General features: G+C 40.8%; 1 protein-coding gene across 1 annotated transcript; it reads right to left on the bottom strand.

Moving 5' to 3' along the window:
• Positions 1–15,131: 15,131 nt before the first annotated feature.
• CDC5L (cell division cycle 5 like) lies at positions 15,132–66,770 on the bottom strand. Its single transcript, XM_081795745.1, has 17 exons — positions 66,494–66,770; positions 64,063–64,166; positions 62,420–62,581; positions 61,689–61,816; positions 59,979–60,078; positions 52,053–52,271; positions 50,526–50,670; positions 48,720–48,908; positions 44,047–44,195; positions 41,851–42,013; positions 39,445–39,609; positions 36,612–36,692; positions 36,080–36,322; positions 32,864–33,061; positions 20,341–20,553; positions 18,131–19,580; positions 15,132–17,895 (listed from the first exon to the last, which is right to left on the bottom strand). The coding sequence occupies exons 1-16, from the start codon at positions 66,536–66,538 to the stop codon at positions 19,476–19,478; spliced, it is 2,409 nt and encodes an 802-aa protein (XP_081651871.1). The 5' UTR covers positions 66,539–66,770; the 3' UTR covers positions 15,132–17,895; positions 18,131–19,475.
• Between the last annotated feature and the right edge of the window lie 5,319 nt (positions 66,771–72,089).

Here is a 72,089-nt window from a genome sequence, read left to right as displayed (position 1 = left end):
ACGCCCAGCGTGAAGCCCAACACAGGGCTTGAACCCACGACCCCAAGATCAAGACCTGAACTGAGATCAAGAGTTGGGCGTTCAACCGACTGAGCCACCCAGGTGCCCCAAATATTTATTTCTTAAAAGATAAAGGAGGCGCCTGGGTGGCTCAGTTGGTTAAGCGTCCGACTTCGGCTCAGGTCATGATCTCACAGTCCGTGGGTTCGAGCCCCGCGTCGGGCTCTGTGCTGACAGCTCAGAGCCTGGAGCCTGCTTCCGATTCTGTGTCTCCCTCTCTCTCTGCCCCTCCCCTGCTCGTGCTCTGTCTCTGTCTCAAAACTAAATAACAAAACCATTAAAAAAAATTATTGTAAAGATAGATTAAAACAAGCTAATTTAAAGCTTACGTATATGTTACAACAATTGTTTATGACTTAAGCCAACGAAACATTTTTTCAAGGAGTCATGTTATCACTGCCATGGTTCAGAACTGCTGGCTTTATTGCTGATGCACGGTGATCGTGAGAAGCTGGTTTTTCTTTGTTTTTGTTGTTGCTGTTGTTACTTTCATTCTTTAGTCAATGTGCCCCCTTGCCAACTGCTCCCCCCATTCACACCACTGCCATGCTCAGAAGTGTTCCAGTTTAGATGATACGTTATTTGGTTAATAATTTATTGGCATCTTTGTTTTTGCTTACATAGGGACCGGAGGGGGAATGGGGAGAAAATGGCCATTGGATACAAGTGGGAGAGGAGAGAAACAGCCAGAAGCACAGAAGCTTTGAGACACAGCCCTGCACCTTCTTACCAGGCTGTCCTCCGTCTCTGTGGAACTGCCCCCCGCCCCCAGCCCTGCCTCTCTCCCTTGAGGTCCTGTAGAAGAAAATTAAGCCTCTTTCCCAGGGCAACCCTCCAAGTATTAGAAGAGGGCTTGTTATGGCTTGAATGGTATTCCCTCCAAAAAGGTGCTGAAGCCCTAAGCCCCCAGTACCTGTCAATATCTTATTTGGGAACAGGGTCTTAGCAGATGAGCAAGTAAAATGAGGTCATTATAGAATAAGCCTAACTTAATATGACTGTGTTTGGACACAGAGACATGCACACAGTGAGACGACCCCGTGAAGATAAAGAGATAGGGCTGATGGGTCTACAAGCCAGGGAATGCCGAAGATTGACGGGAAATCATCAGAAGCTAGGAGAAAGGCACAGAAGAAGGAACCAACCCTACCAACGCCTTGATCTTGGCTTTCTAGCCTCCAGAACCATAAGACCACACATTTCTATCATGTTGGGACTTGGTTTTGGCAGCCCAAGGAAACTAAAGGGGCTCTTGCCTCATTTCACCCCATCCCACCAGCTCTTTCCTCAACCGGATCTCCCATAACACATGTCTGAGTCTCTTCACACTGATGGCCAGTTGCCCCCAAATTCAGAGCTCAACGCAATTCCCGCAGCGGGAATTATACTGAGGCTGCTGGTGTGTGGTTCCCACATCAGGCAGATTCTTCCATTCAGCCTCATCTCGTGGACCATATTGTTACATTCAGCTCATAAGGCTGTTGGATCGAAGTATGCTTTGCATCTTTCTAATATTTTTCAAAATATCAGCTCTCCCAACTCGTTTCAAATCATCGCCATATGTTGTAAGTATGCTCTTTAGGGCTTCAGCCAAGTTACTGCGTTATCTCTAGGGTCAAGGTCAGAGCCTGGGGCACACCACCAGGTACCACCCTTGGGAGCAGCACTATTCCCGGCACTGGCTGGAGTATTTCCTCTTCCCGTTTCTCTCGCTTACCCACAGCTGAGCTAAGCTCACCAGGCACCACCGCAAGCCGGCTTACTCCTGCTGAAATTTTAAGTAGTGCATTGGGAGAGATAATCAGCTTCTTTAGGGATATCTTTGCATGTTCAGAAGTCCAGAGATGGTCCAACTGGGGCTAGTGTGTCCCTCCCTGGTGTCGGGGACCTAAGCACCTTTTATGTTCTTCTCTCCTAAGCCCAGTTTCCCTTCTCAGCATGTCCCTGTGGGACGGTGGCTACTGTGTCCTATCCCCAGTTCCTGGCACAGGGCTCCTAATCTGTTTGGAATGCCCTTGAGTGGTAGGAGTGGCGGGAATGTCTTTTGTTATTCATAACAAGCCCTTTAAGACCATAAGGTGACTCTAATCTAATAAGGTGACTCTTGGTGGTCCCCTAGATGGTGATAAGGAGGGAGGCTGGTCGCCAGAGGAACCGACCATGTGATTGATTAGAGGGTTGGAACTTTCAGCCCATCCCCCACGCCCCAGGGAGGGGAAGGGACTAGAGGTTGAGTGCAGTCACTAGTTGATTATGACTTTTTTAATGTTTATTTTTGAGAAGGGGGGGCGAGTAGCAGAGAGAAGGGGGACAGAAGAGCAGGCTCTGCACTGACAGCAGTGAACCTGACACGGGGCTCGAACTCATGAACCATCTGACCATGACGTGAGCCGAAGTTGGACGCTCAACCACCTGAGCCATCCAGGTGCCCCATGATTTAGTCAACCGTGCCAACATAATGGAACCTCCATAAAAACCTGTAAACGACAGGATTCAGAGAGCTTCCAGATGGCAAATGCATCCGTCTGCTGGGAGGGTGGTGCACCCCAACTCCATGGGGCCAGAAGTACCTGTGCTTGGGACCCATCCAGACCTCATCATACATGTCTCTTCTTATGGCTGTTCACTAGTACTCTTTATCATATCCTTTATATCCCCAACCAGTAATAGTTGGGGCACCTGGGTGGCTCAGTCAGTTGAGCATCCAACTTCTGCTCGGCTCGTGGTCTCACGGTTTGTGGGTTCGAGCCCCACGTCGGGTTCTGTGCCGACAGCTGAGAGCCTGGAGCCTGCTTCAAATCCTGTGTCTCCCTCTCTCTCTGCCTCTCCCCCACTTGTGCTCTGTCTCTGTCTCTGCCTCTCTCTCTCAAAAATAAGTAACATGTAAAAAAAAATTTTTTTTTAAATAAACCAGTAATAGTTGAGTGCTTTCTTGTGTTCTGTGAGCCATTCTAGCAAATTGCCAAAACTGAAGGGGTCATGGGAACCCCCAATTTGTAGCCAGTTGGTCAGAAGTGCAGGCGCCGGGGTGCCTGGGTGGCTCGGTCGGTTAAGCGTCTGACTCTTGATCTTGGCTCTGGTCGTGATCTCAGGATTCTTGAGTTTGAGCCCTGCGTGGGGCTCTCTGCACGATTAGCACAGAGCCTGCTTGGCATTCTCTCTCTCACTCTCTCTCTTCCCCCTACCTCAAAATAAACAAACAAACAAACAAACTTAAAAAAAAAAAAAAAAACAGGAAGTGCAGGTGACAGCCCAGGACTTGTGATTGGGCATCTGAAGCGGGGCAGTCTTGTGGGACGGAGCCCTTAACCTGTGGGATCTGACACTAACTCCAGGTCAGTAGTGTTGGAACTGAACTGAATCGTAGGACCCCCGGGTGGTGTGCAGAAAATTGGGAGAACTGGTTGGTGTGGGAAACAAAACCCACACGGTTGGTGTCATAAGTGTTGGGAGTAAAAGTATGGAAAGAGGGACGAAGGGCACCCGGCCTCTTTTTAAGAACACATCTCTCACCTACACTTCTGCTTCCGTCCCACTGGCCAAACCTTAGACACATAGGTCTTTCTTTTTTTTTTTTTTTTACGTTTATTTTTTATGTTTGAGACAGAGAGAGACAGAGCATGAGCAGGGGAGGGGCAGAGAGAGAGGGATTCACAGAATCGGAAGCAGGCTCCAGGCTCTGGGTCATCAGCCCAGAGCCCGACGCGGGGCTCGAACTCACGGACCGCGAGATCGGCCTGAGCTGAAGTCGGACGCTCAACCGACTGAGCCACCCAGGCGCCCAGACACATAGGCCTTTTATATGGCCTTGAAAACTTACCGCCAAACCGTGCCGAGAATGTTAACTGAGAAAGTAGTAGTTATTTTAGAAAAATACGAAACAGGCTTAAAGGCTAGGCCGTGTGTAGGAAGTCTGGGGCTCATAACTTTGGGTTCCTCTCCTAAGAGACGTGTGGAGTTTATTTGTAAAGTGAGTGTATTAGTCAGGATTAAGTTCAGCTGTAACACAAAACCCCAAAGTAACAGTGGTTTGGTTCCGTTTCCCGCTTCTGGGCATTTTAAGTGACCGTAATACCTACCATTGACTGGAGGCCTGCTGCGTGCTGGGCACAGTCTGAGACACTTTACATTTAATCGTCACAAGAGCCTGGAAAGGAGGATCTGCTTTACAGGTGAAGAAACAAGAAACCAAAGCTCAGAGAAGGTAGGTCACTCGCCCAAGGTCACACAGCTCCTTCGTGGTAGAGGCTGCATGAATCCAAAGCTCTTTCCACTCTGCTGTCTGGCCTTCTGGGGACAAATGTCCCCCCCCCCCACCCCGCCCACTTCTCCCCCATCAGCATAAGGGAGGAAGGACATCACCCAGCTCACCGTACAGTTGACAGAAGCATGTTTTTCCAGACCGGCTTTCAGAACATATGTGTTAATGGTTGAAAAGGCAAACCGAAATGTGCTTCCACACTCATCACCCCCACACTGCTCTTCCTGTTAATTTGTTTAAATCCCACAAAGGAACATATTTGGGTTGTGCTTCTGGTTCACCAAGTACAACTAATCAGCACATCCACTCACTCAGATACAAACCAATGCCAAGGACTTCTGAGTCAGGACACTGTGGAATGAGGAGTCTGCAGGCACTCCCAGCCTTCCCGGCCAAGTCCCCTTTTCCTCCGCAGTCCCGTGTTTGGGCTCGGAACCTGATAGGGGGCTCGCGCTAGTATCTTTCCCCATGAACGATGGGTCAGGAAGTCGTGAAGAGCTTGGGTGGTAAGGAAGCTTTGCAGGCGTGAGCGCTCCGCAGCTCACAAACCCACCCTAACCGGACTCTCGGGACAATCCACGAGAGCAGAACAGCCACATCGTGCACAGAGAAGTTCAGAGACATCAAGTAACCTGCCCCAAGTCACACAGCCTGAAAATAAACAGAGGCAAGACTCACACCCAGGACTTGAGACTCTGAGAACAGTGGTTTCTCCTTCCTGGGACATTTCTCCTCGACGTCCCTTTCCCTTCCGTCCAGCCAGCAAAAGTAATTGTTATTTTCCAGATTGAAGGCGCATCTGCTGGCATGGGGGTCAGGGGTGGGGACTGACAACGGGATCTGTTTATGGGCCAGAGGTGCCAGGACACAAGAGGTAGACGGGGAAGAGACACAAAGAGACAGAGACAGAGACAGAGAATGAGCAAGATACTTAGATACCCAAGTATCTTTCTGAGGAGATGCTTGGAAGACATGGTTCGAAGAAGCTCTGGTCTAGCTAAGGAGTCAAGAGGAGACACAGGAAGAAATGAAGCCTAAAATGCATGAGGCCAAGGAGCACCTGTGCGGCGCAGTCGGTTAAGCGTCTGACTCTTGATTTCGGCTCAGGTCATGATCCCACAGTTTGGGAGATTGAGCCCCGAGTCCGGTTTGGCACTGACAGTACAGAGCCTGCTTAGGATTCTCTCTCGCTCCCTCTCTTTCAAAACAAACAAACATTTTTTTAAACAAATAATAATAATAAAATTCATATTTTTTATTCACATTTATTCGTATGGGGGCGCCTGGGGTGGCTCAGTCGGTTGAGCGTCCGGCTTCGGCTCAGGTCATGATCTTGCGGTTTGTGAGTTCGAGCCCCGCGTCGGGCTCTGTGCTGACAGTGCAGAGCCTGTCTCGGATCCTCCGCTTCCCTCTCTCTCTCTGCCCTTCCTCCTCCTCTCTCTCTCTCTCTCTCAAAAATAAATAAAACATAAAAGAATTTAATAAAATAAAACAAAATGCGTAAGACCAGATACGCGTCAGCACCACAGGTGACAGAGGAGGGCTGAGTGCGGGAGGGTGGGCTGGGGCTGGCCTTGCTGGACTTGAACAGGGCCGAGAGGGAAGACAAAGACAAGACCGGCCTGAAGCAGGGGTGAGCAGGGGTGGGGGGGTGCCCCAGCCCCAGGGCACAGGACTGCACAGCGTTCCATGGCGCAGGCGTTGCCATGAAGAATTGGATCCGTTTACGGGCATCTGGGCTGTTCCCAGTACACAGTGCTGCAACGGAGTACCCTTTCGTCGCCGCGGTCTCTGCAGGTGGCTATTCCCAGATGGGCCACTGTGCTAAGACGGCCCCAGAACCGCCCTCCTGCTTCTTTCCAGCTCAGTGACATGGAAATCGGTGCTCCGATCGTGCATTGGAAGAAATGTAGAGAAATGAAGGTTTACAGGCTTATTCTGACCTTTTCAAATGTCCGAGGGGGCTAGGCAGGTCTGTAAACCCCACCCCGACTCCCACATACAGTGACCACCCTCTCTTTTACGTGCTGTGGGAAAATGTGTGGGGAGGACACCATCCTCCGTAACCCCAGGCCCGAGAGGGCCACGCCGGACATGAGACGGAGAACTGGGCTGAACCGCGAATGCCTCCCAACCTTCGCCCTCATCCTAACCTTATCTGAAGCTGGGGATCCTGACTTGGGCATTCCCTCCCTCGCGCCCACTTCCGTGCTGCTGAGTAAGCAAGTTGCCCCCTGTGATCACCCCGTGTCCATGGGATCTCAACGGAGTGTGAAACATTTTGAAATAGGCTTCAAAGACCAAGGCACAGAGAGGAAAGCCTTCGAGACACTGTTTTACTTGTGTATAAGGAGAACCAATCACCAGGGCTGATAACTAAACGCGCCGAAAGAAAAAAACCTTCTTATTCACAGAAGAAACAACTGCTAAGACAAGGTGCTTTGAGCTTGAGGCAGGAAATGTACAGACACATTTCATACGTGCAAACCCTCACGCTTAACCATTAGCCGTAGGAGAACGCGAACCCGCGAACACCTTTGTGTTTGAAAAGTACCATTTTGAGGAGCTGCCCACCGAGGTTTTGTTCTGTAAAACAGCCTGCATCAGGGTTAGTTTCGAACCTGTTAAAATCAAAACTCTCAAGCAACACGAAACTGATACAGCTTCCTTGTCTAATACAGTTTCAAGAGCTCACTTCTGCCATGTTCGCCGTGCCTGGTTTTCTTCCAGAGAGAATAATACACACATTGTTGGAAGTGCAGGGAGCCAGGAGTGTCTTTTTTGTTATTGTTGTCACTTGCTTTTATTGTGGCCGTTTTACTTAACTGAATGAGGATCCGTGAGTTGTTGTTTTGTGTGTGTGTGTGGGGGGGGGGGGGGGGGTTGGTGTTTTTATTTAGAGACAGAGCATGAGCAGGGGAGGGGCAGAGAGAGAGAGGGAGACACAGAATCCAAAACAGGCTCCAGGCTCTGAGCTGTCAGCACATAGCCCAATGCGGGGCTCCAACTCGTGAACCGTGAGATCATGACCTGAGCTGAAGTCGGACGCTCAACCGACTGAGCCACCCAGGCGCCCCATCCATGAGTTTTCTTCTGATAAGCCTTGTGGGCAATTCAGAACGACACCATCTCTCTCCTCTCCCCCCCCCCCCCCCCCCGCGCTGTCTCTCTCTCTCTCTCTCTCTGGCACCCAAGCACACTTCCCAGTTAGTGACACACACTATCCTTAGAGACCACTGCTGTCCCCTACTGTCCAGTGTGACACAAGGCAATGAAACATGGCCCACAGTTCCTTATCACTTGGGCAAAATGAGCACGGATGCCCTGTTTTACTTGGTCTTCAAAGCATTACAGAACTGAAAGGCACACTTATCCCACCATGTCTAGGGAAGACCAGGCAGATCTTCAGGTCCCCTCTTGTAAATTTACTCTTGTGAGTTAATACTGCACGCCAGCAACCGACATGTCAACCCTATACGGCTTTCCCAAATAGCAATGCCCAACAGAACTTTCTTGGTGGAAATGTGGCCGTTGAGCACCTGAAATGTAGCTGAGATCACTGAACATAATTTTATTGAACTTAATTAAAATGTTCATTTTAATAGCTACATGTAGCTAAGGTCCATATTGGATGGCGTAGTTCTAGAACCCACACTTTTTTTTTTAATTTTTTAATGTTTTATTTTTTTATGAATAGAACTTGTCAAATTGGCTTCCATACAACAGCCAGTGCTCATCCCAACAAGTGCCCTCCTCAATGCCCATCACGCATTTTCCCCTCTCCCCCACCCCCCTCCATCCACCCTCAGTTTGTTCTCTGTATTTAAGGGTCTCTTGTGGTTTGCCTCCCTCCCTCTCTGTAACTTTTTTCCCCCCATCCTCTCCCCCATGGTCTTCTGTTAAGTTTCTCAAGATCCACAAACAAGTGAAACATGTACCTGTCCTTCTCGGACTGACTTATTTCACTCAGCATACCTTTCAGTTCCATCCACGTTGCTGCAAATGGCCAGATTATATTCTTTCTCATTGCCAAGTAGTATTCCATTGTATATATAAACCACAGCTTCTTTATCCATTCGTCAGTCGATGGACATTTGGGCTCTTTCCATAATTTGGCTGCTGTTGAGAGCGCTGCTATAAACATTGGGGTACCCGTGCCCCTACGCATCAGCACTCCTGTATCCCTTGAACCAGCACCTTTTTGAACTTTTTTCCTTGGATTTCCCGGCCTCTTTGTCAAAGTACAAAAATGGGAATTTACGGATACAGCACGAGTCCTTGTTCTCCCCATCCTCACCCCCTAACCGCCCCTGCCCTTTCTACCTTCCCCCCTTCCACCCAAGTTCTCTAGAGCTTTCTAGGACCAAATATTATTTCTAATAACAGAACTTTCTCACTCCAGTTATAATCACAAATCCCTCTGGGGAAAAAGTCTTATAGAGAAACAAATGGCCTATCCAAAGGTTTCCGAAAATTGCTTTTTAAAAACTCTTTGGAGTGGACTATGCAGGGAAATGAAGTAAGTATCAGGTTGGTTTGAGTAAGTTATCACATAAGCCCCACAAGCTCCAGGGCATGTTTTGAGAAGGCTTTTTTCATGGCTCCCAAATAACGGACAAATTGTTGATATAATGAGTGATCGAAGGAAGGGCTGGTCGGCAGCCTCCGGAGCAGAAAGGCCTCTGCAGGGAGGAGAATATTAATGCAGGCTTCCCGAGAGCAGGGGCAACCGGGAGAGAAACAAGCTTCTCCTTCACGTACAAGGCTGCTCCTGGGTATGTTTCCAACAGTGTTTCCTGAACTTTAACGTGCATGCACGCCAGTTGGGGAATCGCATTAAAACGCAGATTCCCATCCAGTGGGACCGGTGCTCTGAGGCCGCTGGTGCAGAAACCACACTTTGTGTAGTGAGGCTTAAGGCCTCAATGCTGCTGGCGTCCACGGAGAGAGTCCACTGACGACAGCCGGCAGCTGGTTCCAGCGCCCTGACTCCCGACCCACTCCTGCCTGCCGAGGGCTAGGTTCTCTTGCAAGGATCGCCTCGAAGCCTGTCTCGCAGAAAATCGGCCCCGCTTTGTAAACTCACCTGCCGCAATCAGCAATCAACAGAACTCTGCGAAGTTACCAGAACCCGTACGAACACAGAGGACCGACGCCCCGAGAGCCCAGGGTCTCTGGGAGAGCCAGCAGTCTGTGTGAACACATCTGCGCCACAAACTCACCGGCTCACAAGGGGGCTGTGCTGAGGCTTGGGAGTGGGGGAAAGACTCCGGAAGCCACCGTCGGCACAAATCTCGGCCCCACCTTCCAGCCTTGTTTCATTGGTAATAATGTTGATATTTTCGCTGATTTCTTCTCGGTTCTTCTCTCCCTCACACTTAATTCCGTCTAAACTGGGGGTGAAACACTTGGCCCGTTCAAACCACTTTACCTCCATCTGGAAAAGGAGGGTATGAGAGCACCTACGCTTCTCGGTTTTGTGAGGATTAAGTTAGTGCACAGGGGTCTAGCACTGTCCCTCGTATGACAGGTACTTACGACACGCAAGCCATTACTATAGGCACTTTACAATGTTCGTTCCATGAATAAATACAGATCAGTCTGCAGTAACGACTGCCCTCTGGGCCTCTAGAGCCAATGCCTGCTCGGTATTTCGCTAGAAGCAAACATTTCACCTTTTCTCCAAAATCTGGTCCCCTCAGCATCTTCTGTCAGAAATGACTAACCCGTAGCTTTTTGTTTGTTTGTTTTGCCTCCATATCCAAATGCCAACACTTTTCAATCCTGCCTTTGCCTCTTGAATTCTTCTGCCTTCACTGCCCCCCGCCCTTGTCACCTCGGGGTGACCTCGCCTCGGGCTCCTTCGGCAACTTCTCACCAGCCTTCCTGCCTCCACCTCTCTCCTTCCCAACCCCATTACAGAAACAGCCTCCAGGTCAGTCTTTCCCGAGCACCGCTGAAGAAATTCCAAACAATTCCAATAAGCCTTTTATTTTTAAGCAGTGGCAGCACTGTTGAAGTAAGCGCATGGCTTCCTAGGGGACTGCTTGGGAAAAGGCCACACAAATACACCCTGGCGCTTACGAAATTAGTCCACAATCAGGCATGGTACTTTAGAGCCACATCGCAGGTACTGTGTGACAGAGACGCAGACAGACCTTTGCTGCCTCGTCCACACTCAGGGAGCCCCCGCTAGGGCTAGACGGTGAGGCATTAACAGCTCAGTCTAGTGAGGGACAGACGTAAGTCTCGAGTTGGAGGAACCCGTTTCTCAGACAGCACTGGTTTTGTTTAGGTTTTTTCCCTTAACCTATTGGCTATGATTTTGTCATCAAGAAATCACTGCTTCTATTTCTTCATTACCTGCTAGGGATGTCAGGGCCTAGTATTATTCTGGAATTCATCTCGTTCAAAAATCAGGATTTCCAAAGAAGCAAGTTCCCTTGAAAATAGCAGTGACACTGGAGAATGAACATGTTCTGTTTCTCAGATTTGAAGGTCAAAAAGTCTTAACTCAGTTGTTGGTTCCTTGGTTGAAAAACAATTCCTCCACTTAACCACTAGATGGCACTTGAGCCATGGTTCGCGGAGACAGCTGGGTGGAGTTTAGGGCCAAACCCCGCGGGGGCTGACAAGAGACTTGGAATTCGGAAGGTACACCGCTACTTCCTTAACCCAGACATAACAAGCATGTCTCTCAGAACTGATTCTTATTAAAGGCAAGAACAAAATACTTGACTATCAGCAAAGAAGTAGCAGAAAAGCAAAGAGATGACTTGGAAAATAATTCCACATAGGAGTCTAGGTCATGATTCTTCCTAGCCCCACCCTCTAGTTTCAGCTCCTCACCCCGTGAAAACGACAGCTTTTGCAGGTTAACTACTTCCAAATCCCTCTGGCTTAGCACCAGGTCCCTATCTGCAGGCTCATCGCCGCTAAGATTCCCGCCTTCCCTCTGAGCCCAATTCTCCAAGATGCTATCCTGTAAGTATTCAGAAACCATTCGTTCACATGGGCTCTTAACTCATCAACCAGAAAAGTGGCTCACTGCCAAGCCTCAGTTCCCTTAGCCAAATACCAAATTAAAACATGGCTGTCATCCTCTTTCTTCTTCCTTTACTAGATTTTATGAACCCATTCTGAACTTTGAGGGCAGACACTGGACACTTCCACAGTTGTTAAAAACTTCTACATTTCTCAGGCAAGCAAATCCTGAATCTGGGCAGGTTTTCCGGACATCTCCTTCCTCCAGTAAAGAATTTTAAACACAAAACTAATAGCTGGCAGACCTGATGCTTTTTGTTGGGGAGTAGGGAGTTCTCCTTGGGAGAAATCAAGTAACCATCACCTACATATTTTGAACAGTTCTCTTCTCCGTCAGATACTAAATTCCCCTGCAAGGGCTCTTCTGGAAGCAGAGAGTAAATTACACATTTGATCTTCCAATTAATCCAAAATATACCTCCTCGAGGCAAGCCATATGCATCACTTCTAAAATCTGGTCCAGCTTCTGTCTTTTGGCCACTTCACTATACCAGGACAATCTTCAAGTACATTCTGTCAGAAACTCTTGGCAAGAAGGGGCACAGGGACAGAACATCAAGTGATGCTCAGTGGGAAAGGGTGACAATTGCTCTTCCCTGAATCAGTTTCAAGGGTAATCAGTACAAGATAATACTCCTAAGATATAGAAGGAAAGTCCGTAATTATTCATTATTCATTAAAGAGGGATTATTCAAAAAGGTGGATTTCTTTAAACTGAAAGGTGGGGCGCCTGGGTGGCTCAGTCGGTTAAGCGTCCAACTTTGACTCAGGTCATGATCTCACAGTCGTGGGTTCAAGCCCTGTGTCGGGCTCTGTGCTGACAGCTAAGTGCCTGGAGCCTGCTTTGGATTCTGTGTCTCCCTCTTTCTCTGCCCCTACCCTGCTCATGCTCTGTCTCTGTCTCAAAAACAAATAAAACATTAAAAAAGAATTTTAAAAATAAACTGAAGGGTGATGAGTCAGTCCCAAGTTTATTAGATTATAGGAGCGTACAGTGTTATTTCATTTAAAAACAAGTGTCCTTGGATTCATCTTGAGATTTCAGATCCCATGGTGCCTGCCTACAGTAGAAAAACCAGGCCTACACTCTGGATGTGGCTTGAACATCAATTTCACTATTTAGGCAAATCCCTTCCCCTCATGAGATTTCAGTCACCCCATCTGCAAAGGAAATTATACTGCACTAACCGCTTCAGGTTTCCTCATGACTATATTTTGCACACCTAATATCAAGAAAGAAAAAATAACAATAAAAACAACAAAATCTAACTAGTCACTTCTGCTATTTAAGTTGAAAAGCCCCAGAATCCAAGAATGAGTGTAAGGACAGGACAGTGACACAGTGCACACACAGGACACAGCCACCACCAGCCTCTCTCAGGCACATATATGTGGGGTGAGAGGCCCAGGAGGGCAGGGCACACCACACTTGTTTTGTTTTGTTTCTTAATTTTTTTATTTTTGAAGGAGAGAGAGACAGAGCGTGAGCAGGTGAGGAACAGAGGAAGAGGGAGATACAATCTGAAGCAGACTCCAGGCTCTGAGCTATTAGCACAGAGCCCGACCCGGGGATCGAACCATGGACCATGAGATCATGACCTAAGTTGAAGTCGGATGCTTAATGGACTGAGGCACCCAGGCGCCCCATCTGCATTTTTTTTGTGTAATTTTTTTTGACATTTATTTATTTTTGAGAGACAGAGCAAGACAGATCATGAGTGGGGGAGGGGCAGAGAGAGGCAGAGACACAGAATCTAAAGCAGGCTCCAGGCTCTGAACTGTCAGCACAGAGCCCGATGCAGGGCTCGAACTCAGGGACCATAAGATCATGACATGAGTCGAAGTCAGACACTAAACCGACTAAGCCACCCAGGCGCCCCGCCCCATCTGCACTTCTGATCAAAGAGCAGAGAAAGCTGTGGATTCTCTGAGTAGATGTTCCTTTTTTCCAGCCAGCTTAATCTAAATTAGCAGTTCTCAACTGGGGGGGGAGGGGGGGGCTCAGGATCCCTTTATACTTTTAAAAAAATTGAGGACCCCAAACATCTTGTGAGTCACATCTGTTGATATTTACTGAAAACGTCACACTCCCTGATTTCTAACTATATTACAAAGCTACAGTAAGTAACACAGTATGGTGTTGGCATAAAAACAGACACACAGATCAATGGAACAGATTATAGAGCCCAGAAATAAACCCATGCATATATGGAAAATTAATTTACAACAAAGGAGCCAAAAATATACACTGGGGAAAGAACAGTCTCTTCAATAAATGGTGCTGGGACAATGGGACAGCCACATGCAAAAGAAGGAAAGTGGACCCGTCTTATACCACACACAAAAATTAACTCAAAATGGATTAAAGACTTAAATGTAAGCCCTGAAACCATACACCCTCTACAAGAAACATAGGCAGTAAACTCCCTGCCTTGGCAATGATTTTTTGAACCTGACACCAAAAGCAACAAAAGGAAAAATAAACAAGTGGGGCTACATCAGACTTAAAGCCTTCTGCACAGCAAAGGAAACCATCAACAAAATTAAAAGGCAAGCTATTGGGTGGGAGAAAATATTTGCAAATCATGTATCTGGTGAGAGACTAATATCCAAAATATATAAGGAACTCATACAACTCAATAGCCAAAAAAACAAACAATCGATTAAAACATGGGCAGACATTTTTCCAAAGACATACAGATGGCCGATGAGTACATGAAAAGATGCTCATCATCATTAACCATCAGAGAAATGCAAGTCAAAACTACAATGAGACATTACCTCACACCTGTCAGAATGACTAGTGTCAGAATTACCAGTATCAAAATGACAAGAAATAATAAGAGTTGGCAAGGATGTAGAGAAAAGGGAACCCTCGTGTACTGTACTCAGTAATGCAAACTGGTGCAGCAACTAAACAGTATGGAGCTTCCTCAAAAAAATTGAAAACAGAACTACCCTATGATTCAGCTGTTCCACTTCTGGGTATTTATCCAAAGAAAATGAAAACACTAACTCCAAAAGATATCTGCACCCCCGTGTTCATTGAACCATTTACAATAGCCGAGATGTGGAAACAACACAGGTATCCATCAGTGGGTGAACAGGTAACAAAAACATCACACACACACACACACACTCACACACACACACACACACACACACACACACACACACACACAAAAGAATATTATTCAGCCATAAAAAAGACTGTTCCCTACTTAGGTACTCTCTATCTCTGTCTACAAGTAGTAGTTCCTCTCTACATCTGCTAGTCCTACATTCTTTAAGGTTGCCTTTGTCCCTCTTAGTGATTGATCTCCTGTTACTAGCAAATAATTCTTCATATCAAATTTCCCTGTTCAAATTACTGGTATGGTTTCTTTGTCCTGAATGGATCCTGAACCCTAAATGATACCATCATCATCTGTAAAACTTAAAAGAGAATGCATATTTCCTAAATCACTAAGAAAATTAAAGCCCAGGGCATTATAGCCCATTTAGGAAATGAGAGGAATCAGTGAGAAAGCATAAAACATGATCACAAAGACCAAAGTCAGTAATTAACATAAAAGCAAATGGATTAGTCTCCCCTATTAAATTGCAAAACCTCTCCAAATGGGTTGAAGTATAAAATCCAACAAGACATGCTCTTTAGAGAAAACAAAAAATTATATAAAAGTTAAAAAAAAAAAAAAAGACAACTTATCAAGCAAGTATAAACAAACAAAAAAAAAGAATATTCCAATCTCAAAGAGATAACACATAAAGGACAAAAAGAATAACTTTATAGATTGTCTTCTTATGAATGATCCCCAACAGACACAAGTATTTACATACTAAACAACCGTATCAAAATATATAAAGAAAAAGCTCCAAACAAGATAAAACTGAGAGAAAGAACGATCTAGAAGCCTTTAAGACAACACTACTAGTCTATGGTAGTTTACACCCAAAAATAAGAAAATAAAATTTCAATCATATAATTAAAGTGGTTGAGTACGTGTTCAGCTGTCCCACATACACTGAATAAACCTTCATTTAAAACATCCATAGCATGCTTTTTTAAAATGCTGGGCCCCAAAACCTCAATCAATTCCAAAAAACAGAAACTATATAAGCCATTTTTCCTTGCTACAAGTAACAATTATTTAAAACAAACAAAGAAAAGCCAACCACACAGAAAATTTTAAATATTCTTAATTATTTAACCAAAAGTTTAAACACAATGATAAACTACTTAGAAAAAAAAGACACATCAATGTAGCTGGGATAGGAACATATTTGAAATTAAAGATAACTAAAACCCTTCATTTGTATACATATAAAAACAAAAAATAAACATCAGACTCAAAAAGTTACAGGGAAAAATTCTACAGAAAACAAAAGAAATACACATAAGATGAGAAATTAAAATATTTTAAAACAAATCACACGTGATAAATCCAAACAGCAGGGTTTTTTTTTTTTAAGGGAAAAAAGATTACCTTTAGCAAGTCAAATCAAGGAGAAAAAGGAATGCTCAAACTAAGAAAAGGTCATTTCTTATAACTTAAAAGTAACAAACTTAATATAGAAAATTTCTTACCCTATTCAAATTCTCTGCTAATAAATGTGTTAAATTTCAACAAAATTCGGTTTTCTGGAAAAACATAAATCACTTAAATTTAACAAGTAACAAACAGAAGGAGAAATACATTTGAAACAAAATCTTAAAATCAGATATGAAAATACCTAAGTTTAAAAATAGGTAACAGTCACAGAAGAAACTTGACAGTTATCAAGAAATGACTTCCAAACAGGGCTCTCAATTCAAAAGTTTTATAAGTGCAATCCTTCCATGTTTCGTGGAACAAGTAACCCCAACGATATACGTGCTTGATGCAAATACACATATTTATCCTATTCGCCTCATACAGCTAGCAAAATCTCTACGTCAAAAATTGGACATGAGCCCAAAAGACTAAATTCACTCACGTAAAAATGCCATTTTCCTAAATAACATATTAGCAAATCAAATTTTATAGGACCAATAAGGCGGCCACATTTGAGGAGAAATGCACTGCATGACAATCACAAATTTTACAAAGGATTTTCCCAGAAAAATAAACGTAAAAATCAGGAGAATAAAACGGTTGGACAGCAGAAGTCTACAATTGCTGGTAGCAGAGAGGCGGCATCATTTCTAATATTTCAGAGAGGAGATCCCACTCATGCTGGCGGGTTAGAGGGCTCTTTATCACATTTAATGTCTGTCCCAAAGTTACTGCCACTTGAACGTGATTTTCAACACTAATGTTACCACGACCATTCAATGAATGCCTGTAAGAGAATACGATAAATGTGAATGTGAAAACAGTCACCAAAATCACTCTCAGAGTGGTACTGGTGAAGAACCCTGGGCTTTACAGGATGCTCACAAAGGAGGATGGCAGAACTCTTTACCAGTTAAAGCTTCACTGCTACAAAGCAAAAGCATGAGCCATGCACTATGCAGACTGCCAGTTATGAAATTACACAAACCGTGGTCATTCTTTAGGCTGGAAGTATGTATGTACTACTTCAGATTTTGAAAACAAAGGGAGTCTTTAATATGAGAGCAACTATTTTAAATCCATATAATTCAAGTCTACACAAGATGCAAGCAAAATGTAAATCTTAAAAAATTTTTTTTTTTTTTTTAATTATCTACCTGATTCTAGGAGTTCAAAGATTGGTTTAATGCTGGAAAAATCGACTGATGATGTCATCAACAAATTAAATGGAAAAAAACCCATATGACTATCTTACAAGATACCCAAAAAGTGTATGTGACAAAATTCCAGAGCCAATCCTAATTCAGATTCTTTAAAAACTAAAAATAGACGGGTATTTCCTTTCTAGATAAAGAAGAACTCAAAACAGCCAACCTCGAAAGAAAATATTACGGACATTCCCATGAAAATCAAAAACAAGGTCGTCATTTAAAACTGTTCTAAACATTTGTGCCAACAAAATATGCAACAAAAACGAAACTACTAGAAGAAACATTGCTGCTATTCACAGATGATAAAGTGTTTCCTAGAAAATCCATGTGAAATTATTGAAAAAAGTTCTAGAATTAAAGTGACTAGGTAACTAGAAAAATATATAGTCTGAGGAGACCGCATACTGATTCCTGCTCAAGTCCCTGCACCTGCCCCACCAGGACTGCCTCTATCCTGGTTGGAGTCAGTATTATTGTTCGTCTGCCATCACCTTCATGCTCAACTAAGTGGCTTCCCCACCCCCCCGTCAGCCTGGTGAGACGTTATGCACTATGACCACAGGATGTTTCTAAACCAAATCTGATGCCATTCCTTTGCTCAGAATCTTCTCACAGCTTCCCATAATAGAATAAAAACCAAATTTCTTACCAAGGCCTTCTACATATGCCCCTATACGCCCAGGCCTTACTCAAAAGCCATTCTTGACACCCTAGCCACCTTGTCTTCCTTCCTCTTCCTCAAATACCCCAAAGGCGCTTTGCCAGCATTGCTCTTCCCCACATCCTATCTTAAATGTTAGCCCTTCAAATTTTTTTTTTTTTTTCAACGTTTTTTATTTATTTTTGGGACAGAGAGAGACAGAGCATGAACGGGGGAGGGGCAGAGAGAGAGGGAGACACAGAATCGGAAACAGGCTCCAGGCTCCGAGCCATCAGCCCAGAGCCTGACGCGGGGCTCGAACTCACGGACCGCGAGATCGTGACCTGGCTGAAGTCGGACGCTTAACCGACTGCGCCACCCAGGCGAAATGTTAGCCCTTCAAAGAGCTCTTCTGATCATCCAAACTAAAGTCGCCATCCAGTCACTGTCTCCCATCACCCGATTTTAATTCCCTCCATAGAATCAAAGTTCATGATCTGATACTTTTCCCTGTATGTTGAGTATCTCCTCCCACTAACGTCACCTCCATGAGAGCAAGAAGTTGGTCTTAACTCTTTATCTCCAGCACTTAAATAAGTGTCTGGCACTTAAGAAGAGTCACTCAAAAAACATCTGAATTTGAGTCGCCTATCATCATTCCCAATGGACTGTAAGCTCCACAAACTAGGAGTCATACCTACTTTACTCATTGTTCTATCTCCATGACTCTGACACCGGGCGGTTAATAAATTACCTGATAACTGAATAAATCCCTCCTTCCCTCCTTTTAATCCCTAGGATTAAGATGGGGAAATATTCCTGGTAGGTCCAACATACTGTTGGTCCATACTGAACTTGTAGCCAACTAGTAACTATCCCAAACGATTTCATGTGAATTATAAAGTCTGGTCTTCCCACTTCTACCAATTCCCAAAATTCTACACTTGTGTAATTAACTTAGGATAAACACAAAGCTTTAATAAAGTGTGATAGCCTTACTGAAATTAATCTTCAACACACCTTCATAGAAAAGACATTTAAAAGAACCTAACAGGTCAATAAAAATGAAATCTTTTGAGTCCTAATCCATAAACTGTGTGAGTAGCTGGGCAAAGAAGAGAACTTCTTAAAATTATACTTGAAAAAAAACCAAAAAACAAAAAAACAAACCCTGAGGTATTAAAATGTTAATCCATCTTGTCAGTGTATAGAGAAATGAGTGCCCTGTGCTAAAACTAACGAGGCCACAAAAGGACTGCCTCTGAAGGAATTAAGATACGGGATCACCATTCTGATTACCCAACAGTTACTCATTAAATATGACACAGAGTACATACTTGCTGGTTTGTGGGCACTCTAACTATCTAATTACTTCAAACAAAAGGCTACACTCACAATTTTTTATATTTTCTTTTTATTCAAGAGTTTACTCACAGGCAGCACTTTAAAACCAGGCTTTTAAAATTAAAGGCCAAAACTAAAAAAATTTTTGCAAATATGACACTGCTAAAAGAATGATCATCTTAATAATTTAAACCCTAAAACATTTTGTGGAGTTAAAGTCTTTATACATAGACTGTGTAAGATCGATATCATTTAAAGTAAACAACTGAAAAACCACAGATCGTGGGCAAATTTGTCAATGAAGATAATCATCAGTTTCAGCCTTCCAAAGTATGAAAACCAGCAATTAATTCATCCTGTGACAGAGTATAAACTATGCTTCAGAATTTGGACTTTAAAGTCTCTTTCTCCAGCAGCAGATCAGCATATCTATGCTGAAGTTCTTTTTCTCTTTCCTGTTGTCGCTGAACATCTTCTTTTAGACACTTGAAGAGACAAAAATATTAAATCATTATTTCGTATGTAAGCACGCAATGAAAATTAAAAATATCTTATGGCACTTTATCATCTTACGAACAGAAGGGTTAAGTCATGACTCTTAAGAGAGAAGTATTCCCCAGAGAAACAAGGAAGAACAACTACTTATGCTCTAAAGCCAGTACTGCAACGGTTCTTTGGTCATACGACTACCATCTTGTTGGGAGAATCTCTGCTAGCTCAAATACACAAGCCACTGCTGCCCTATCAGTACCCACAAATGCACCTCGATAAGCCCTCACGGCCCTTTATCTCGGTAGGGACTATCATGCACACTTCGGAAATAAAAGTTAAACCAAATCTGGCCAGAGGAATTTCATGCTGTACAATGACCAGCTATATTCCCAGCATTCTAAATTACAAAACAGGCAACGGTTTAATGTACCTCAGAGAGCTGTAAGAATGGGATGCAATTAAGTTTCAGGGGGACAAATCACAAGGGTTACTTATTCTATTTCACCGTGTATCTATATGCAAACCAGAAAATCAGTAAAGGAAAAGCCATTGTATCCACCACTAGCCTGGTCTATCCACCTATACACAGACAATTCTAGATAAGAAAGTCAAAAGCTTCAGGCTCTCACTGAAAAAAGCCAGACAGTATCAACTTCAGAGATAAATCTGCACAGGAGAAAGAAAAAACAGGAAAGCCCTGGTAATTTTTTTGCAGTTCTCTTTTTAAGCAATGCTGCAAGGCAATGATGTTACCTCTAGCCTCCGGGGAATAGCAGAATCTTCGTGTTTCTTGAGTTCTTCAAAAGTGCGTAACTCCAAGTAAGCCTGCTCGATTTGGTCCCATAAGTCATTCAATTGTTTCATAAGCCCCATAGCACGAGACTGGTAACCCCCAAGCAAAATTTTCATCTTCTTTTCCATCTTTGCAGCTCTCTTGGCTTCCGTTGTCATGTGACCCCTGTTTATCTGGGGGAGCAGGGGAAGATCACATCAGCAGACATGAGAAAAGCAGGCTAAATGGGTCCTGTTGGTTCATCTCCCTCCTCAAAGCCAAGGCGCATTAGAATTCCTCATACTTGAGCTACCATAACACAAAATGTGGCCTAAGAAGGATTTGTCTTGCACTGGAAGGGTTGTACAGTTTAGTCCCAAATAATCGATTTGTAATAATCTCACCCATAATTCAATTTCAAAGCAGGCTTGAATTTCACAGTGTAAGAAAAAGTAACCTGCACTTCTGAAAATAACTTCTGCTATCATTAATCTGCATGGATGTGGGGACTGGCAGAGACCCGTCTTCACCAGCTTCATCCCCAAAACGCATTGCCATACAATATGACGACTACAGCTAAGACTCCTGTATGACGTACCGGGAAGTTGTTACAAGAGTAGATCTGAAGATCACAAGAGAAAATGTTTTTCTTTCTCTGTTTTCTTCTTTTCTTTACATTTTATCTATGTGAGATGACAGATTTTTAACTGAGATGAGACTGTGATCATCATTTCACAATATATGTAAGTCAAACCATCATGCTGAATGTCCTAAGTTTATACAAGGATGGATGTCAATTATTTCAGTAAAAGTGGAGAAAATGCACTTCTATATTATACATCCAGTACATTTTTAATAACTGAATAACAACCAATTAGTGCACCACAGTTGTAATCAAAATGTAACCCCCTCAAACTATAAAACTACTGGTTATTTTTATAATGTTATAATTCTAAATTTGGCATGAAACCCATAAAGGAAAAACAATGCCACGTTTGGCAAAGAAAAAAATATTTAGTTTTTGTACAGTGAAAAGACACCATAAAATTGAGAGATGGCAGTTTTCCTATTAAATATGTATCCTGGGCACAGATGGGCTGCCTCCTCAGCTCACTCTAAAATTAGGGGAAAAGAGTTCAAAATATATAAACTCAAAAAAGAACAGGAGAAGGACAATGAACAGGAGCAAGATATCAACAAAATTCTAGAGCTGAAGCAGGACAGAGAAGGCCCCAGTTGAGAGAGAACGAGAGAGTCCAAGGAGAGATGGATGAGAAGGGGAAAAGGTATGTAATGCAGAATCCCATCCACATGGCACCTACGCCAGGTATCTAGTCTACGTCCCACAGTATATAACCACTTCATATTTTAAAGTGATCTGCAAATGCACATACGACACTTACAACTGTGAGGTCAAAGCCTTAAGAGTAATTATTAAATCTGTTAGCTTCTTATATTCAATCTGTGTTAATTTATTATCTATCTATGTCTGTCCGTTCCTTTCCTCTCTCCCTCCCTCCCCTTACTTCACCTCTCTCCACTCTCTTCCACTCCCCCTCAAACTGATTTCATCAAGTGACTCCAAAACTAAGTAGTTTCAAGATAACATACACCCAAATGATAATCCATAATTCATAACAATGTAACTATAAACAAGGAAGACCATGTGACAATGTAAATACTCTTTTTTTTCTAAGATACCAAATGTAGAATAAATAGGATAGGGATAAGTAAACAGAAATGGTACCACGGATAAATGTCAAATAAATAACTGATAGGAAAAACTATACATAGGATGTTTTATTAAAATATTTAGAAACCATATAATCACCAAAACAAATATATAGCTTTCCAAAATAACAACTTTGAAACATCCACTTCAATGCCTAATATCCGATTTAAAAATAAACACATCAATTACAATGCTTTATGGTTAGAATATATAAGAACACCAAAAAATTAAAATGTTCCTCAAGGGCACCTGGGTGGCTCAGTCAGGTAAGCGTCCAACTCTTGGTTTCGGCTCAGGTCATGATCTCATGGTTCCATGAGTTCAAGCCCCCTCACTGATCTCCGCACTGACAGTGCAAAGCCTGCTTGGGACTCTCTCGCTCTCCCTCTCTCTCTGCCACTCGCTCCCTCCCCCTCTCTCTCTCGCTCTCAAAATAAATAAATAGATAATAAATAAAGTAAAATAAAACATAATAAAATATTCCTCAAAATACAAAGTATAGTTGAGCCTTGAACAACATAGGTTTGAACTGCACGGGTCCTCTCACATGGATTTTTTTTTTTTTTTTTTAAATTTTTTTTTTTTCAACGTTTTTTATTTATTTTTGGGACACAGAGAGACAGAGCATGAACGGGGGAGGGGCAGAGAGAGAGGGAGACACAGAATCGGAAACAGGCTCCAGGCTCCGAGCCATCAGCCCAGAGCCCGACGCGGGGCTCGAACTCACGGACCGCGAGATCATGACCTGGCTGAAGTCGGACGCTCAACCGACTGCGCCACCCAGGCGCCCCCATGGATTTTTTATAGTACTGTAAATGTATTTTCTCTTATAATTTTAATAACATATTCTTTTCTCTAGCTTACTTTACTACAGGAACACAGGGCATAATACATACACAATAGAAAATATGCGTAAATTGACTTTATGTTATCAGTAAGGTGCCCCAGTCAACAGCAGGCTGTAAGTTTTGGGGGAGCCAAGCCATGCATGAATTTTGAACTGGGGGGAGGGGGGCGGTCAGCGGCCATAAACCCTGTGTTGTTCAAGGGTCAAGTGTATACTTTTACCAGAAAAGTAACACTTCATACCTATCCACCTCCAGCTTAGTTTATTAAAAGTCAAAGTCAAATAAGCCTGGGGGGTGGAAAGAACGAACATGTCGCATGTCCACGCCTTGCCTTAAAAATGTGAGATGGATCTAAAATTAAAATACAGCTTTTTAACAACCATTTATATCTTCGGCATTTTATACAAGTTAATAAGCTTTTATTCCTCTGCAATTCATTTGAAGAATAAATCCAAGAATAAACAATGTCCTTTATAAAGGGGCCACTTTCCTCTAATAGCAAATCAAAGTAAGTTCCATGGCAGTTGTATGTCTTCTAAGGAAATACTGTGTGAAGTCAAGGCAGCACAGTATAGTGGGGGAGTGAGTCGTTCTTTCCTCGCAGCACAGCCACCCAACTGTTGTGAATCGATGCAAGTTATTTAACCTGTCTCCATTTCTCCATCAGTAAAATGGCAGTCACTGCTAAGTTATTATGAAGCTTAAGTAAGATAATGTACGTAAAAGCCCTTAGCCACCCAGTGACTGGCACAGAGTAAGCAGTTAACAAATGTCAGCTCTGATTACAATTATTTCATATATACTAAGAGTTTAACCATTTTGATCTCCTCTCTAATGGACCAAGGGACTAATGATGAGGCTTTCAAACCTTCTTTAAAATTCCAACCTTAACTAAAAAATGACCTGGAATCCTTGCTGGAAATAAAACAAGGAAAAATAGCTGTTCCTTCTTTAAGAGAGCAGTTTGCCTCATGAGGACAACCATACCAAGTAACACGTACTCAAACACATCTTCTCAAGCCAGTGGTTTTCAATCCCAGCTAAACTTTAGAATTACCTGTAGAGCTTTTACAATGTACCAGTGTCAGTGCCCTAAACCCAGAGACGCTTATTTAAATGGTCTCAGACTTTGGTATTTTTAAAGCCCCCAAATGATTCTCCTGGACAATCAGGATAGAGAATCTGTTTCAACCACTGTCATTACAGAAGCTGGACATCAATCAGCTGTTTTCTCTGAACTAGACCCACCAAAAAGCCCTCACTCCCAATAATAAGTGAACTAAATCAATGAGTTGCATGCAGTTCCTTAAATATAATTCAGCACGTTCTAAGATACTCTAATCACATGTGGATTCAAATAAACATTCCAAAAACCTTACCAGTACAGAATTTCAAATACACATAGCACATTTTTAAAAAAATAGACATACAAATTTTCATTTTCATTGGTCAAGATAATCCACTTAACTATATGCTGCACTCCATGGATATTCAATTTCCAATTTGGTGCAATAGCTTAATACTTATGTTCCAAAAGTGTTTAATTAGTCATCAAGGCACATTTACTATGACTGGTACCTTGCATCCGGGGAATACCTTGCCTCGTACAATTGAGTCATTTATGCTTCCCAAACTATCAAGGATTTTAAAACTACTAAGCTGCTAGGTTCCATTTCACGCCAACAATTTAATTTAGCTCAAGCTTTATATAAAATCTTCTGACTCAAACACTGTGCTAAGATTTCAAGCAAATATGGAAATAAATGATACCCCAAAAAATTAAGTACAGGAAAAAATTTAGTCGAGTAACTATATAAATTTAATCACTAAAAGTATAAAGAAGAAATTAAATGCAGCTTTTAATATTCAATTTAAGCTCAGTTATCTTAACACCTATCATCATCTGATCATTAAAAGGTGAAGGAAGAGATCTGTACACTTTGTAAAATTTTCTATGACTGCTCAATGTGCTTTAGGAGGGAAAAAACTAACCTATAAGGCTGGCGTTTTTCTAGCAGCAAGAAATCACAAGCATGAAATAAATGCATATGCAAATTAGTCCACCCCCCCCCCCCCCCATACACTACAGAAACATTAAAGTCCAACAGGATATAAGACCTTATTGTTTAAAATACAAAAAATCAGGGATGCCTTCTTGGCTCAGTCAGTTGACCACCCGACTTTTGATTTAGGCTCAGGTCATGATCCAAAAGTTGTGGGATCAAGCCCTGCATCTGGCTCCACTGCTTAATATTCTCTCTCCCCCTCTGCCCCTCTCCCACACTTGCTCACTCTTTCTAAAATAAAGAAAATTTTTAAAGATTTTATAATACAAAAAAAAAAAAAAAAAAAAAAAAACAAACGGGAAAAAAAGACTCTGATTTAATCATATTCGTGTTTCTAAACCTTTTTTTAAAAATTAAGTATTTGCGGGGCACCTGGAGGGCTCAGTTGGTTGAGCATCTGACTGTAGCTCAGACCATGGTCTCACAGTTCGTGGATTCAAGCCCTGCATCGGGCTCTGTGCTGACAGCTCAGAGCCTGGAGCCTGCTTTGGATTCTATGTCTCCCTCTCTCTCGGCTCTTCCCCCACTCGCTGTGTCTCCCTCTCAAAAATAAATAAATGTAAAAAAAATTTTTTTAATAAAAGAAATATATATTAAGTATTAGCAACTGCCCTTCCTGAAGGACAACTTATTTTAAACAAAACGATATTGGCTTAAGGAGCTTGGATGGTACATTAGAGCTGACTTACAAAATGTTCTCAAAAATTTTTTTCAAATCCTTATCTGCACTATAGATATGCACTTCAAATTCCTCTTCAAACATCTAACAGAGGGGTACAGAGGGGTAGCTGGGTGGCTCAGTCACTTGAGCATCCAGCTGGCGCAGGTCCTGATCTCACGGTTGGTGAATTTGTGCCCCACATGGGGCTCGCTCCTGTCAGCACAGAGCCCACTCCAGATCCTCTCTCTGTCCCCCCTGCCATCTGCCCCTCTCCCACTCGTGCGCAAGCTCTCTTTCTCTCTCACAAATACTAACAGAGACGGCAGTGGAGACAGGATTAAATACTTTGTTAACTTGTCACTAGACAAACCTACCAAATATGGTTATAATGGAAGTTTATGCTTTAAATACATATCAGCACAAAATTTCTAATATCTATGAGGAAATTAAAGTAGGCAACACTTGATATAATTGAAGCTGACTACGCCCAAAATGAAAGAGTAAAATTCAATCCAAGAGATGAATGAGAATATATCTACATATAAGTGTGTAGGGACACCAAGACAACAAATTTCATGTACCATAACTGTTTTACAATACAATGTCTGGAATTTGGTTCAAAATAGTGGGGAAGCGGGGCGCCTGGGTGGCGCAGTCGGTTAAGCCTCCGACTTCAGCCAGGTCACGATCTCGCGGTCCGTGAGTTCGAGCCCCGCGTCAGGCTCTGGGCCGATGGCTCGGAGCCTGGAGCCTGTTTCCGATTCTGTGTCTCCCTCTCTCTCTGCCCCTCCCCCGTTCATGCTCTGTCTCTCTCTGTCCCAAAAATAAATAAAAAACGTTGAAAAAAAAAAAAAAATTCAAAATAGTGGGGAAGGGAAAATGCCATATGAAAACAAAAGTGGCGGTGAGTTGATACAGCTGGATGATAACACTGGAGGACTCATTAAACTAATCCACTTCAGGATGTATTTGAAAACTCCCATAATAAAAGGTTTTATAAAATTCAAATTCAAGATCTACTGCAGAGGCTATTTAAGACTGTACACCACAAACCATGAAACACCAATACAATGAAATATAAGAGACATCAAAATCTACATGTCAACGATTTTAGCACACCAGATGTATATATGAAATGTTAAATTAAAATCCACAATTACGTTAAGATCCATTTATACTAACCAAAATCTGAGCCTTCAGTCTTACTCAATCTCTGCGAAAATCAACCCATATCTCCAATTTCGGACAGTCATCAAAACTTCTAGAATAAAAACTCAGCCACCCTGCTGTTCAAGGTAACAAAGTTACTTCATGACACCTAAAAGTATCAAACCAAGTTTAATCCAATTTAGACAACACTAACGGTGGTTAACAGACCTGAAGAGACATGGGACGGAATTCCCATTTGCTAAAACTTGCTATTTGCTAGGCACACAGTATCTCACTTAATCTTACATTATCTCAAACTCTCACTTCCGTGAGATAAGAACTATTACCCACCCTAATTTTACAGGTAAGTATGAGGAAATACGAGGCTCAGAGACGGTAAGTAACTTGCCCGAGGCCACACGGCCACTAAGTGATGAAGCTATGAAGTACGTCCTACTTGAAAGTTCAACACACCACTACTAATAAACCGAATGTCCCCTCTGCCTCAGCCCGTGAAATGCAAACATGCCTGAAGAAATTCAAGCTGTGGGACTGCATGGCTTAATGCCATCAGACAGTTCCCTGAAAAACAAGTTATTCTAGACACATGTAAACAAGATCTTAATTAATGGATCTGCCCATCACTCTTTCCCTGATTGAGACATTAACCTACAAGAGTTTTATTTGACACTTGAGAAAAGCTTTGACTTTCCTCAGCTTATCCTTTTAAATTCCTAACTCTTCTATTCTTAACAAGCTATAAAATTAGAAGAACACAAACATTTCTCAGAAAAAATTTACAGGGAAAAAAAATGTTATTTAACAACTTCTCAAGAAGTTGGGCAGAATATAACCAGCATAATTGGGGATTTCACCAAACCAGATCTTTGCCACAACTCTATAAATGAGAGCAAGTGATCAGGTCTTTTTAAAATGGTATTTGTGATATGTTATTAAATCTACAAAGTAGTATATGAGGATTCCAATTCAGTTTTAAACATCTTCCTCCTTTCATCCACACACAGATGCATACAGTAATTTTTTTCTATATTTAATTATACACACACACACATATATTAATAGATATACACACACATACATATCCCTCAAAATGTGTAAGGCGATTATGTTTGGATGGTAGGCTTCTTTTCAAATTGTTTTTTAATTTCTTTTTAAATTTTCTACAAAGTACAGGTATTATTTTTAGAAAAACGCCCACAAATGTTATTTTTTAAATGCATAGAAGAGAAACTGTCTAAAAAAGGCTGGCCAGAGACCAATGGAAAACTGATGGTCCCCAGGAGATGAATCAGTGGAACCATAAGTGTTTCCTCGGGTCATTACAAAAGGGGGCTGTATGGGACTTATAAAAGTGTAATTGTTACTTTCAAACTCACTAAGTTTGTTAAGGTTACTAAGCTTAAGTAATTCCAAAATAAACACATTATCCTTGGGTCTCCAATACTGTCTTCAGTTAAAGTCTGTTACAGTGAGGTTCAGAAACATTAAGAGCATCCCTCAGTGAAACTCTTGCTTGGAGGCCCAGAATATAACTTTACACCACTGGAAAAACAGGTTTAAGGATACCCAAAATAAATACATAGTTGATGGCAGCTCCACTTCCTAGTCCATCGTTTAGCAATATGATCCTATGGTAGTAACGATGTGGTTCAACCACCGAAATGTTTGCAAACAACAAGAGCCCATCAGTGCCTTTCCTTTCATCTCTATACTACTCACTAGCATTAAATCGTATCAGTGAACCTTCTCCACACTGACGAGATGCAGGTCCAAGCATGTGATTATTGCTTGCATCTACCAGAGTTAGCATCCACCAGACTGCATCCCGGCAAAGCAAGCTAAACAGGAAGGCAAAAAACCTTACCAAAAACCTTTCCAGGAACAGTAATGTACCAACAAAGCAATACCAAGAGCACCTGACATCTGCATGAGCTAGGAAATGAAACACATAAACTGCATGAAAGAAATTCAACTCAACGTTGAGGCATACCAGAAGCAACACGACTGTACCAAGGAGATCTCTGGTCCAGCTCTTCTTGATAGAACAAGCAAGAACTCTGCCAGTGCCCTTAAGGGTCAAAGCACAGAGCAGAATTTGAGAAACGGAGCATTCCAGAGTACCAGAAACTTCTCTCCTGTGCCCCATGTCACCCCTCCCCCACACGCACAAGAGAACATAAACCTGCCGAGTTACTTCAACATACAGTCCTCCATCCAGATTTGCCCAACAACTTGATCCTTACCCTAAAATTTTCACTCCTTAAAGTATTAAGGGAATTTTTTCCTATGTAAAAATATCTGACTTTATAAATAAAATCACTGAGAAAATATGATCCATTGTACAGTCAATTTTGCTGAAATATAACCATTCAGTAAAGTCAGGGGTGCTCCTAAGAGTTCTACAAGTACACTGAGAAAGATGTGTTATCTGTGTTTTTCAAGTTACTTTATTTCCAAGAAGTCGATGTTACATAATATTTCTTGACTAAGTTGACTGTGCCAGTAAAATACAGAGAGAAGTATTACTTCTGGACCTAGTTTCCACCTCTAAGGAAAGCCTTTCCATTTTTATAGCTAACATGACAAAATCTACTTTTCAGCCAAACTTCCTCAACGCAGCAGTTTAGATACTATTTCAAATACTATTAAATTTAATAGCAGGCCTAAATTCAGACTTCTCTTTTCACTTTTGCACCTCCTGGAAATTATTTCACTCAAAATAATTATGTCTTCAGACGATTTCCTATTTCCACTTAAAGTGGAAACAAATTAGAACACTTCAAATTCTATTTGCACTTCCCAAATACAGTAATGACTCATTTATCTGGCATCATCAGAAAATGAGGTTCTCCTCCACATGAAGCATTTTCCAGATAACTGATGTCCACAAGAGCATAGAGCTTGTCCGCTTTGTTCCTGCTACACTCCCAGGTGCTAGAACAACGGCTGGCACATATTAGATGCTCAGTAATAGTCACTGAACATACGATCACATCAAGGACTATAAAGTCCTTTTATTTTTTACCATTTGATACAAAATTTTCCTACCATTTTAGGCATCCTTCTTTAAAAATATATATATAACAGTGAGCAGAAATTAACCATTTTTTTAAATATCTGGGGCATCACTACAGATAGCAATCACTCTGCTCTCCCACCACACACCCATAATGCCCTCAGAGGCTAATAAAATAGTGTATCTAAATGGCCTCGACATGCTATGCTTTCTAACTTTTCCTTTTCAGATATTAGTTATCATTTCTGTTTGCTGCTGCTGCTGCCTTGTTTGACACACAAATGTATGGCACAGTTCTAAAATTAATTCTGCCTCCAAAGCAGAATAAAACACGTGAACTTGGTTACAACTCAGAAGTCTTTCCCACTTACTTCTGACCTGTGACTACTTTCCGATTCCATTTATTTAACAGACTCCTTACACCACCCACCACATTCTACATAAAATCTGAGATGGTTCCATTAGTTTTAAGTGAGTATCCTAAGGATTTTCATTTAAATTCTGCATTTCAAATACTAATCATGAGTAATGGCTCAAAGACCCAGCTCCAATATAAACCTCAGGGCATATTTTTTAATCCATTTAGGAGACACCAACCACGACAAAGCTGGATCTCATCTTGCTTGATACACTGTGATAGGGCCATAATTTAGATTCACTGTTCCAAAGTTCATGACAGCAAAAATCAAACACACTGGCAGCCATGGTGTATTGTGCTTGCACAGAAAGGCATATCTCCCTGAACCTAAGAGTGGAAAGAATAATTTAAGTATAGCATTTAGTTTATATAATACAACTGGAGTTCCTTCCCCACAACAAACTTTGAATAGTGTTTATAATTTAGCAATCAACTGAAATGATGAAAGAATTACCACAATTGAAATAAAATATTTATGTATTTCAAACCAGTAGAATTGTGTCTTCAAAAACTAAAATAAGCTAACACAAGCCTAGTTCTGAATTAGGGATGGATACAAATAAAATGGGGGAGTTGTTTATTTGGGTTTTTGAGTCTCTTTTCTTCTTTTTAAAGATTTAATGAACTTTCATTTGAAATAAGTGTAGTTTACTAAATTAAAGGATTTGATTACATATTCTTTAAAAGTAACTAGCTGAGTAAACAATAAAGTAAGTTATCCAGAAGTCAAGAAAAGAAAAATTACTTCAGACTGTTTTATGAATATTCTTCCAAAATCACCAATCCTTCAACAAAAATAGTTCAACGGAAGATTTCAGTTCCTGGTACTGAACTGAACAAAGAGAGCCACATGTTTTTAATGGTTGCTCATAAACGACCCAAATAAATCTCCAAAAGAACGGCAGTGGTTCTTTCTGTATTTTTCCCTTCAAAACTCACAAGACCAATTCAACATAAAAATAAAAATTACTGTACTTTATGGCACCACTCACTTCGTGACACATTTATTTGCTGTCACGAAAGTTAGTGCCTCAGCAAAGTAAATGAGATTTAGGGAAAAACTTTTTTTATATTTTAAAGAGCACAAAATGTCCTTACCACGTGGGGCAGAAAACGTTTACCCACCTCAAATGAGAAGATTTTCAAACTAAGTGAGAGACCAAAGTATTTATATATAAAGGTTACAAGAAAGCTTTCCAAATAGCTTTCTAATCAATTACAATGCTGACCTTAGATCAGGATTACACTGCTAACTACCACTTATAAATAAACGAAGCCAACACAACAGAAAATGTAACTCAAAATGTGCCCACTGATGTTCTACTTTCCCTGACTTTAAATCCCAAATTAAAACACAGAACAACAGCACACCCTGCTGGAAGTTAGCAGTACAACGGAGTAACAAGCAGCAACTGGACTGCAAAGATTTCACCCACGATGAGAATTATTTCAAAGAGAAACTAATTTCCCACTAAGTGATAAAAGAGGCTCAAAGACATTAACCACCAGATGCCTATACGTGTAGTCTTAAAGGTAAAATTAAGACTTAGAATAATTTCATATTACTAGAACTCTTTTTCCTGTTCATTTCCCTAGCCCCACATGATACCAACCACTCCAAGTGGTACTGCTATTTTTATTTTAACTCTAAATAAAAATATTTTCCAATCTGCTTTCTGTAAAGAGAAATCAGTAGTCACAAAGGAGGAAATTGAGGCCATTTCTGCATGTGACTGCCTGAAGCACCCTTTTCTCCCCACCCTACCCTAGCCTCAGAAACATCCCTGAAGACCACCTTGAAAAATCCACAAGACAGCCCAGTGGTCCATGAACCACAATTTACATGCCATTGGCAAAATGCCTACACAGATTCTGGAATTCAAAACCTGCAGACTATATTAAGAAACCATGTGCCATGAAACTCCCATCTAGTACATTTCAACATTTCCTCAGATGTGAAAAAAATCACAGAAGCCATTATCTAAGATAATCCAGCTCGGTGCTCTCTCTCTAACAAACCCAAAGGAATCAGAGAATGAACAGAAAGGAACCAAAGTTACATGAATGTGCTCTTTTGGCTCCAGAAAAAAAAGCTCCTTGGCACCACTGAGATCCTTCTTTACAGAAAACAAGCTATTCTAGCATTGATGGACATTGTTCTGGGTGACCAGTGTTAACTTCTTGTCTTCCTTGCTCCCACATTTAAAAGGTCCTGTTTGACCTGTGATCAACCTGGAGGGCACCATTCTTTATCATAAAGGCCAGCAATTCTGAAAAATCAATGAAAGCCAAACAAGACCAAACACTTTAGTACAGTTTTCCCTCCAGAGCTGCAAAAGCAAGGGGCACTCGGCTGGCTCAGTCAGAAGAGCATAATACAACTGTTGATCACGGGGTCGTGAGTTTGAGCCCCATACTGAGTGTAGACATCACTAAACAAAAGAAATAGACTTTAAAAAAAAAAAAAAGGCAAGAATTGCAAAACCAGTAAGTGCCTCAGGTCTTTTTTTCTGTAATTGTCTCCAGTGGTTATTACTTGGTCCATTGTCTCAATCAAGGTACATTTAAATTAGAATTTTAAAAGGATACCAACCTCAAGCCTCTTTTCAAGTGACTCGATTCTGTCCTTTTTGCTAGCTAAGTTGGCCCGTGTGTAGCGGCTCTGCCCAGGAAGATACAAAACTTGACTGTAGCATTCTTCCCACACCTGGTTATAAGCTTCACTTGAGAGTTCTCCGTGGCTCATACCTTGTTTTACCACTTCCATCTCCTGTACCAAAACATCCTGGGCCTGTGTACAGTAATAATTTCAGTAAGCTTGGGTACCAGAATTACTTGCTATCAAGAGAGAACTTTAAAAAACTAATTTTCCTCTTTCTTTGGGTAAAGGCAAGGAGTTGTGGTTGACTTGTTTTTTTGTTTTTCGTTTTGGAAGGGGGGAACAATATCTAAACAAAATGAATTAAGAAGCCAGTAAGTTGACGCAGACTGATTTTGAAAATCAAGCTTCCGTATATCACCAATAAACATCTTTGCCTTCACTCTATTATTAACAGTAGCTACCATTTCTTGGACATCTACTCTATGCCAAGAACTCAATTTAAAAATTTTATCTACATTATCTCCAAACACCATTAACACGTTACAAAGTAGCTGGTATTACTCTCTTATTAAAGATGATGAAACTAAGGCTCAGAAAGATTAAGCAATTTTTGAAAAACACATCACACTAGTAAAGGCAAGACAGGATCATGCCCCAAGCCGAATGGTACCTTCGCTTGGGTGTGCTCCTTCCACTCTACCAATTCCTCCATACACTTCAGACTTCACAGGATTATGAAGGGGAACCAGGCATTTATTGCTTCTGATACATGCCTTTTTTCTCATCTGAAGAGATGCCCCTGACATTGCCAAAGAATGAGATGGGGGCACAGATCAAATAATAATGGCTCACACACCAGCTTTTACTTTACTAAGGAGAGTTTAAGATGACAGAATGAGGAGAGATAAAGTTGGACAGGCCTGGGTACATATCATACCTTTACCTTTACCATTTAAGTAGCTGTCTGAACTTGCTTAACATCTCTGAGCCCGTTTCTCATCTGTAAAGTGAGGATAATACCCACCTGACATGTTTGTTATCAGGATTAAATGATAAAACATACACACAGAGTGTGGCCCAACTCGAGACCCAAGGACTCCACAAGCATACCACATCAACTTTTTCCAGCCCTTTGCTTCCTGGCTCAAAACTGACAACTATCATTTTGTGCCTTAAAGAAAGCTTTCGATCGTTCCAGTACATCACAGACCAAAATATATAATAAAATCAAATACAAAAACGTAAAACAACGGAAAATCATGTCTATAGAAGATAAAGAACGGATACTTTTAAACAAGATCTCTGAGAAAATAACAAAAACAAACCAATTTTAACACACTTAATGAAAACCCAACATTTCATAGTAACAGAAATGGTATTTCACTCCAAAACTGTACACAGTAAAAATTTACAAATTCAGCTCTTATGATTATTAGAAGACAGTAGTACTATCTTTAAATTTTTTTATGTTTACTTATTTTTGATAGAGAGACAGAACATGAGCAGAGAGAGGGGCAGAGAGAGAGGGAGACACAGAATCTGAAACAGGCTCCAGGCTCTGAGCCGTCAGCACAGAGCCCGACGCGGGGCTTGAACTCACAGACGCAAAATCATGACCTGAGCCGAAGTCGGACACTCAACCGACTGAGCCACCCAGGCGCCCTACTAATTTATCTTTAAACTGCCCATAAAGAATCTGCTCGCTAAGTAAATGCTGTTTCAAATTCATTTTGGAACAGAGAACAATATAAATACATACAATAAAATATGAAAGAATATTTAAACTAAAAAAAAAAAAACCAGGGCTCCATGGGTGGCTCAGTCAGTTAAGCACCCAACTCTTGATTTCAGCTCAGGTCACGATCTCACTCATGGTTCATGGGTTTGAGCCCTGCATAGGGCTGCACACTGACAGCAGAGGCTGCTTGGTATTCTCTCTCTCTTTCTCTCCTCTCTGCCCCTCCCCTACTCACCCTCTCTCTCAAAATAAACTTAAAAAAAAAAAAAATTCAAACTACTTTGTAATGGTTTCCAATAATTCTAAAGCACTACCTACAACTATTATTTTTAAAAGTTTTATTAGAATCGATTCCCCACAGAACCTTCTGTTACATAACAATGTGATCCTTATTTCAGGTTTCCATACACACAGTAAATTTCTCAAATCCCATCTTCCCCTATTTTCACTTTAAAAAGAGGAGACTGTTCAAGTATGGAGTTCACAGTGTAATTCTCAACCCCAGTCCAATGGTAAAATGTGCCTGCCACAAGCGTAAGCATTCAACAGATGTCAGTTTCCTATCATACTTACTAAGAGTAATTCAAGGTTACTCAGAAATCGGGGCCAACTGTCCTTCCTTTCTCTAATTTCTAAAAATCCTTCAATAAACACGTATTACTTTTGCAAAAAGGAAAATAGAAAGCAAGAAAAAAATACAGGTAAAGAGCAGGAGAGAAGACAGAAAAAAATATATATATATTGTAGGGATTCTCTCCCCAAGTATTCAATAACCCATTCCAATCAACAAGTCTATAACTGCCCTTCAGGGCTAAGGACTAAAGAAATAAGACTAAAGCTAATGACCACTCTGCTTCCAACCATGACACCAACTGTATTTTCTCATACCATGGAACAGATTTCTATTTGCAATCACAGCTGTTTGCTCTGTCAGAACAGAAAAATCAAATGCATACGGAGGAAGAGGCAGGACAGACTTTATACAAGAAAATGTTCCTGCATTTCCTTATCTAAAAGGATAGTGGGAAATGATTTAAGGGAAAAAGATTCAGTACACTGTATTTCTTTTCTTCGAATAGGTGAAAAAAACGTTTTTTACGCATGCCTGCTTTTTCATATTAATCTAAATAAATGAGGTTTAGGTATTAAAGGTATTCAATTCAACTCAGAAGTAGCAGAGTTAAACACAGAAAATGGCAATTTGCAGCAACTGTCCATGAGGCATACACCCATGAAACAAAACACCTTGCCACCTAAGCCAGTGTTTACCTGGAAAAGGTCTGTCACTGAATGAAAAGGGGCGGGGGGGGGGGGGGGGGGGGTGATTAAGTATGTCTTCTTCATAACACTTACTATGAACATTTATCTCCTAATCATGAAATTCACTTGTTTATAAATATCAGCATGAGAAAAGACAGTGTTTGTCCATGATACACAGTATTTAATGAATACTTTATAATCAACGATACCTTTTTCAGCTCTTCTTTGGAGAACTTTTCATAAGGGTTATGTTCCAGATAGGCAATGTGCTCTGAATTATTAGTACCAAATCCTACAGTTTTTCCTTTTTTATTTCCAGATGGTTCATAAGGGTGATGCAGAAGGTCATAATGAAGCATTGTGATCATTTCTTTTTTGATTAGTTCTTCACTTTTTTGTAAATCTGTTAGAGGTGGTTCTACATTTAAGGGTCTTAGAATAGTTTCATTTACCTAAAATTTTAAGACAAGTACAATTACCAAACATTATCACTCCAATGCTGATGTTATTACTTGTTCTAGCACGAATTAAATAGTAGTTTTACATTTTCAAAAGAATTTTGCTTTCCTTCTAAGGTCTTATTTGTACCAGCAAAACATTTTACATTATATCTGGGAAGTGCTTTACTATATTCCAGAAAGAATATAATATTTTGTTTCACAAACTTTATGAATGATATAAAAGCATCAATCACATAAGAAGAAACTCAAAACTTCCTAAGCCAGAAACTCTAATACTTACTTCTGATGGTCTTGGCAGATCTTTCTGGACAGCTTTGTGCATTCGCTTCATTTCCTTTACACGCTCTGCCTCTCGTATAGCCTAAAAAAATTATTTTTATATCCATTATTACAGCTATATGGTATTTGCCACATTTCAATAAAGTTGAAAACATGTATAAGAACATGTATGTTCAAGAGTTAAAGCTGTCGAAGTCTGTGTAAGTTTGTAGAAAGGTAATAAAAGGCAACAGAAATCAGTCTATTCATTCTCTCATTACAATACAAACTAAGAACTGCCAACAGCTACTAGAGCATTCTCCAAGTTTATGTGGCTCCATCCATCAGATAATCATTCTTTTCTTGTTTAATTTGGAATTCTAATAAAAATCCTAGAAGAGAGCATAGGCAGGAATGTCCCTGACACCAGCTGTAGCAACATTTTTCTAGATACGTCTCCAGAGGCAAGGGAAATAAAAGCGAAAATAAACTATGGGAATTACATCAAAATAAAAAGCACAATGAAGAAAATAATCAACAAAAGACAACCTGTTGAATGAGAAAAGATATTTGTATACAACATATCCAAGAAAAGGTTAGTATCCAAAATATATAAAGAACTTATACAACCCAACACGAGAAAACAAATACTCAGTTACAAAGTGGGCAAAAGACATGAACAGACACTTCTCCAAGAAGACATCAAGATGGCTAATGGACACATGAAAAGATGCTCAACATCTCTCATCACCAGGGAAATACAAATCAAAACTACAATGAGATATCACTTCATACCTGTCAGAATGGCTAAAATCAAAAACACAAGAAAGAACAAGTATTGGCGAGGATGTGAAGAAAAAGGAACCCTTGAGCACCGGTGGTGGGCATGCAAACTGGTACAGTCACTGAGGAAAACAGTATGGAGGTTCCTCAAAAAGTTAAAAATAGAACCACCTTACAATCCAGAATCACACTATGGGGCATTTACCCAAAAAATACAAAAACACTAATTCAAAGGGACATGCACCTTTATGTTTAGAGCAACATGATTTACAGGAGCCAAACTACAGAAGCAGCCCAAGTGTCAATGGATTGATGAATGGATAAAGAAGTTGTGGTGTGTATGTGTGCGTATATGTATATACCTATAAAGATAACGAAGATGTAATACATACATACATACACACACACACACACACACACACACACACACACACACACGGAATATTACTCCGCCATGAAAAGGAATGAAATCTTGCCATTTGCAACAACATGGACGGAGCTAGAGAGTGCAATGCTAAGTGAAATAGTCAGAGAAAGACAAATACCATAAAATTTCACTCATATGTAGAATGTAAGAAACAAAACAAACCAGCAAAAGAAAGAAAAAAAAAGAGACAAACCAAGAAACAGACTGTTAACTATAGAGAACTGATGGTTACCACAGAGGAGGTGGGTGGGGGGGATGGGTGAAATAGGTGATGGGGATTAAAGAATGTACTAGTCGTGATGAGCACTGGGTGAGGTATGGAATTGTTGAAACACTATACTGTACACCTGAAACTAACATCACATTGTATATCAACTAAATTGGAATTAAAATAAAATTTAAAAATTTAAATAATCAATTGGAATCCTAAACTTAGAGGGGACTCTTATTTGTTCCTCCTGCAACACAACCCTCACTTCCACCTCAAAAGCTACTGATTTTTAATTTAAAAAACTAGCCAATGTGTTGTTTCCTGATTCTTAAATCACGAATAATATAAGTTAACATATTAGAATTTCAAGGCATTTCTGAGAGTAAATGTAGGGCAAAGTAACTAAGAAAACTAAACATAAAAAGTAATATCCTGGGGGCACGTGGGTGGTTCAGTGTGTTAAGTATCCAACTCTTGATTTCACTTCAGGTCATGATCTCATGGTTCATGAGTTCAAGCCCTGCACTGGGCTCTGTGCTCACAGTGCGGAGCTTGCTTTGAGGTTCTCTCTCCCCCTCTCTCTCTCTGTCTCAAAATAAATTAACTTAAAAAATAAAGTATTATCTTGTACTACCAACTAAAAAGCACATTCAGGGGCACCTGGGTGGCTCAGTCGGTTAAGCGTCCGACTTCAGCTCAGGTCATAATCTCATGGTCCGTGAGTTCAAGCCCCGCGTCGGGCTCTGTGCGGACAGCTCAGAGCCTGGAGCCTGCTTCCGATTCTGTGTCTCCCTCTCTCTCTGCCCCTCCCCTGTTCATGCTCTCTCTGTCTCAAAAATAAACATTAAAAAAAATTAAAAAATAAATAAATAAAAAGCACATTCATGTGACTTCTCTCTGAAATACATTTACATTGATGCTATTCACACTCGAGTCCCATGAAATTCCATTTCTAAAATTATCCTAGGGGTGCATGGGTAGCTCAGTCAGTTAAGCATCCGACTCCTGATTTTGGCTCAGGTCACGATCTCACAGTTCATGAGACTGAATCCTAATTTGGGCTCTGTGCACTCAACATGCACTTGTTTTTAAGACTGATCAATAACACCTTTTCTTGGCTAGAGTGAAAAGCAATGTCTACAAGAACATTTATGTGTATTTTAAAGAAGCATAATAAATTTGACAGGAGGTATTTAAATTATGTACATACACATATACATACATACGTTTTAAGACTGCCTATCAAGATATTCTTGTATATTATTAATTACATGAGTACATATTATTAACTATGTTAAGCAACTTAGGGTAATTTCTTTTTTCAGATATTGAAAAAACTTTTAAATATGGACACATTTAATGACCATTCTTCATTCTTTCAGCCTACTGACATGGTCAGCGACTTCACACTTCTTTTCTAGCACAATTACCCACCTGCTTTCGTGCATCCACATCAGCAGCATCTTCAATGTAAGTATCATCTATTTCACGGTCTTCCAGCTCCTTCTCAGCATTTTCTGGCAGAACAATCTCAAAGTCATTCTTAGGGGCAGGGAGGCCCAACAATCCTAAACGGAGATGCTCACGAGATTCTCTTTCCTGTAGAAAAAAAATTGATCTTCTCAATTCATACATCTTAAGTATTCAACCTCCATTCTTAAGAGTTTCTAAAAAATAATTAGCCTAATTTTAATTCTAGAAAAATGATCCCTAATTTCAGAGCTGAGACAAGTTTGTTTGATTTCTATCTCAGTTTCTTCTCTAAATTAAGATCAAAAACTCTGATTTGTGATCCGTAAAGTTACTCTCAGATATTCTAATAGAAGGTTTGGGAATTATCTCTGCAGGGCAAAAAAAAATCTTTTAGAATTTCCATTTAAGGAATACATTTCTGACCGTGAAATTTAATAGCAAATGAAAGAACAAATTCAAAAGTCAATTTGTTCTTGGACTAATAAAATCTAATCTGAAAAGATGCCTGAGTTTTTGTGTGTGTTTATTTTTAATAGAAATTACCAAATCATGGGGGGCCTGGTTGGCTCAGTCAATAGAGCATGCGATGCCCGATCTTGGGGTTTTGAGTTCAAACCCCACATTGAGGGTAAAATTTACTTAAAAACAAATTAATTAATTAAAAAAAGAAAAAGAAAGGAAGAAATGACTAGATCATATGATGACCAAAGAAAACAGTCCACACTTCCCAAAAGAAACTGCCTGGTACCCAAAGTTTTCCCCAGTACATCCTTGGCTTACCTTTTATTCCCCATAGCTCCATTACACGTATGGTAGGTGTGAGGCCCAACCAGATGACCTGCTATGTCCAAAATACACTCCATGCTTACTCATTTTGTGGCCTCTATCTGAGACAGCCCCCACCTCTCCTTCTGAGCATACCTCAACGAAGGTTTTCCTAGTACCCACCCAACAAATGTGATTATTTCTGTCTTCGGCCCCCCCAAGCATGTTGGTCTTACACAGAAAGCTTATTTTGTTCTTACATTACAATTATTTGGGGACTTGGTTTAGCACTGTCAATCTCTCCAGAGTATAAACTTCCTTAAGACAAAGGACACCTTTACTCAACTTTAGATCCTCTGAAGTCTCCAAATCAGCGCTCTGCACACATTAAATTCATTTGTTTAGCTATTATGTAGCCATTCACAGTTGACATTACTTGATATCAAGGTGGGCATTAAAAAAATTCTAAACTCGGGATGCCTGGGTGGCTCAGTCAGTTAAGCGTCCAACTTCAGCTCAGGTCATGATCTCATGGTTCCTGAGTTCAAGCCGGCGTCAGGCTCTGTGCAGACAGCTCAGAGCCTGGAGCTTACTCTGGATTCTGTGTCTCCCTCTCTCTCTCTCTCTCTCAAAAATAAACAGTAAAAAAAACACTTTTTTTAATAAAAAATTCTAAAATAACCAAATCTATACACTAGGTTAGAATTTGTAAACTAAAAACAGGTATCACTGGAACTCATTAAAAAAAAAAAAAAATCTCACAATGCTTTTCTGTGGCATCATATAAGACCCAAGAGTGACGTAAGAAAAGCAATAACGTGGGCAGAAACAAAACTGTGGCTTTTATGATTAGCTGTCTATATCAGCTTGCAAAATATACAAAAGAAAACTTCACTAAGATAAGCAATAAACATCAACTTAATTTGGCTTTGAGATCTAGATAGCTCTTCTAAAAGTCTAGAGCAAACAAGAATCAAGGCTCAAAATCTAATTTATAAGGCATTCCAAACTCAAAATTTGTTTTACAGAAGTTAAAGAAAAAAAAGAGTGCCATTCAAGAAAGTAAACCATTAATTAGTAAATGATAAAAAATAAAATCATATGACATACAAGGAGAACTACTATCAGCACAATCAGTATTCACAAACACATTAAAAATTAGTCAGCTTAGGGGCACCTGAGTGGCCCAGTCAGTTGAGCGTCCGACTTCAGCTCAGGTCATGATCTTATGGTTCGTGGGTTCGAGCCCCGCGTCAGGCTCTGTGCTGATAGCTCAGAGCCCGGAGCCTACTTTGGATTCGGTATCTCCCTCTCTCTCTGCCCCTCCCTTACTCACATACTCGCTCTCTCTGTCAAAAAGAAATATTTTTTTTAAATGTTTTAAATAAAAAAAAAAAAAAAAAAGAGTAAGTAGGCTTAGGAGACCAAAAGGTTCCCCTTCTCAAGTTCTATAAATCATTTTCCTTTTCTGGAATCCATAGGTGTACAGTTATCTTAAAGTATATGTAATATGCACCAACAAGGGAAAATATTTTAATACAACGTCCATGAGATAGAAGAGTTTAAAAAAAAAAAAGAGTATTAAAGGGATTTGACATGTACCATCTGCTTCACATAAGAGGGATCACTGTAGTCTGCCATTCCATCCTCGGGATTAATGTTTAATTTGTCTCGAAGAGGAGTTCTACCCGGGGTGGAGTTAATAACTGGTTTGGGAGTTGTCCCACTGCGGGGAGTCAACCCTTCAGATCCATGAGAAGGAGTCCTAGAAAGACAGAAATTCCAATTAATAAAAGTGCCAATTTTATCTGGATTGTGCTTCCAAATATTTTTCACATAAATTATTTTACAAAGAAAGCATAAAAGAAAGAAACTAAGATTGCAGAATATCTGTCTTCCTACCTGGTTTTAAGTGAGATCTCTACGTTGGAGTACAGGTTTAGTTCAACTAGCTTAGTATTTACACACAGTATTTTTATTTTAATGACTTCAAGTAAAGTTATTACATTTGACATTTTCTTGCCTTGCTAAACTAGGCCCACCAAACATTATTTCAACCTTTCTTGATGCATTGTGGGGTGGCTAAGAACATACCATGGGCAGAGGGCAGCCATAATGCTCGAAGACCCCTAGGAAATTGTTTATAAGTTCACAATAGTGTCTTCATCTTATCATTTGCCCTCACCACCAGTAGCTGCTGGCTAGAACACCACTATCATAGGTATGCATCCACTTCAGTGGTTCCTCCTTTACGTTCTGTTTGGAAACTTAATTAACATGTCTACATATGAACAGTTCTGAGTGAGGGCTGAGACTCTCTTAGCAATAAATAAAATCCACAGACTTTGCAACTGATATCTTAGTTGTTCAAAGCCTGTTTTTGTTTGTTTGGCTGGTTGGGTGCTTACTTCCTATACCTTAGCTCTGTTCCAGACAAGTGATCTGCCAGGCAGATGTTCCCAAAGGTGAGATGAGGTGTTATCAAAAGACATGGTCCCTGCCCCCAAGGAGCTTACAATCTAGTTGAGAGACAAGACATACACAGGGAAAGAAGGATTAGGCTCTCTTACAAGCCCTGCAAAAGTGTTAAGTTGTATATTAGGATCTGGCTGCCAATGCTTCTTGATCCTGCTGTCAGGCACAGTTGTAACAGTTTGAGACACTCCCATACTAAATAATCAGTACGAGGATATATCCTAACACTGAAAATTAAAAACGAACCTAAAAGATTTCCAAACTTAAAAGCTCAAATTTCATTTTAATATGACCTGCTTCTACAAGGTTTCTATCTAAAAAATTCCTCTTAAAAAACAGTAACTTAAAAAAAATCGTAAACAAAGACTGAACTCTGGACTCTAGTTAATGATAAGCACAAGAAAGTGTTAGAAGTGAAATGGACTGAAACCTGCAACTTATTTTGAAAAGCACCAAATAATTAGATGGATTGACAGATGGATGGATATGTGAAAAGCAAATACGGTAAAATGTTAACAACTGTAGAATCTAGATGGTGAAATATGGATGTTTGCTTTCCCATTCTTTTAACCTCTCTGAATGTTAGAAATTTTCAAAATAAAATGTTGGGATATGGGGCATCTGGGTGGCTTAATCGGTTAAGCATCTGACTCTTGTTTTCAGTTCAGGTCATGATCTCAGTCATGAGATCAAGCCCCACAAAAAGCATGGAGCCTGCTTAAGATTCTCTCTCCCTCTCTCTCTCTGCCCCTCTCCCACTTGCTATCTCTTTCACTTTCTTTCTCAAAAAAAAAAAAAATGTTGGGAGAAAAGCAACAGTAACACAGATAAAGGACTACAATTTTTATAAAATTCAACTAATGATCAAACAAACAATGGACTGATTTGTTCTTTTAAATCGGATAAAATGGGGGTGCCTGGTGGTTCAGTTGGTTAAGCGTCCGACTTCGGCTCAGGTCACAATCCTGCAGTTCATGAATTCGAGCCGCATGTTGGGCTTTGTGCTGACAGCTCAGAGCCTGGAGCCTGTTTCAGATTCTTTTTTTTTAATTAAAAAAAAAAAAAATTTAAAGTCAATAAATCAGATAAAATGTATTCAGAAAAAAGGTGATAGCATCAGAAACTCTGAAAAAAGAAGACAGTTCCATACAGTAATAACCAATTCCTGGGTATTATTATGTTATTTACTACCATGAGTAAGAAGAAATCAAAAAGCCATGTTAAATACTTATTTCCATTCTCTGTCAACATTACTAAAACAAACATGTTGTCCAAATCCTTGAAGTTTTTCTAAAACAATAAAGATGTATTCATTTACAATACCTGAATGGGGTAGAAAGAACTGTGTTTGGAGTCTGTACAACCTGCCGCTGTGGAGTCACACCTGAGAAGTCGCTCTCATGCAAAGGGGTATTAAGTCCACCTTTCAATGGGGTGTCCACATTGGTCAGGGCCATGAGGTTCTGAGCTTCCTGATAAACAAGAAGGTAAAGAAGTGTGTTTTAACAGTTCAGCCAGAATAGCCGAATCCTCTCTTCTGGTCCTACTATATAAACCTCAAAGGAGACAGAATTCTTATACATTTTCTTAATGAACACCAACAGATAAAATGAACTCGCCATGACAGAATTCAATACTTCCATTCCTCTGTCAACCTAACACAGCAGATCAGAAGTTTTGGAATAAAGTTTTAAATATCAAAAAATGTTTTAAAATGAAAGTATCATGACTCAAAAGCTTCTATTACCTGTGCCAAATCTCTTTACAATCATAAAGAACTAAAAATGGAAATTTCCCAATGTGAACTTAGGCTAAATGTGAGAATACCCAGATTTTAGTCTGGCTTTATCACGAACTCTCTCCAGTGTTCACTAGCCCCTCTGACTCTCAGTTTCCTCTACTGGGAAGTTAAGATACCTCCAACTGGCCAGTCCAATCCACTTCCTGAGAAAACTCATGAAGGCAAATTCCTTTCAGAAGCCTTGTCCTCTTTAGGCAGGCCTGCCAATGTTCTGAAGTCTTTAGTCCCTCTGCCACAACCCTGCAGCACTTACTACTATCACTGCACCCACAATCTCCCAATCCCCAACTCCGGGCCTGTGAAAGACTACATCTTCCAAGATAATGACAGCCATATCTCTCATCTTATGTGCTCTTCTTAGAATCCAACCTTGATACTCCTCCCATCATGAAGTGGAGGTCTATGTCCCCTCCTTTTGAGTCCAGGTGGCCTTGTGAATTACCTGTAACTAACAGAACGTAGGAAAAGTGACACAGCTTGACTTCCAAGGCAGGGTGAGCAAACATACAGCTTCCTACCACACTCTTTACGACACCCCTAATGGAGCCTTGAGACACCATGAGAGAAGTTTAACTGTCCTGAGGCCACAGGCTGAAAGAAAGCGCAAGCTTTGGAGAGGCCACATGCAGATGCATTCCCCATTCTCAGGTGAGGACCCAACCCACAGCCAGCATCAACCACCAGTCATGGAAAGATGATTCAAGTCCCTATGTGTCAAGACACCCCCCAGTGCTGAGTCTTCTTAGCTGAGACCCTTGATATCATGGAGCAGAGACAAGCCATTCTTCCTGTGCCCGGTCTGAATTCCTGACCAAGAGAGACCATTAGCATCAATGACATGTTTTAAGCCAGTAAGTTTTGGGGCAAAATGAAGATAACCAGGGGCACGTGGATGGCTCAGTTGGTTGAGTGTCCCCTGACTTCAGCTCAGGTCATGATCCTAGGGTCATGGGATTGAGCCCCACATTAGGCTCTGTGCTGAGCATGGAGCCTGTTTAAGATTCTCCCTCTTTCTCTCCCTCTGCCACTCTCCCCCGCCCACTTGTGCACACACTCTCTCTAAAAAAAATAAATAAAAATTTAAAAAATAAATGAAGATAACCAGAATAAGGCTTATTCCATTACCCATTACTCTGTTCTTAGTTCATGGAAAGAACCTTGAATTTCACACTACCAAAGTCCTGTGTGTGTTCTTTTTGCTAGTCCAAATACAAAACACTTTCCCCAACTATGCTCCTAAAAGTCTGGCCAGCTTTATACCTTTGGGCAGAAAATTGGAAGCTGCTTTTCTCAAGAACCTGACTAACCCAAAAGATGTAGAATACTGACATCAAGAATTTGCCAAAGAAACCCAGCAGACAGTTCAGCCTACAGGGAAGCCTGGAGTTGAGGAGCCTTACCCACACCTAGAGAGCTTCTAGTCTACTTTTAACTGCCCTGCCCTTAACCCCTAGATACAGGCAAAGAGCCAAAGATCAAAAGATACTTGAGGAAACATCCAATATGAAAAACAGAGAACAAAAGAAACTTAAATACTATACAGGGAAAAGAAAACATAAAAATAAAACAAAACCATCATTAATAGCTTCAGAGAAATAAGACAAAATATTCACTAAATGAAATATTTAAGAACTGAATACATTTTTTTAAAGAGCTCTTAGAAATTAAAAATGTGATTGTAGAAATTTAAAAACCGAAAAAAGATAAAATTCACAGAAAATCTCCTAGCAAGAAGTCAAAAGGTCAATTAAAACAGAAAACCAGAGAGGAATAAATAAGAAAATTCTTATTTTATTTCATAAGAGAAATAGACCAATGAAAGGGAGGAAACAAAATTTTCAAAATAACATCCCAGAACTGAAGGCCAGGAATCTCCAGAATGAAAAGATCACTAAGTACCTAGCGAGTGATTGAAAACAGACCCACACCAAGAACTATGCATGTGAAAAAGAGATCATATTAGCTTCTAGAGAAAGGAAAAAACGGATTTGCTAAATGGCAGAGATCTCAATAGCTATAATAGAAGCCAGAAGACACTGGAGCACTGCCTTCAAAACTGTAAACAAAAACCATTTCAATCTGGGAGCACCTGGCTGGCTCAGCCAGTGGAGCATGCAACTCTTAATCTCAGGGTCATGAGTTCAAGCTCCACGTTGGGTGTAGAGTTTAAAAGACCAAAAAAAAAAAAAAAAAGATTTCAATCTTGAGTTCTATACCCAGTTATACTATAGTTAGACCAATAATTCACAGCTATGCAAGGTCTTAAAAATTCCATCTGCCATGAACCCTTCTCCTCAGAAAGTTATTGAAGGAACTTCCATAACTTCAGTAACCTTTCACTAACAGACATAAACCAAAAAAACCAAAGACATGGGAGCCAGGAAAGAGGTGATCCAAGAGACTTTCTAGGGTGCCAGTAACAGGAAATCAAGAGAACAAGCTGTAAACAAGATCTAATCGTCTAGGGGTATTTGGGTGGCTCAGCTAGTTAAGCACCGACTTCAGCTCAAGTCATGATCTCATGGTTTGTGGGTTTAAGCCCCAAGTCAGGCTTTGTGCTGACAGCTGGGAGCCTGAAACCTGCTGTGAATTCTGTGTCCTCCTCTCTCTCTGTTCCTCCCCCATTCATGCTCTGTCCCCGTCTCTCTCAAAAAAAAACATAGGGGCACCTGAGTGGCTCTGCTGGTTAAGCGTCCAACTCTTGGTTTCGGCTTAGGTCATCATCTCATAGTCTGTGAGTTCGAGCCCTGCATCAGGCTCTGCGATGATAGCACAGAGCCTGCCTGGGATTCTTTCCCTCTCTCTCTGCCCCTCTTCTGCTCTGTCTCTCAAAATAAATAAACTTAAAAAAATAAATAAATAAATAAGTGGGGTGCCTGGGTGGCTCAATTGGTTGAGTGTCCAACTTCGGCTCAGGTCATGATCTCACGGTCCGTGGGTTCGAGCCCCGCGTAGGGCTCCGTGCCAACAGCTCAGAGCCTGGAGCCTGCTTCAGATTCTGGGTCTCCCTCTCTCTCTACCCCTCCTCTGCTCACGCTCTGTCTCAAAAATAAACATTAAAAAAAAATTTTTTTTAAAGAAAAAATAAGTAAAAATAAAAATTAAAACATTAAAATAAAAAAGATAAAATAAAAGAGTAATCGTCCAGAATAGAACACTCAGAAATTCTGAGAAAGACTTTTTCAAGAAGCTGAGAATATCTAAAATTTGATCAGATTACAAGAGATTTACACAGACAGTGTCAATCTAGAGTTGAATTTGTACTAAGTCATCAAAAAATTTAGCATCTGAATAAAACAAGTATTAACTCAAAAAATAAAACATAATCATAAGTAATCATAAGGCACTTTGTGGGCTCAGCAACGAATATAGCTTGCACAGTCATAAAGTAAACCATGAATACAGAGCTAACCAAAATTATGATATAACCATAATGGAAAATGAGAGAATAGAAAGAGTGTGCGTGCATGATAGAGGAAGAGGGTGGGAGAGCCAAATGTTCAAATCCCCAGGTGGAGAACTGGCTAAAACTGAAAATAAAATCAACAAGTAACAAGTGTCCAAGCAAGAAGATGGTAAAAACAGAGTTGTAATTGGTGCCTCTAGAGAGCAAGCAATGAGGAGCAAAACTATTTTTCTTACTAAGTTTTAATAGGAACCATGTGACTCCCAATAAAGACCTTAAAATTGTACTTCTGACTATTAGAGAAGAGGAAATGAGACGTAAGGACGTTCAATAGTGTTTTGTTAGGTGTGGCTATTCTCTGGCATACAAACCCCCTACAGAGCTGTATACCCCATGTGTTTAGGAGAGAGAGGGAAACAGTACTGATGGCAGCCTGTGCCAAGCTAAGCACAGAAATGCAAGGAAATTTTAAAAGTTACTGACTACATACATCTGACTTCTTTCTAGGACTGCTAGGCAATGTGAAATTTTAAAATGCTTTGCTTTACTAATAGGTACTAAAGATTTCGAAGGGCTAGCTTCAAAAAAACAAAACAAAACAAACAAACCTATGAATAAATGTGGAAATGAAATCACCTCATTATTGAATCTGCTAATTTAGGTTCCTAATAACAAAATCTCTAGGATCTAGTTTACCCCTTTTAAAAGAAACAAACCAAATCACTTACTATGCTCCTTCACTTTCAAGGACAAGAAGTGAAAGGCTCACTCTACTATCCGACAGCTTACCTGCAGAATTCTGTCCTGGGAAGCCGGTGTACGAGGTGTTCTAAGAGCGATGCTGTTGTTGGTGACATTGTACTCAGACAAAAGCGTACTAGAGGCAGAGTTTGTTATGCCAGATTCCTCAGCAGTCTGACGTGCGATTTCACTTGCTTGGCCTACTTTTACAACCTCCTGGAGTTCTGCATCTGAAATCTGAAAATCATCATACAGCAACATTTTAACCAAAGAACAATACAGCCTAAAACTTCCATATTCCAGAAAGATGAATCACTGAAGCTTTGTGATGAGTACACAGGGGTTTGCTGTACTACTTTCTTCACTATTGTGGGTTTGAAAAATTCTACAAAAAAGTTTTTAAGTCTTCCCCATATAATGTGGGGATAAATTCCATATATGATATACTATCAAGCGGCAAAGTCTTGTATTTCTATAATGAAATGCTTTCAAACCAACTAACACATCAATAAACCAAGAACATAAAATAATCACGTTTGTATACAACCATCAAAGGAGGGGGGCCTAAAAACCAATTAAAACATCAAAGTCCACTGAGCCATAAGATCCCTGAGAAAATCAAAAAGCGTTATCTTAGTAATTTTACAAAAATAAGTATCCTAGGGGCATCTGGGTGGCTCAGTCGGTTAAGTGTCTGACTTCAGCTCCAGGTCATAATCTCACAATTTGTGGGTTCGAGCCCCACGTCGGGCTCTGTACTGACAGCTCAGTCAGCTGTTCTCGCTCTCAAAAACAAATAAACATAAAAAAATAATTTTTTAAAAGTAATTTAAAAAATTTTTAAAAAGCAAGTATCCCAAAGAGAACTAAGAAAAAAAATTACAGGCAAAATCTCAATTTAAGAAATATCACTACTTAGGGCGCCTGGGTGGCTCAGTTAAGCATTCGACTCTTGATTTCGGCTCAGGTCATGATCTCACAGTTCGTGGGTTTGAGCCCCGTGCTGGGCTCCACACTGCGGAGCCTGCTTGAGATTCTCTCCCTCTCTGCCCCTTCCCCATTCAGCCACATGAGCACTTTCTCTCTCTCTCAAAAGAAATAAACTTAAAAAAAAAAAAAGGGAGTATCAGTACTTGGATGGCAGCATCTGACAAAATTATGTCATGTTTATGCCCAAGAATTTTGTGTTGACCTAAGTGCATCATTTGGATAAAGAAAGAAGCTCTTCTGGCCTCCTAAGTCCATCCTTCTGCTCCATTAAACCAAACAGTCCAATTCTACAGAGCTGTACTATTCAAAATAAACCAAGAACTTTTTCAAAATTCCCATGGTTCTGACCAACTATAATTAAGTCAAAGGAAGAGAAGGCTGTTCCTTGATAAGCTGAATGGTAAGCTGAATGGTAAGCTGAATGAGGGTATGTTTCTCTCTTCACATCTACCACATTGATTTTCACAGCTGTTGTCTCAAAAAGAGAAGTATGACACAACAAAACATTCCCTATAAGAAAGCAGCCTAAAGTCCACACAGCCAAATACCACCTGTATCCTAATCGGCTACAATAAGAGGCCAGGAGCCCTAACCTGCTCACAAATTGCTAAAAGCTGACAATTACTTACTAAACCATCACAGGGGCAATTTAAGGCCAGATATAATAATTTACACAGAGAAGTTGTTACTTATCATAGTAAATCACAAGGACTTATCCTTATGTGGCTCACCTATTACACTGTAAATTTCTTAAGGGCACCCAACACCTAGCGAAAGCCTGGCATGTAGACCCTTCAAACATGTGCTAAATAAATTATAAGAATATGAGTTCACACAATAAAAAAACTGTTTTTATTAGATTACCTGAGGGGCAGGGAGTACTAGTTTGCTTCTTTTTTTAGTAAATTCAGAAACACCACTAGTCTGAAGAATAGCTGATGGCAAATCAGATTCTTTTTTCCTTTTTAAATGCTGTTTGTCTTTTTTTCTGTCTCTTCCTTCTTTTTCCCTACCATGAATCAAAGCAGAGAGAGATTTTTAAAAGTTACACATAGACAATAACAGTAAAAGCCACATAAATACTCATACACTTCGAACAAAATAATCCCATTCCTAAAAAAATTACTGATAAAAAGACAAAATCCAAATACATTAAGCTGTGCCCTACACCATTACTCACCCACTATACTCAAGAGGAATGCAGGCTGAGAATAGTGATAGAATTATTAAGAAGATATACTACTAAGTAACTTACATATTAAATATTAAGCCTACATAAAGACTATGATGATAAACAAAATTTTATATATAATTTCAACAAGAAAATTAAACTATTCCTATATCATGATTACATTCTTACAAAAGTATGTGCGTGCACTTACGAAAATGATGGAGACAAGCATACAAAAAAACGGAAAACAGTAATACAAAGGGGATGGGATTAAAACACTGAATTTTTAAATTTCCCTTTAAAACTGTTCTTCAATTGTTCATTATGATTCTTTTAATTCACTTGTTTTTTTAAAGGATATTTCAGTCCTGACAAATGGTTAAAGTCTAATGCCAGGCTCAAGGCCACCTCTGAAAGCTCCAAGAATGCCTCCTCCCAGTCTGGGTGTCAGCCTCTTCCCCATCCAGCCTGTTCCTTCCAGACAAGCCGCTCCCACTTCCACCTCTTTATTCAAACAGCCTACCTCATACAAGGTCTTAATTTGAGAAACAAATACAATGGAGTACATCCAAGAAAATCCTGTTTCATGGTGCCTGACACCTGTCATTTAGTCCCAATTCATGTCAACAGAGTGGAAGGTCAGTAGGGGAGTAGAAAACTAAAACTCTCTGACAACCATAAAAAGTTCTCCCCACAAAATTCAAATGGAAGAAATAGAGAAAACTCTAAAAATCCCTAGAAATAGGCAAAATCCTCTGCACCTTTAGACATTTTATAAATACACTTACGTATCCCCATTAGATAAAAAGACTTAGGTATGCATCGGTAACTTTAATTTCATTCAAAGAAAACAAGATAAAATTTTCACTAGAATAGACAAAAAACCAGACCAGATTTTGACAGATTCTTCAGTCCATTAGTAAAATAACTAACTTGTTCACAAATGCACATCAACGTTAAGACTGTGACTCAGTGAGTAAAGACTACACTAAGAGCCAAGTGCTGACGTGTCAGGAGATGCAAACAGCCTTCTATGCCAAAGACACGACCACAAGGGTCACTGGTTTTCTCAGAAACGTGAATCCAGTAAATAAATAAAAACATTATGTAGGTCACATTGTCCTAAATAATAAAAATCTGGCTCTGACAAGGATAGCGCATGGCCCTCCATAAAATTCCTACTATACTTTTCCATTTTCAAAATCAGAAAGGCAACTTACGATCTTAGTTCCCCATCAAGATCTTGTTGTCTTAATTTTCTGAAATCTGCATCAAGAGCCTGGTAGTTTTCCTCAGAAGTATCATAGAAACCAAGAGCAGGCTTTTTTTCAAATGGGATTTCAGCATTATAATCAACTCCCCTCTTCTTTTTTCTCTTCTTCTGAATTTCTATGCCAGCTGCTCTAAGTTCTCTTCTCTTCTGGAGGGCTGCAAGACGCCTGAAGAAAAACAAAACAAGATCACCCTGAAAATCACATACCATGGGGAAGGGACAGATCATCTAACAGAGTTAAGAAAACTACTTGGATATTTGGGGAAGAAATATTTATTTAAATTTTTTCTTAATGTTTTTATTTATTTTTGAGACAGAGAGAGACAGAGCATGAGCGGGGAGGGCAGACAGAGAGGGAGACACAGAATCTGAAGCAGGCTCCAGGCTCTGAGCTGTCAGCACAGAGCCCAACGCAGGGCTCAAACTCACGGATCATGACCTGAGCTGAAGTAGGACGCTTAACCGACTGAGCCACCCAGGCACTCCAAGAAATATTTATTTAAATCCTCACCTCACAACCATTCACCAAAATAAATTCTCCTCTTGATTTAAAGATACGCACACACAAGCAAAAAGAAAAACCAGAAGGAACTATATAAGTATGCATCTTATCTGTGGTTGGGAATTACTCACTTAATATAAATTAAATAAAAGGCAAAGGTAAATACCCAACAGCAACAGCTTTGAATTTTAAATTTTATATCTCTATAGATTCATTTTTTTTAATCATAAAAGTTAAACAACAGGAAAAAACATTTGCAATTTATATTGGGAACGGTTAGATATAAACAATCTATTCAGGTTTTTTTGTTTAATATATTCCAAGGGGGGGTGGGGGAGGAAACAGAAGAAAACAAATAGTTCTCTAAGGAAAAATATGCAAATAGCCAAAATGATAAAAGGTATACTTAGCTAATAATCACAAATTAAATCAAGTACCATTTCTGCAGATCTAATTAATAGTGTTCAGTTTTTTGTTTCAATGGCAAGTACACAAAAAGTGGACAGTCACCCTCAGTGGTAATGGAAAACAAATGGGTGTAGTTTCCCCAAAGAGAAATTGGAAATACACATTAAAACCCTGAAGTTTCTCACATGTTTTAACCCAATAATTTCATTCCTCAGCCTTTAGCCTAAAGAAATAAGTAACATAAACAAGGCCTTGGCTGCAAGACTTCAAGCAGCATTCATAAATAAGCTAATAACTGGACACAATCTAGACATCCAACAAGAAATGAAGAAAATGTATAGCATAGTTATAAGCTAGAATATTAGACAGCCATCTATATAACGTTTAAAAAACCTGTAAATCTACTTTGCCAGGGAAAGATGCTCAAGACATACTGGTGTGTAAAACACGTTACAAAGTTTACACGTTATAGAGCAACATGTAAAAATTACATGCATATATCTATCAGTGAATATACGCTTGTAAGATGTGAAGGATGTCCAACAAAATATGAACAATAATCACTGGAGGTTAGAATTTCATTTAATCTTTACTTTTTTGTATTTTCCCATGATGCTATAATTCTAATGATATAATGACGAGAAAAGTTATTTATAATATTAAAAAGGGAAATCAGCATATAAGAACACTTTCCAGCATGAGGCTCTGCAGACCTACACCCCCAGTAAAACTGACAAAAATTAGAAAAAAAAAAAAAAAAAAAAGTTTATGTCTCTGGAAAGGATCCAAAGGAGATATAGCACATGATGAAACATTTATTCAAGAAAACCTGAGGAGTGCCTGGGTGGCTCAGTCAATTAAACATCCGACTTTGGCTCAGGTCATTATCTCACAGTTCAGGAGTTTGAGCACCACGTCGGGCTCTCTGCTGTCAGTGCAAAGCCCACTTTAGATCCTCTGTCTCCCTCTCTCTGGCCCTCCCCTGCTTGCGCTTTTCTCTCTCTCAAAAATAGACATTTAAAAATTTTTTCTTTTAAAAATTTTTAATGTTTATTCATTTTTGAGACAGAGGGAGACAGAGCACAAGTGGGCGAGGGGCAGAGAGAGAGGGAGACACAATCTGAAACAGGCTCCAGGCTCTGAGCTGTCAGCACAGAGCCCAATGCAGGGCTCGTACCCACAACTGTGAGATCATGACCTGAGCCGAAGTCGGACGCTCAACCGACTGAGCCACCCAGGCGTCCCTTATTTTTTTTCTTAATGTTTACTTTATTTTTGAGAGAGAGCATGAGTGAGGAGGAGCAGAGAGAGAAACACACACACAGAATCTGAAGCAGGCTCCAGGTTCTGAGCTGTCAGCACAGAGCCCTACTGGGGGCTCAAACTCACAAACCAAGATCATGACCTAAGCCCAGGTCAGATGCTTAACCAACTGAGCCACCCAGGTGCCCCCCAAAAAATATTTTAATTAAGAAAAAAAAAAAAGAGAAAGAAAGAAAATTTGAAAGACAAGGCACCTGGGTGGCTCATCAGTTAAGCATCCAGCTTTTGATTCTGGCTCATGTCATGATCTCAGTTTGTGAGATCAAGCCCCGTGTCAGGCTCCGAGCTGACAGGTCAGAGCCTGCTTGGGATTTTCCTCTCTCCCTATCCAACCCCTCAAAATAAATAAATAAACTTAAAAAAAAAAAGGGGGGGGGGGAAAGAAAATCTGAAAGAGGGCTTCAACTACCCCCATTGTGGTATCAGTCTGTACTTTTTAAATTTTTATTTATTTTTTTAATTTACATCCAAGTTAGCATATAGTGCAACAATGATTTCAGGAGTAGATTCCTTAATGCCCCTTACCCATTTAGCCCACCCCCCTCCCACAACCCCACAGTCTGTACTTTCTAATTAAGTTCTTCTTTCCCGCTTATCCCCTCAAGCAATAAGGACTGCCCCAAGCCAGCAAGACCCAGCAGGTAATGAACTCCAAGACCTTGAGTGCCAGACTTTTCCTGCCCACCTGCACATACCCACTGACCTTTGTCCCACTTTCCTTACATAAACCAGGAAGTATTTTTGTCACTTTGGAGACAGTCCTTGAAACGCTATCCAAGTCTTCCCAGCGTTGGCCTCACTGAAATAAATTTCTGTCTTGTTCCACCACCACTCGTCCCTCTGCCTTTGCATTTTGTCAATGGGGAGTGGCCAAATCTGGTGTGTTTGGGACCCCCTAGAGCCAGGTACTCTTGCACCCCTGCACCCCAGCTACAAATCTACTAAAATTCATTAAAGAAAAGTGAAAGTCTATAGTATCTGAATTAAGACCCACTTCCTCATCTCCTACCCCTGTCCGCACTGGGAGATATAAACTCTACTCCACACTAGTGCAGCCAAAACCACAGGGTTCTCTCTCCCCTCCAGTTCCCAACAGGAAGGCTTTCATTACAAGAGGGGCAGAACATCAGCAATTTTCATCCTGCCTCCAAATACCTGTTGCAGAGGTTAAATTCCAACAAGAGTGCCCCAGAACGAGGGCCACTTCTTTCTTGTGCCCAGACAGAGGCTCTATCTTGGACACAATGCTGCTAAGAATGCTGGGGCTCCAGGAGTCCTTGCCCTAGCTTGCGGGATGAGGCTTCCACACTAGGAGAAGCAAGCAGAGGAGACCTAGGGCTGCTGCCCACACGGAGCACTCAGCTCCTGAAATGGAGATGTCATTCAGAGAGACAAACACACCACAGCCCAAGGGTAGAAGAGAGAATGCCAAATCTCCCCCCAAAAAAATTGACTTCGTTTGCAACAGAATATGGAGAAAACGTTCAAGCCTAAAAGCACTCTCAAAAACAGTGGAACTTGTGGTAAGAGGTAACTGGGAAGAAACTGGTAGATTCACTGAAGAAAGAGACTAAACTGTTGGCCCACTAGTTTGCCAGAAAAAAATGGGAGGAGACTTCCTGGGGTCAGAGCAAATACCAAGCACTGATCTGAGAAACTATGCCTTCAACTGGGTGTTGTAAGTGACAAATGAATCACTGAATTTTACTCCTGAAACCAATATTGCACTGTATGTTAACTAAAATTTAAATTTAAAAAAGGAGGAGGAGGAGGAGGGAGGAGGAGGAAGGAGGAGAAGGAGGGAGGAGGAGGAGGAGGAGGGAGGGGGAGGAGGAGGAGGGAGGGGGAGGAGGAGGAGGGAGGAGGGAGGAGAGGGAGGGGGAGGGGGAGGGGGAGGGGGGGAGGAGGAGGAGGAGGAGGAGGGGGAGGAGGAGGGGGAGGAGGAGGAGGAGGAGGAGAAACAACCATCCTTTCAAAGGAGCCCAAATTTAATTGGATAGGTTTGTGGAATACTTTATGTCCCAAGACATTGTTGAAAACAATACACCAATCAGCTGACAATTAGTAGAGCTTAAAATGTGGGTGTAGCTAGGGAAAAAGATGCCAAAAACGTGGTCAAAACCACACCATCCCAGGTGACTGTGGGCATACCCAAGACTGCACCCCCCATGAGGTGCAACATCAGAGGCTTTGCATTCTGAGGGGACCACTAGGGGAGAAGAGACTTCACTAACATAACCCACACACAAGCAAATAACAATAAAAAGTCTGGATGGAGAGAACACAGCACCCAGAATTGCTACAATGTATGATCTAAAGTGTCCAGTTCCCACAAAAAAAATTTGAGACCTGTGAAGAAACAGGAAAGCAAGACCCACATGGGAGAAAAAAAGCTGGCAACAGAAACTGCCAGTGAGAGCAACTAGATGTCAGATGTAGCAGACAGACTTCAATGGGCCCATTATAAATATTTCCAAAAAACAAAAAGAAACCATGATTAAAGCAGCAAAGGAAAGTATGATGAAAATATTGCATCAAATAGAGAAAATCACTTAAAGATAGAAATAACTTAAAAGAACCTAGAGAGAGATGGTAAAGATTAGGCAATCCAGAAAAAAAAAAAAAAAGTAAGAACAGAGCCTCACAGAAATGCAGGGCATCATTAGGTGCACCAAAAGGAGAGAGAAAAAGAGTAAAATATTCAAAGAAAAAATGGCTGAAAATTCTCCCAAATTTACCGAACCTACATATCCAGAATGCTCAACGAACTACAAGTCAGATAAAGAAATCTGCACGCAGGGGGTGCCTGGGTGGCTCAGTCGGTTAAGTGTCCGACTTCAGCCCAGGTCGTGATCTCACGGTCCGTAAGTTCGAGCCCCGCATCAGGCTCTGTGCTGACAGCTCAGAGCCTGGAGCCTGTTTCAGATTCTGTCTCCCTCTCTCTGACCCTCCCCCGTTCATGCTCTGTCTCTCTCTCTCTCAAAAATAAATAAACGTTAAAAAAAAAAATTAAAAAAAAAAAGAAATCTGCACACAGAAACATCATGCTAAAAATGTTCAAAGCCAAGGGAACTCCAGTAAGATTAACAGCTAACATCTCATCAAAACAACATGTAACAATATCCCATTTTATACAAATATTACTGTGTGTATATGTACACATAAATGTACCTCTGTATTGAAAGAAAGGCTTGCAAAGACACACATTTCAAAAATAAAGTTATTTCATTCTTTTAATGTTTATTTATTTGGATAGAAAGAGAGCTGGGGAGGGACAGAGAGAGAGGAGAGAGAGAATCCCAAGCAGCCTCTGTGCTGTTAGCACAGAACCAGACATGGGGCTCAATCCCATTAACCGTGAGATCATGATCTGAGCCGAAACCAGGAGTCAGACACTTAACCGACTGAGCCACCCAGGCGCACCAATAATTTCATTCTTTAAATAAAGGAAATAAAGACCTCAAATGACATCAGAAATGCTTTCACTAAGTGAATATAACCAAGCTAATAGCATCATATCAACCTCAAAAAGAAAATAGTGCAATACCGGAGGAAAAACGTATTACATTTATAATCAATAAAAAGCTTTAATGGGAATGCAAGCTGGTGCAGCCACTCTGGAAAACAGTATGGAGGTTCCTCAAAAAATTAAAACCTACAACCCAGCAACTGCACTACTAGGTATTTATCCAAGGGATACAGGTGTGCTGTTTCGAAGGGACACATGCACCTCAATGTTTATAGTAGCACTATTGACAATAGCCAAAGTATGGAAAGAGCCCAAATCTCCATCGACAAATGAATGCATAAAGAAAATACAGTATATGTATACAATGGAGTATTACTCAGCAATCAAAAAGAATGAAATCTTGCCATTTGCAACTACATGGATGGAACTGGAGGGTATGATGCTAAGTGAAATTAGTCAGTCAGAGAAAGACAAATATCATATGACTTCACTCATATGAGGACTTTAAGAGACAAAACAGATGAACATAAGGGAAGGGAAACAAAAATAATATAAAAACAGGGAGGGGGACAAAACAGAAGAGACTCATAAATATGGAGAACAAACTGAGGTTTACGGGAGGGGTGGTGGGAAGGGGGATGGGCTACATGGGTCAGGGGCACTAAGGAATCTACTCCTGAAATCATTGTTGCACTAGATGCTAACTGATTTGGATGTAAATTTTAAAAAATTAAAAATAAAATTTAAAAAAAAAAAAAAAAGCTTTAAAACACATCTGTAATTTAGCATTAAAGAAATAGTCCTGCAATGTATTTTACATACAGACCAATCTGGTCTATTACAAGATATATGTACAAGTTAAGACACACAGATTCTATAAGAAAATCTACAAGATAGACCAGAGAAAATTTAAATCTGTAAAACAGTGTTTAAAGCAAGCAATGCCACTTATACTTAGAGAAGCATCCTTAGCCATCCATGGTTAAAAGGCTCAAAATTATTTGGTCTCCAAACAATGGATGAAAATGGAAAAGTGAATTTTTTTCAACCCTACTCACATTATTTAACCCTAAATAGTGTACAAAATACAAAAATGACTGAAACTGGGCAGAAAATTGAGTATCTCCTCTTGGTTTCTGTTTATTGTTCCAGGCCATTCATACTTCCATTAAGTAACTATTCTGGACTAGTGGCTGGCCAGCTTAGCTATGCCAAGAAGCATCCTCAGGTATGAAAGAATCCTCCCCCCAAGATCTGGCACTTCAAAGTCACTACTGGGGAAACCATCAACATAATGCTAGTCATCAGGTCAGGAAGGACTTCCCAGTGTGGGGACCAAAAACGGCAGCTGTGTAGGCTAGGAAGGTCACCCCAGTACCCAAATTCCAAAAGCTAATAAGCTCTTAGACAATTCAGATTTTCCCTTTAACCATTTCATGGTTTCTGGGCCATAGGAAATGAGCTCAATCATAGATCTAACCAAAAGGAAAAAGGAAGGGGAAAGTGGAGAAAACCTTGAGCAGACAGCAATGATACCACTCACTTTTTAAACAAAAATTTCTAGAAGGGCCTAAAATTTGGTTCAAGGCTCATTAACTCCCTCTACATTCAGCCAAGTTACTTATTTCACAGCCAATACCTGCACAATACTAATCAAGGAGAGTAAGTAAAAATCACATAGCCTTGTATATCCTCTAGCCATATGACTCCAAGATGCCTACAACAAATGAAGCTCTCCTATGTTAACAGAACAAATCCAACATAATCAAGCAATCACCCGGGCGTCACTTCTGCCAACATCTTTTACTTCTTACAACATCTCTTCAAAGACGTATTTTTTTTCTGTATCTATTCTATGATGGTTAGGGAGAAAAAAATAAGATTTTTCCAAAGTATAAGGGTGTCTGGCTGGCTCAGAAGAGAAAGTATGCAACTCTTGATCTCAGGGTTATGAATTCAAGCCCCATGCAAGGTGTACAGATTACTAAAAAAATAAACTTAAAAAAAAAAAAAAAAAAAAACTTTTCCAAAGTATAAAGGAACTAAAGAGTATTAGCAAAACTGGAATCAGACAATTCTAATTATTACCCAACAGAGTTGACAGATCACAGTTTTATGGGGTCTAAGGATGCACAAACTAATTGTTCAACTACGGATGGAAACAACTATACCTTGCTTCTTCCAACTGTTTCTCTCTTGCTTTCCTCTTGGCTTTCTTTCCCTGAGTATTTGCCAAGCGGGCTCTAGCTTCAGAAAGCATCTCAAGTTCATCTGCAAAAATAGAGAAGAAAAACTAAGTTCTTCAACAGAAGTATGGTATGTGAGAGATATACTGTAGTACTTGAGAAAAACCATAAATATAATCATTACATGATGTTGTATGGGGTTTGAAGTCAGAGAAACCAAAGTTAAAAACCAGGCCCACCACTTGCTAGCTCTGTGACCCTGGATAACTTATTTACCCTCCCTGAGCATGTTGCATCATCTATAAAAAGGGAATAACAAGTCTTATTTCACAGGAATGTTGAGAAGAGCTAAATAAAATATAATAGGTAAAGCATCCAAAAGTATTCATTAAATAGTAGCTATAATTACCATATCTCTCATTATCATCAACTAACTGGCACAGCACCAATCATAACAAACTACTGTAAAAACTACTATTTAATTATAAGGAAACAGATACTCTATTAAACAAACCTTTTTTTCCTCAGAAAAGGTTTTTTTCTCCCCTCCAATACATTTCCATGGCTCCCAAAATAGAATAAATTTCATTACTGATGCCTTACAGCAATTCCTGTATAAGGTTGTTGAGTGGAATCACAATTTTTTTTTTTTTTTTTTTTAAACAAGATAACTTTTTAAAAAACTCAGATCCCAAGATTACCCACTCCATGCTGCAGCTTACTGACTCAGATCTCCTGGGGAGACCCTGGTACTTGTATTTTTAGAAGGTCACCACATAACAATGATGCAGGTAAGAACCACTACTTTTAAACTTTTAAATTTTAAAATTTCAACAAACATTCACTGAACACTTCACAACATCTCTGTTGAGGTAAGATAGCTATCATTATTCTCTATCTAGCAGGAAAGAGAATCAAATCTCAGAAGGATTATGATCTTGCCTAAGATCAATAGCTAATAAGTGGCAGGCAGGAGTCTAAATCCAGTTCCTCTGATTCCTGATTCAGTGTCTGAAGAAGGCATCGTGAGTCTGCCTCCTAGTACCGCACTGCTGCCTTACCACAAAGATTAAATTACCTGCCTGAAGTCAAACTAGTTAACAGGACTGACCTCCAAATCCTGTCGTGGTGCCTCTCTCCACAGAATGGGAAGGAGAAAACAGAACTCTCAAGGGCTTACAACGAGCCTTTAGGGAATCTGTCCAGTAGTATTACGCTGCTTAATTTATTAAATGAAATGAAAAATCAAAAAATAAAGAGACACTGTCCAGAAAGAACAATTACTCTATAATAGAAGACTGGACAGGGGTGCCTGGGTGGCGCAGTCGGTTAAGCGTCCGACTTCAGCCAGGTCACGATCTCGCGGTCTGTGAGTTCGAGCCCCGCGTCAGGCTCTGGGCTGATGGCTCGGAGCCTGGAGCCTGTTTCCGATTCTGTGTCTCCCTCTCTCTCTGCCCCTCCCCCGTTCATGCTCTGTCTCTCTCTGTCCCAAAAATAAATAAAAAACGTTGAAAAAAAAAAAAATTTAAAAAAAAAGAAGACTGGACACAATTAGAAAGAGAGAATAACAACTGCAGACAGAACTGGGGTTCTAAAAAGTCGGAGGAGCTTAGAAAGAAAACTCAAAGAGTTAAAAAGAGGCCGGAGGACTCTATGGTTACCAAAGAAATAAAGTCCTCAGAAGCACGCACTCACCCTCATCCATATCAATCGGATCAGGCCGTGCTGGTTTTGTTTCTGGATTTGGATCTATTTCCCCAGGTTTAAGTTTTCGTGGATCATCTGTCGTTTCCTCTTCATTGTCTCTTTGTGCAGCTTTATCCCTAGAAAAAAGCCCATAAAAGTTAGTCACACTATCACACCATTCAGTCTTAAGAAATACCAGGTTTCCTAGCACTGGCACTCTTTTCTTTCCAAAACCCAACAGATGGACATTCACAAAATAAAGTGATTCTACTTTAGAGATGGTATTCAAATTCTAATTTCAATGAGTGTTCCATTCACTATGAAACAGAATCCAAGGAGCTCCTTAATCATAAATGCAATAAAGTCATACAAAAAAAAAAAACAAAAAACAAAACTTTACATGAAGAACCAAGATGTTCTGGTTCACTCTTAGCAATGTAATTACAGGTGTAACTATGGGTGATGATTAGCTTTTTTACCATTATTTCCCTAATTTTCTAAAAAAATAGAATATGTATGATTATATAATATTTTTAAGTTACTCTTTTAAAAAGCATGTAACAAGTATGTAATATTATCAATAACATGAGACTTAAGAGTATATAATCCGATAGCTTTAGCTCCTTTGGCTTTACTCAGATCTGTAACTGAATGTTTAAACACAGAAAATGCTAAACGCTTATTCAGCCTCATTCAGGAGATATACATACATTTTAATACTGATTTGGAAATTCACTTACAAAAGAAACTCATAGTGTTCCAAGCACTGGGCAGCTGTTCGTCCAATGATTGGCGCAATGGTCCTCCACTGAGTTGGCATCAACTTAGCCAAGTGCAATAGTTTTTCCTCTTCTTCTCGGGACCATTCTGTTTTCTTAATGCTTGGATCTAGCCACTCATACCTATTAAAATGATACCATTTGATACATTCATTAGTCACTCGGCATGAATATCCTATTTACACATTAGATATACTAACTTCTAGTGTCTGAAAAACACAAGCTAACTCTCACCCTTCAATTACAAAAGCTGTTCTTTTTAACACTATTTGGTTAACTTTACCCCATTTACTATTCCCTATCTCACTGACTTCTGTTTTTTTTTATTATGCAAGACTAGTAATGCCTGAAAAAGGTACCCTAACTGAAACATGATCATATGCTTTCTTTCTCTACTACCAATTGTTTTCATTTATTTTACACTTTATTAGAGGTTTTGAAATTACCTGAAATAAGACAGTACCACCTCACATTTTTAGTGTTTCTAGTTTTCATAGTACTTTCTCACACTTTTTTTTAATTTTATTTATTTAAGTAATCTCTATACCCAACACGGGGTTCGAACTCCCAACCCCAAGATCATGAGTCACATGCTCTTCCGCCTGAGCCAGCCAGGTGCCCCTCTCCTACTTTGATTCAATTCTCACAATACCTTGGCTTACTTTAAGTATCTGACTTATACTCACTAAATGCTTCCCAATATCATATGATTTTGGAGTTTTTTAATTTAAGTAAAACTACTATGCCATCCTCTGTCTTTCCTACTGCCCAACCCAACCCACCTTTCCCATCCAGTCTACTTAGCTGCAATTAAGATACAAGCCTTACTAAATATTGGGGCAGGAGCTTAGCTCCACTAAGACAAGCAGAAATCAAAACTTCTTCAGGCTGAGGACAATCTTCCTCTTTGGGATCCAATCTCTATATTCTGATCCTTTCTCCCACCCAGGTGCCTAGGAAATGAAGTCACTCTTGTACAATCCAAAATATGATCTTAGTACCACATGGGTCAAGGCTGGGGCCAGATCACTCATGCCAAGAGCTTAATGTGTCCACTACCCTGTGACTTCAAAGGAGACACCACAGGTGCAGTGTTAAGTTATATTTGGGGATAGCAAATACACAATATTTCAACCGTGTTGATGAGGAAAACTCACTACTGTGAGCTAGCCTAGAAAATTAGCCATTATTTATCATTAATTTCTTTGAGAAAGTAAGTTCTAAATCAACTTACAAATTTTTGGAACACAATCCACTTACAAGCTGGGGTCCATCAGTACTAAAAGTAAATTTATTTTATGCTTAACAAAACACTCTCAAGCACGTTAACTCATCTGTACCTCGTATCTCCATCAGTTAGTAAGGATTATTATCCCCAATTGGGAGAAAACAGAGACAGGAAAGAGGGTATAAAAAAAATGCCTTGCCTAAGATCACACAGGAAGCAAGTGACAGCTAAGGCTTAAATCTAAACTCCCATCTCCCACTCCATACTTTCTGTTGTATCACACTGCCTGCTTTCTTTGGCAAGGTTCAAAGAACTGACATTTTCCTCATCATAATTAAGGTCGCTTTCTGTTTTCTACTCATTAAGTGGTACATACCATCTGGCTTTGCACTGCTTTGCTGATTTTCTATGCAGCAGTGAGGCAATCCTAGACCACTGGTTTTTTCCATATTTCATTACTGCTGCTTTCAGAATTTCATCCTAAAAAAATTGTCAAGGAAAAACAATATATTCAATCACAAAATTCCAAGTGAGAACAGACAAAATTTCTCCCTAGGATTGATTGGGAGAAAAGTCATAAACACACACACACACACACACACACACACACACACAGACCAAGGTCTGGAAAAAAATACAAAAATTTCATTTACTATAACAAACAACAAGCCAGAATTGGCAAAATGCAAAATATTAAGAAGAAATCCCTCCGAAGGACATCCTACCCTCCCTAATACACAACCTCCCCACCCTAATAAATTGGGAGTGAGTACAGCCCAATCTAAGAAACACTACCTGGCAGTGATTAACAAAAAGTACTCTCCAACGTTTGGCTGTCATTCTCAAAAGGATACAGCTCCATCATTTATTCATTTACTCAAAAAACATTTCCTATTTCCTGTACCAGGTCTTCCATGCTTAAGAAAAGAGAATCAAATAGATCTCATCCAGCCCTCAAGAAGCAAAGCAAGACTCTGGGAATCCATTCTCCACTCCAGTTTACAAATGTCATTTTCTCTCCAGTCCCATAACCCCTGCCCTGACCCAAAAATCCACAGGTATAACTCAAGAATTAAGTATTTTTCCCCTACTACACCAGTCAGCTCTTCTTCTAGCCTTTAGTTATTGTTTCACCAGGGCACCCATTCTGATTTGGAATTCACTACTCCCAGGGGAGTCCAGAAAGCTAAGCCTAGACAGACGCCAAGGATAACAGAGCGACAGACGAACGCACTTGGGGCATCTTACTTTTAGGCTTTTTTCCACATTGAACTTGTGATACATGCCTCATATATGAGCCACTCCACCCCATCCCACCCCCTACCTCAACATCAGAGATTTAAAAAGGCTGCAGGGCTTTGGCCACTACACAGGAATCCTGCTGTTACTTGATTTTGTACATCTGTCTCTCCCCCAGAAGTCATCTCTTCTCCAATTTAGACAGCCTGGTTCCCTCTGTACAAACTGTGAGACAAGGTCGTCACTGATTTTACGTGTCACTTTGTTACAATACACATCTTGAAGTAAAAATAAATAGCAACTGTCCACCCTACTAGATTCATTCTGCAAACATTTGCCAAAAAAAATTATTTCATGGTGGTTACTGTCCGAGGTTCTAGGGATTCCAAGACCTGGTTCTCTTGCAGTGCTGTCTGCTGGGGAAAAGCAATGTCAACTAGCACTTACTGAAAGACTACTATGTGCCAGACTCTATTCTGGCACATAGAATAGATTCTATTCTAAATGTTGATTCATTTAATCTATAAAAGAAGATTACTGTTACTATTATCATCCCCATTAGAAAACTGAGGCTCTGAAAGGTTAAGAAACTTATCAGCATCACACAGAAGAATATGATGCTTGCAAAAAGATAAAACATGCTGTATCGGATGGATGAAAGATGTACCATGGGGCCACTTATTTTTACAGGGTGATAGGGCAAAAATTCAAGAGTTTCTGAACTGGGTTTTGAAGGATGGTCAGAAAGATGTCGAGCAGTAGGGCATTCTGAGAGGGCACAAGAAGTAAAAAGACACAACATAAAAAGGTAAGATGTGCTCCTGAAACTGACAAATTCAGTGCACTATGAACACAAAATGCATCAAAATCTTATTTGTATTTTACTCTTTCTCTACTGCCCTTTAGCTAGCCATTGGCATTATCCATTGCGTTTCTGAAGCAAAGAGACTACTGCAGGTAGTTTGTCCTATCTGGTTTCTATCCTGGCTGAGGCGGAGGGACAGGAAGAGACAGGCCTTGGGATCCGTCGTGAGGACAAACAAGTTATGCCTTGATAAGAGATAACAAGAGGGATACGGGCATACACGGGAACTGAACTTGGCACTCAAGCTGCTTCCCCTCCGCAAGGAAGTCAATGAAGGAACAAAGTTGTGGCCACAGCACTGCTCTATATTTTATCAGAGAAGCACAATGCCCAGGCTGAGGGACGGGGGTGTGCCAGATAACCAACTCTCCCAGAAGTCCTATCCCGCCCCTTCTACACAGTGAGTTCCTTCCTCCATGGCAGGGGCGCGTCCTCAATTCAACAAATATTCACTTAGGGCCTAACAAGTGCCTGGCACGTCAAGTGATTAAATCACGGTCCCTGTCCTTGAGGTGCTCTGATGACTCAAGGCCGGACATCAAGTTAAGACCTCGAGGGTCCGCCCCGCGCTGCACCCCACCCCCAGCACCGCGCCCACGTAGACCCCGCAGGGTATCCTCCTCGCCTCCCCGACCTCCGCGCGCGTGCGCACAGGCCGCCGGAGGGGGCGGAGGGCAGCGGACGGCGGGAAAGGGGGACTTACCTCGGTATTCCTCCACACGCCCCCCTTGATCATAATTCGAGGCATCTTGGCTGCGGGGTGCCTCGGCAAGCGGCCGAGAGGAGCTTCACAGAAGTAGTAACGGCCCTACGGCCACGGGACCTGAAGCCGACACTTCCTCCAAGCGCGACCTTCTGGCTTGAAGAGATGTGCGCAGGCGCAAGGTGGGGGGCGGGGGGAGCAGAGTAGCAAGTCTCGCGAGAACCGAGGCTGCTGAAAGGACTAAGTGCCTTGTTGTTATAGCTCTGGTCTAGGAAGACTGACAGAAACCCATCAAGCCCCTCTGGCTAAAGCGCTCTACGCCCCGCGCATGTCCAGAACAGGTTGGAGGAAACCACGACTCTCGCGAGATACCGCCGGTGGCTCTTAGTAAGCAAGGTTGTGGTGGGATTGATCTTGAGGTCACCTAGTGGCGGAGAAAGGGAACGTCACGCGTGCAGAATTAGCCAGCTGGTTTAGGAAGAGCTTTGTTAACTTATTAATTTAGCATTTTATTAGGCATGTAACTAATAGGAATTTACTCGCGGAATACTCAGGAAAAGGAAATCATTTAACCCTAATTTTTTTTTAAGTTTATTTTGAGAGCGTGGGCTCGTGAGCGAGGGAGGGGCAGAGAGAGAGAAAGAGGGAGAGAGAATCCCAGACAGCCTCCGCGCTGTCAGTGCAGAGTCCAGCGCCAGGCTCAAACTGAAGAGCAAGGATATCATGACCTGAGCTGAAATCAAGAGTGGGAGGCTTAACCAACTGAGCCACCCAGGCATCCGTAACCCTAAATTTTTTAAGCTGTAAAATAGGGATAATAGTATAGCAACCTCATAGGGTCGTCCTAAGGATTAAATGAGATCATAAACCTAGGCCAGTGTCTGATACATATAACTACCCCCAAAAGCGGCAGCTGTTATTACAAGAAAGGCAACTTCAGATGATCGGTGATTGTCCCAGAAACCCACAAAAATATCTCACCAGTTTTTCGTATATTTCTATTCAATCTATGTGGATTAATAATAAAGTGTTACCATTGATAGGCACTGGTATTAGACAAACTCAGGTTGGATTGAAATCTTTGCTCTCTCATTAGTTTGGGTAATAACCTTGCTGAATCTCAGTATCCTCATCTAAAAAGTGGAGTTAACGATACCTACCTATATAAATTTGGGTGGCAAATTAATTGATACATACCTAAAAACCCAATGAGGTAGAGCTTGTCAAAATGCCATTCCAGCACCCAGGGACTCACTCAGTGTCTACCATTTCTACGATGTAAATCATGCCCCCTAAGGGCATGCATTATACAACCTGCCCATTGGGACAGAGCAACCCTGTCAAAATGTCCCCCAAGACACCCTTGAACATACAGACTGCATGTCTCACTTAAGGATTCAGAAAATGCAACATCATGCCACTTCCATAATGTCTAAAACCAAACCCAATAGCCATGAACACAAGAGACTGTCCTCCGACATTGCGTGCACTGGCCAAACCCCCACAATATCACCCAAGCCTCGCCAGCCAGGACTCAAGAGTCCCCACGAAGAGGCCATCACCATCCCAGCTGGCAACACTAGAACTAAGAGAGAGGCATGCTATATCTCCCCGCCTTGAGCACCCGAGAATGAAGCAACCTTGCTGACACCTTGATTTCTGATTTCCAGCCTCCTGAACTGTGAGAGATTAAATTTCTCTCACTGTAAACCACCCAGTTTGTGGTTTGTTACAGCATCCCTAGGAAACAAAAAAGCTCCCTTTTTAATATAACATTTCCAAACAAAGTTGACCCTGGAAACATTTTTTCTTATACTATCTATTGGTGTTTAGGAAACACAATTTGAGAAACTCTGGCCCAGGAAAAAGAAATTGCCTGCCTCACTCGGTCAGCGGAGCATGTGACACTCGATCACAGGGTGGTGAGTTCAAGCCCCACGTTGGGTGTAGAGAATAGTTAAAAATAAAATCTTTCTTAAAGGCCGGGGGTTGGGGGGTGGCACCTGGGTGGCTTAGTTCGTTGAGCATCAGACTTCAGCTCAGGTCGCGGTCTCACGGTTCATGGGTTCAAGCCCTGCACTAACAGTGTGGAGCCTGCTTCAGATTCTGTGTCTCCCTCTCTCTCTGCTCCTCCCCCCCCCCCATAATAAACATTAAAAGTATTTTTTTAAGAAGTTGGAAGTCCATCCAGCTTACAAAGGAGTAACAGGGATGTTAGCAGGAGGGTTTGTAGGTTGCAATGTCCCCCATTTCTCCACCTCTCATTCCTTTCTGAGGAACCGGTTCTGACTGGGTTAACCTTGCTTAGCCAAGAAAACAATCGAAATTCTAGTTTCCTCCTTGTCCAGTTTTTACCATCAAATTGTGCAGGAAAAGGGCTAAAGTTAGGGTCAGAAGCCTGTGACAATACCAAGACATTGGGGGCTGGGGTTATAATCTTCATCATCTCCCCAAATAAGCAGATGGAATTTCAGTAGAAACACTGTGCTGCTTTGCAAATACAATTTCAAGACCTCTAGGCCTGCCCTGTCTACTGGATTGCTACCCCTAAGCCTTTCCCTTCCATTTAGAAACCCTTCAGCTAATGTTGGAAAAAGCTAATGTCTGGGTAGACATGAAATTCCACGCACCCTAAGTGCTGGTAATTCATACCGTAATGCTAACCATGGTTAATCATCTAAGTTGGCTTGGGGATGCCTGGGTGGCTCAGTCAGTTAACCTTCGGTCTCTTGATTTCTGCTCAGGTCACGATCTCACAGTTCGATTCTTTAGTTTGAGCCATGCATCAGGCTCTGTGCCGACAGTGCAAAGCCTGCTTGAGATTCTCTCTCTCCCGCTCTGTCTCCGCCCCTCCCCCACCTCAAAATAAACTTTATTTTTTTTAATATGAAATTTATTGTCAAATTGTGGTCTCCGTACAACACCCAGTGCTCATCCCAACAGGTGCCCTCCTCGATGCCCATCACCCATTTTCCCCTCCCTCCTACCCCCCTAAATAAACTTAAAAAAAAATAAATAAACTGGTTTGAGTTTCGCCTACTGACGCTTCTTCATGGTGGACCCAGTTGTAGTTTGTAGTCTTTTTCTCAGGTGCTCATATTCGTTATTTCTAGGGAGTCCCCTACGCCCTGGGGTGGCAAAGTGTTCCCAAAGAGGATTTGGGTTTTTTTTCTCAGGCCACAGAGTTTCAGAGCTCTTTTTGAGCACCTATCTTGGTTTGGGATCAATATTCTGATCAGCTTATTTATTATCTAGACCCTGCATCCACACGGCACAGGCTTGAGATTCATATTTCTCACAGGAGCCTTTTTTCTACATTCACGTACCAGTCCCCAGATGCATATACCCAACTACATCCCAAACAATTCCACTCTGTGTGTGTCACAGTTTCCTCAAATTCAACTTCCCAAAATTGAGCTCCCCCAAGAAGACTTCCCCAGCATTCTCTATTTCACCAAATAGCACAGGGCTGCCGTGTATGGTTGTGTAAGTAGTTCACTGCACAGGGACAGAAGGGGGCTGAAATCTAGCTGGCACACTGCTTACCAGGCAATGCATCCATACGACTAACTCCCCCAAGAGGGCATCTTTCCCTAAGTGTATAAAGACACCACATGCTGCCCTGGCAAGGGCACCACCAGCCACCTTGTTGCTAATTGTCCTTTTCCCATACCTTCCCCCTACCCATATCCAAGTCGACTCGGAGTCTTGCTTGCACTTTTACCCCCTAATAAGCCCTCAAATCCATCTCCTTTGTGCCACTTCTGTAAGTTCCCAGATTTAGCAAATGAAAATACAGAACTCCCAGTTAAACTTCAATTTCAAGTAAAAACAAAACAAAACATATTTTTAGTATAATTATGCCTCATGGGTCCATTCTGTCCTCTCTAAGAGGACCCCGCGCGTTACACCAACCCACACTGTACCCAAACAAAAGAGCACGTTTCTAACCAGATGATCATAGCCACGCTCACACCATCACCACTAAAAGCTGCCCCCACACCATTTTTATATTTGGTGGAAACCAACACATTTCCTCAGAAAACAAGTCATGGGGTGGGGAGTGGTTCAGTTGGTTGAGCGTCAGACTCTTGATTTTGGCTCAGGTATTGATTTTGGCTCAGGTCATGATGCCAGGGTCGTGGGATCAAGCCCCACATCGGATTCCACACCGAATGTGAAGCCTACTTAAGACTCTCTCACTTTCTCCCTCTGTCCCTCGCCCCCACTCAGTCTTTCTCTCTAAATTAAATTAAATTAAATTAAATTAAATTAAATTAAATTAAACAAGTCATTGGTATATTTGGCTTCTCTTCGGATATGAGGCTGGGACTTCTCCCCCATGCACATTAAGAAATGTTTACTTTTGGGGCGCCTGGGTGGCTCGGTTGGTTAAGCGTCCGACTTCGGCTCAGGTCATGATCTCACAGTCTGTGAGTTCGAGCCCCGCGTCAGGCTCTGTGCTGACAGCTCAGAGCCTGGAGCCTGTTTCAGATTCTGTGTCTCCCTCTCTCTCTGCCCCTCCCCTGTTCATGCTCTGTCTCTCTCTGTCTCAAAAATAAATAAACATTAAAAAAAATTTTAAAAAAAGATGTTTACTTTTCATATTAGTATTTCTTACAAGGTCCGGGTTTCAGAGCCTCAGTGTTGGTTCCTCAAGTCGGTAGTGGCGCCCCCATCTCCAGGGAGGGTTCGGGCCATAACCCTTCCTAGAGTTGCCCAGCATCAGAAAGACACCACATGGGTTCCCACGTCCTTTCCCAGAGCCCACAGGGAACTTGGCCAGTAGACCCCTGCAAGTGCCCCATCTACATCAGGCCCATTGCTCAGTTTCGGGTCAAGGTATCACTCTGTCCTGATTTTCCAGCCGAGAAAGAAAAGCCTCTCCGTCAGTAGCATGATCTGGAGGAGCTCCAGCACTGATGTATTTCAGCAAGAAATCCTATACACAAGGCTCTTATCTGCCCAGCTTTTAAGGGTCAAAGGCCTAAGAGCAAAAGGAAACAGTCTAACCAAATTGGGTAGCTCATACCAGAAATGTGGACAATTAATGAAATTATACAGAATATTCATAACCCGTTTGTGGAACTGTAAAAGTTTAACATCCAAATATCTTAACATTTGGATGACTAGGAGTGCAGAGACTATAGAAACAGTCTTGGAATTGTCTTCATTTAGCTTATTTGGACTTGAGTGTCACCAGCTGTATAACATAATATTCCCTCCAGTCCACAGAGGCCAGTTTTCATTCTTCCCAGGATCTGAAATTAGAATACCCTGTGTACAATATGAAGTTGTTACTCTAATGAATCTACTTGGAAATGTCATGTACAGGTTGCTTCCATTAAGCTTGAGAGTTTCAGTGATTGAAAGTAGGAGGCGAACACACACACACACGTACACACATGTGCACCTGCACCCACATGCTTATTTACCAAGGAACCTGAAGTGAGGTGAGGGGGGTTTTCATGCCTTAAAAGGTCCAACATTTTTGTGCCTAGGAAGAAAGGACTGGGACAGCTAGGACACCCACATATTTTTGCCATTTGGCCATTTAGTCTATGCCTTACTCTCCCCATAAGGTTTGTGAGTTTGA

The sequence above is a fragment of the Panthera onca genome, chromosome B2, assembly GCF_046562875.1.
Source record: "Panthera onca isolate mPanOnc1 chromosome B2, mPanOnc1 haplotype 2, whole genome shotgun sequence".
Taxonomy (NCBI): domain Eukaryota; kingdom Metazoa; phylum Chordata; class Mammalia; order Carnivora; family Felidae; genus Panthera; species Panthera onca.
The sequence above is the reverse complement of the archived record's forward strand: the minus strand, read 5'-3'. Positions and strand labels throughout refer to the sequence as shown.

Bases quoted from the DNA above. Each gene is read 5' to 3' on its own strand.
- CDC5L (XM_081795745.1), bottom strand. From the start codon at position 66,538: ATGCCTCGAATTATGATCAAGGGGGGCGTGTGGAGGAATACCGAG. The intron at 48,909-50,525 runs GTAATCTAATAA...GATGATTTTCAG, and splicing joins TAGTACTCCCTGCCCCTCAG to ATTTCAGATGCAGAACTCCA. The intron at 36,323-36,611 runs GTAAGTATTAGA...TTAAAATTTTAG, and splicing joins ATCTGCCAAGACCATCAGAA to GTAAATGAAACTATTCTAAG.